We start from the raw sequence: 72089 nt of genomic DNA, 5'->3' as shown, positions 1-72089 counted from the left end.
TTATCCCTAAAATTATCTAGAACAATTATACTACTAGAGCCTGAGTTTTTTTAAAGAAGCTCTTTAAATTTTAAATTTTTAAAAAGATATACTCATAAAAAAATTGAATGATTATATAATTAAGATATTTAACTACAAGTTAGTATCTAAAATAATAATATATTTTTTTTTATAATGTTACGTGATTTTAGTACTACTACTCTGAACATTTTAAAATGCTTTAAAGTTCTAAAGTGCAGCTGGCTGTGCATCGAGGATTACATTTTCTTTGAACACTGTTTCACCAGCAACGAAGATACTGAATATGTAGTCTGCATGATCTAAACACGTTAAAGAACATTGGATATTAATATTTAAAAGCAAATATAAACAACATGATTTTTAAATCTGCTATCAATCACTTTGTTACGAAATTCGTTGAATCGTTGAATACAAGTACATTTAATTGTTAACATGGATGTAACAAATTTACAAAATGTAGCATATTTATAATCTAATATACCAAGTCAAAAATACACACATAGTACATATACCCAGGCCGGGTTAGATGACAGGACGAAATTTAACATTTCTATGGCATAGATAATTGAAAAAAAGAAAAGATTAAAATTCGTAATATCATATTTCATATCAAATTATGTGTAGTAAAAAATAAGACTTTAAATTGTTTTGTTTTATTTAAAATATTAGTGGTTTACTTACCTACATATGTATTAATCTATTCAATTTTTAACTTTACAAAAATAAATATAATGAACTTAAAATTAAATCTATTTTAGTGTGGTTTTTGTAAAAAAAAATTCATGTTGATGATCTATAAATAGCTTGACACCATAACCGAGACGTAGTGAACTTGGTCAAGCCTCGGGACTTTTTTAAAGCCCGGGTCCTGTGCAGCAACCCCAGCTGCTCCCCCCTCTCGTAGTGTCTGAGCCTATACATAGAAATAAATAGTCAGCCTGGAGTATTATTATATTTGTTGGGTGCGACTGGTTTCGAATTAAAAATTTATCTTCAGTTATATACAAAGTCAATGAAATCGCGACTCACAAGTTACTTAAAATAGTCACATAAAAAAAATTGAGGTTGAGAACTTTATATTTTAGGAAATATACAACATTTACATTTTAGAGGAGATTTAGTCTCTCTAACCTCTTCTATTTATGAATACGCTTTTCTTATTTCTTAAAACTCTCTGGTAGGGCCCACATCACAGATTGAGCCTGAGGCCTATCAATTCTAAACGTGGCCCTACATTGATTGCCAGAGGTAAAATAGTTAGATTTAATGGGGGGGGGGGGGGAATATCTTTAATCATCCTATCCTTGGCTACCGCCCTGAGTATGTGACACATTATTGAAAAAAATTATACGTACTGATGTAAACAGTTCAAAATTTACTATTTGTTTCTTCGTTATTTGTAGTTTTAGCTTTTCAGCATTATTCAAGCGCATAGCCAAAAGAAGAATCTTTTTACATTTAATGCTCGATTCAGTCCAACCGCTACTATACAACGCAAAATTCAGAGACTCTTTCTGAAATAAAATCATGCGTTAGCACTGTTAACCTCATACGAACTACGACAGTGAATTTTAGTTGAACGAGTTGGTGAAAGATTAATAAGTTACATTTAAATGGACGAACGTGATTTTATTCGAAATTTATAATTTTGACATTTTTGAAACTATGTGCATCGTAATGACATTGAAAGAGTGACATTAAATGTGAGTACTTTTTTTCACAACGAACTTGTTCATTTATATCCTCGAATAAGTAACATATAAAAAAAATATGACTTGAGTACGTTACTATTGCCATTAACAACCTTATGTTCATAGGTGAAGTCAGTGATAGTCCGTTAAAATAATTCTGAAATACAACGACATATTAACGACCTGCTCGTATAAAATTACGGGATTTTAATTGAAACAATCTAACCATTATTGTGATGCTGCACAATAATATAGTTGTTAGTGAGTTGAGAGCTATTTGTAATAGCATCACTGATCGAAGTATTCGGTAGATATTTTTCATATTTCTGGAATAATTGAATACGAGTAATTACACATAAATGCTTGATGGCACGTTTTGCTTACATATTTATTAGATTAAATTGGACTTTTATTGATTTTTAGTGAAAATTGGTTCTGCAAGAGTATAATTTTTTTTTTAGCTATAAGAATTATTTATATATAGTTTTTGTTAGATATCTATTACTGGTATAAGTGTTCTTATTTATTCATGGATACGATACATCTTCATCACATAACAATTTTAAAATATAAGGAAAATCAAAATTGACTTATGTAATTAGGAGTAAAATAAATGATCAAAAGTTCCCGAAAACATTTAAATTACATATATTAATTATACCTTATTGTTGATTTATATAATATATTACCATCTAAAACTATTGTACTCAAAATGATTTTTAATCATCCATTCAGTATAATGTATCATTTTAAATTTAAAATATAATTATAAGTGCAGCCACAATCGATTAACTAATTTCACAACACCACAGACACGCCTGCGCATATTGTAGTTATTACGTATAACCATTGATTAAATATACAATATTATTTAATCATTATTTAGTATATTTAATCAATGGTATAACGCACGAAGATACAGTATAATGATTTATACTTACTCGACAACTTTTTGTTGATCCTGAACTAATACTTTGAAATTGACAATAAATGTCGATTCCTTGCATTCGATTAGTTTTGTTGCATTATCCGAATCGAAATGGTAATCTATAAAAACGTCTGAAGTTTTATTCGCACTTACATAGATAAATATTTCACTCAAGAGAGGGATGGTGGTTTCTACTCAAAAAATATCGATGGTAGAGTTTAATTTTTTAACGAAGTTTTCATACGGGTTGGTAGCCAAATTTGGCTCAATATGAAGCGGCCTCCACCTAAATTATCAAAGGATTTAGGGCCAAGGCCTCAATGTAGGGTTTGGCGCCACTTTGTGTGTGTGTGTGTGTGTCTGAGTTGAGATTTAAAACATGTTGTAATAATTTAATTGAATCAAATGTGGTTTTGTTTAAATAGTTAAAACCATATAATTTAAACAATGAAAAAAAAACGTTATTTTAAACAGAAAAAAACATAATTTTTGGCATATCATTTACGATCTACATGTTTTATTATATTTATTGCAATAGTTAATTTATTATTCAGTTTGTTTATCATATGATCTAAGGTGTTTACGGTTAAACGGCTGTAGATAGTGTAACCACAAAATATAATATATATTTATATCATACTATCTTTATAGATCATTATAGCATGGTATATAAATGTTTTTCAACTACGAAATACTTCAATATTTTAATTTAGTTGATATTATTTATTATTATACATAATAATAATTTAAAATTATAATTATTCGCCGTAGACAAATAGCTAATTGCTACTTTATTTAAAATTTTATTTAATAATTTAATTATAATCCTTTAAGTTATATTATATTATAAATAAACCTATACCAAGGATTTTATTTCGTTTAAAATGTGTTTTGAACATGTTTAAAATTGTTAAAAAAATAATTTGAATGTTTTAAACGATTAAAACTGTTTTTTTTATATAATTTTTTTATAAAAAAAACATATTTTTCATCAACTCTGGTATGTATGCATGATTACAAACAAATAGGTACGATGTACTTCGTACATTGGTACGTATAATGTTTGTATGAACACAATTAAATCAGTTCAATGTGGTGTTGGACTTACTTGTCGAGTGATTGTCGGTGATATTTAACATGCTGAACGAATTCGCAATCATTTTCAACTGAAACGCAATCGTTATGCACATAGAAGTTCCAAGTACATCGAAGATCATTCTGATGTGACCCCAACACATAAGTATTATCGACTCAACGCAGTAGTAAGCAATGAAATGCTCGTTGTAGAACTTATCGGTTACGGGGTACAAACAGTTCAACGCGCTAAAACGGTAACGGTAAACCACGTTCTCGACGTTGACTTCTATATAATAGTTTTTGACCATGTACGGCACCAATATCCAAGATACGACTAGCGTCACCCACAGTAGCATGATGAGTACGGAATACGATTTGGATTTTGACTGACCCGCTTCGAATATTCGTCGGCTGTGATATTTGTAGGCTAAATGGCTAGTGGACGTTAACCGTATGCAGTTCCATATCTCGTTGGACTTTTTCAGCACATAGTACAGCTGAATAGTAGCAATCACGTCTGATTGGAGATACATGCAATACTTCGTCACCTCGTTGATGTTATCCCAGCAAAAATATATGTTCGAAATGAATTCGAATGCTGATATTTGAATTATAAATAATTGGATGATGGTCAAGTATTTAAAAATATTGATCCCCAATATTTTTGGACTGTTTGGACTTAAAATTTGATACAATCCGATCATTTTCATCAGTCGCATATTAATCATAAGATTTTTATCGTTTTCCGATTTCATTTCCGTTGCTTGGAATTCCGGCTGCTAGTGGTATTTGATATTCAATTAACAATTTTGATGTTTAGAAATTTTCAGAAAACTACGAGTATTCTTCTCCGGAATATGAAAAAAGATACATTCATTTTTTTATTCTACTATCTAAAACAACAAATAAAATACTTCTACAATATTTTTGATGACTATTTTGATACAAATTATTACAATTATATATTGTATTCATTGTAATATAAAAAAATATATGGTTGAGTGGTTATTTGTATTTTTGTAAATCTAATTTTAGTTTTAACTTTATGTCAGTATCTTCCATTTAAAAATATTATAACATATAGAACTACATACATTTTTAATTTTATATTAATTTTAATAGAATTATAGAGTTATAGTTATTTATATCTTTGCTAGATGCTTAGCATAAGTACAGAAAATAGATAATTCAAATATATATATAATGTATAATTTGTGGGTACTTTTGTTTTTTTTTAATATACAAAAAATAAATTAAAAAAAAATAATTTAAAAACATTTTCAAACATAAATTAATTTGAAAACCTTTATTTTATAATAATTTATAATTACCAGTGTTTAATATAAAAAAAATCCTAACCTGATATGAATCATTTTTTTCAAGTATTTGTATTCTTAAAATTGAAAATTATAATGTGTTAAGAGTTAACTTACCGAAAAATTACGGGAATACCATAATTTTATGTAGGCTTTCAATAAACAGTTATCTAAAACCGGCCAATCGTCAATTTTTTATTATTATTAACAATACACATATACTCGTACACATGCATAAAATATCTGTACCATGGAAATTTGTTTGCTATAACATTGAAGTGCCGTTTTATTAAAACAAATAAATGTCAGATATTGTAGAACTGTATACTTTATTCCAAGTTATTTTCAAATAAAATTGGTTTTTAAAATTTTACAATGCTTAAATGATTCCTATGATATTTAATTCATTAAATCACGTAGTTATTAGAATTTATTATTCATATTATTTCTCATAATAATTTAAATGCGCATTATTACGAGTTTGTCATTTGTAGTAGCCAATGACAGTAATTAATTATTTATACACGAAGTTTTCTGTGTAATCAAAAGTTGTGTGATACTTTAATACTGGTTTCTAATGGACAATGTTAAATACATGGTCAATCTAAGAGGTGGGTTTTTCTTTTTTGTTTTAAAAATTATATTTAAATAAAAACTTCCTAATTTGATTTTATACATAAATAAACAATATTGTGTAAACTTTCAGTATATCTAGTTCATTACGAATCTATAAAAAAATTCTGACTTTGTAATAAAAGATTTTTTTTTCATTCTGCTATATAATTAAAAATATATATTAAAACAGTAGGTAATATTAATATTTGTTATAATTTAAAAATGATATTCGACTATTTCATTATACCCAGTTTCGCCTTTACCTTATGGGCATGAGAGGCACAAGCCCAGGACCCCAGATGGGGCATCCGAATAATAGAAATTACAACTTTAAATTGTATGCTGTTACATATTAATACGACTATCTACAAACAAAAATAATAATTGAAAATTTTGCACATTAGATATCTTGAAAAAAAAAAGCTGCTTACTACGTAAATAATAAGTTTGATTATTGAAAGTTGTAACAGTTATATACCATTTATAATTCTGTAAATGTATCATAAAGTTTAATAACAAATAAAGTCATTATATAAAATAAGCTTTTGATATTTTTATTCAACTTGTTTTTTGCCTACTAAAAGGGCCCATAAACTCCGGATGCCCGTGGGTTCCTGCAAAGCCTAAGACGGCCCAGATTATACCCTTTTATTTACATAAAAAATATTTTCTGAAATTCATATTTAACTATTAAACATAGCGCATAACGGACTTAATGATAAGTCTACAAATCCACGGTGTTTTAGAATTATAAAAAGTCGCTAGTTAATTATGAATAAATTAGTTATTTAATAATAAATAATCAAAAACATCGATGACTACTCACATTCATGAAAAATTTATTTATTAGGAAATAGGATTTTTATTGAAATATTCGTAGTATTTTACTTATTATCTACCGGAAATTGAAAGTTAATTGTAACTCTACCAAATGAATACAATGAGTTACAACATAAAAATTAATTCATTATTATTATTGGTAATTCTACATTTTAAATTTAAAATTTTTTTTCTTATTAATCATTATTATTATAGTTTTATTTCTCTCGTATTCACTTATGTTTAATTGTATCATGCGTACAGATTTTATAATTGTCTTAGTAATAAACAAAAAAAAAATTATTTAGCTAACGCTACGTCTAAAAAACGATTCGGAGTATTAATGAAAATAAAAATACCGAAAATACATTAGTTCTTTTGAGAATTAATATTGTAAATATAACGGCATAAAATCGAGTTAAAAACCCAATATTTTCGGTATAAAAGGTAGTTTTCTACCATAGACATGATAACCGGTGTGCAAAATCCTATAGCATAGTAGTCGCATAGTTGTCACACTGATGGTTGAGAAGTTACGAATAAGTATCTGTTGACTTCTCAGACATGTGTTATGGACGCCGTCAGGTTGAACGAAGTTACTGTATGCGATATCAACATGTGATTACTATGAGTAGTCAATAATGTCATATTGAAAGGTTAATAATGTTAGTACATTAAGATTAACGGAACTTCTCATTTTCTGCGCATAGACTTCGCAATGATTATTGTCCAAAAAAATAAAAAAAATAAAAACGGTAAGTTTACTTAAAGGCTCGCCAAGATATGAACTGTTCATCCCAACCTACCTATTCCTAGACCTAAACTACTAGGACACCCTATCGAGACATTTGATAATAAATAAGTTAGTATAATAAAAGTAAAAGCAAACATTTTATATGTAACATTATACAATAATGCGTTTATAAATAAAGCGGTGATGGTTTTTTGTATCGAAACTGGTTGTAAATATACTTGTATTTGCAAAATATTTTTATTTTTATGGTATATTATAATATATAAATATAATTATTAAATATAATAATTTTCAATAAATTATTTAGGTATATAATTTATTATATTCATATTTAATGATAGATACTTTACTACTTTATTGTCGTTAAATAATTTATATTAGATATTTCAAATAAAATAAAAATATGCAACGTAGTAATGTATATATTATATTTATAGTCGTAGTTATTCAAACATAAAACGTAAAATGAACAAATAAATTGACCACAAAATAAAATAATAAATTATAAACCATAACCAAGTCATAAGTATACAGTTCGACAGCGACTGCCGGGATGACGAAAATATACAATATTTGATAACAACATAATTATATATATATATAACAATATCAATATATTCGAAAAGATGGCAATTAGAATGATACAACTTGATATGATATTGTGGGTAAAACCCTTCGTGATAATTATTATATTATTATCAATTTCGTTGCAATCAAGTGGAGCAATAAAGCACCCCATTCTTTTGGATTCTCTCCCAGAGTGTCCAATGCATTCATGTGCCCACTTACTTGATCTATAAATTTTCTTAACTGCGTAGCTTCTTCATCGACCGGCGGCAAATCGAAAAACTCTTTTGTATGGGACTGAACTAATACTTTTTTATTATTATACCTATTTACTATGTTTTGCCACGCAACAATATAATTTTCGGCTGTTGTTCCATTTACATAATAACTTGCGCCGCCTCGTCGCGCAAATGAAAAAATTTTTGAATATCATTAAATTTTGGATTAATGTGTATCATTGCGGTATATATGTCCTGGAACGTCGACCATTCCTCATATGCACCCGCGAATTTAGGCACTTCGATAGGGGCTAATTGCATTGAGGCCGCCGCCCCGCAACAAGAATTTGAGCAATCGTTCGTGGCGTGTGACGTTGATACCGAGGGCGTAGAATTTCCTTCTGTCGCATCACCTTTTACCCTCACACTTTGTATTAAACCTTCCGCTATTGCCATGGAGCTAAAATATGCTTCTTCAAATTCGATGTGGTACTCTTCAGTTTCGTTGGTATTTAGTTCTATGGTACCTTGGTCAAATTTCGACCATAATTCCTCAATTTTTTTACTTCACACTTTAATTTCGTATTGATTTATCAAATCTATATTTACGGCAGCTACACCTCTTATAAATGTACCAAACCTGGTTACCTGTGATTTAATTTGCTCTCTACGGAACTTGAGTGCTACTAAGTCGGCCATATCAACGTATGTTTTTGTGTGTGTGTTAATATGTAACAGCTTTTATTGTCTAAAGTGGACGGGTTCGCCGATCAAGATAGCCAGCTGTGTGATAATATGTGTAATGTGTAATTATGTATAGGTACTAGGTGCTAATGTACATTGCCAACTATTGCCCGATAAAGTAAAATTATGACCTATACGACGCTATACAATACTATCTGAATATGATCGCATGGATTTAATATAATCAATATATAATATATATTATATCAAAAATATAATAACCACATAACTAATGGACAGGAATGCGAAAAAACATTAGCGGTTTTCTTAAATCAACTCATTTTAGGAAATAATTAACACCTTAAAACTGACATGACATAACAATTTTCCGCCATCCTATCCGACTTTCTATCCCTAAATTATCCTTTTTTTCTTTATTGAAAACACAAGAATGCACAAAACCACTTCGTACACTTCGTAACTGTACACACCACGTTTCTCGAATTACTTAAAAACCTTTTACTTTTATTTTAATTACGAATACGTTAATTAGGTTCTTTGAGATCCGGCTCGAACGGACCATATTGAATTAGAGAATGTGGATTGTATGAAAAAACTCAATTTTTTTTTTATATATTATATACTCGCTTTATTCTTAATAACTTTCTGATATGGCCTATTGCCTCGAGGCAGGCGGAACACACACAATGCCGACTATCATCGTGGCACTGACCGAGCACTCCGCGATAATCGACAAGCGCATATAAATATGATATATTTAGATATAAAAGATAAAATGTGCGTCAACAACATTTTAAAAATACTTTGTGTATTGAAACAATTATATTAATAAATAAAAAAAAAATAAAATTTCTACTATCCTCATATCAGTCATATCATTAATTAATATTATTTAAATTAACTAAGTCACTTCTTAATGTATAATTCTATATATTATATTCTTATCTCTATTATTATAAATGATTACTATTGTAACACCACACTATTACTATATTCTTATATGATGTACTTATATAATTGTTGAGCTATAATAGTTATTACTGAAAGCTAATAAAAAAAAAAAATTGTTTAACTATCCAGCAAATAAAGAGAGGAAAAATAGATAGTTATTGAATACTCGGAGAGATAAATTTGTGCCTACAAAAAGTTCACAACTATGTGAGGTAAGTTACTAAATATTATCTTTTTTTCATTCTCAATATTTAATTATATTATACGATGATTATCATTATCATTTAATGCGTTCAACTAATTATTACAGCTCCATTTTGAGTCAAGTCAATTTGAAAAAAATCGTGCTGATGGTTGGAAGAAATTGAAATCAAATGCTATTCCTACTTTGTTTAATAACCCAAATCATCCACCTCGAATTGACACTAATAGACAGTCAAAGTATAAAGTTAGTAACATAAAATACAAGCTGTATTAGAAGTGTATAATAAAACTATATATCGAATAACTACTACTATTTATTTTAATTTAAAAGGATGCAAATCATATACATATTTACAAATACCCAACGTGAAAATATTCCTGTATTAGAAAACACTAACGAGCCTATTTTAGAAGAATTACCAGTAAGTATTTATTTATAATTTGTTGATACTGAGTAAAGTAAATAATATACCTTTTGGTTTTTTTTTATTGTTTTTAATGTTAAAATTGTTAATTTTAAATTTGTTGTTTTATTTAATATTATACTTTTAGTTTCTTGTTAAATAGTTACTACCACAATTGTCAAATTTTTGTTAACTTAGCATAATTTAACATTATATTATAATTTATAATATATTTCTTTAATTTTCACAGTGTAAGTGTTCAACATATAAAAAAATAATTAAAGAATTAAAAGCTGAAATTGAAGTACTTCAAGAAGAAGTGTCAAATCGGCAAAAATTATTAAATAATGTCAAAAGTTGTGTAATCATTGGAGAACCCTGTTAGGAATTGGAGCAGAGATTATTGTTGAAGTTCTAAAATTCAAATAAGCACTTGGTATACATGGTTATAATTATCTTCGAAAGAATAATTTCCCTTTACCATGCTATAACACTCTTGTCTATCGTGTTCATCATTTAAAATTGTTTTTTGGTGTTTTCAACACCAAAATTTGATTTTTTTTTTTTATCAATAATTAGCACGTAATTAGCATGAATTTGCATGTCATCCATTTTTCCAGAATCGCAAAAATCAACGGGCGGTGCTGGCGAAACGTTTCGCCAGCACCGCCCAATCGCAAAAATGGAATTTCATATATTTTTTCATAGCCATTATTTAGCACGCAATTAGCATGAATTTGCACGACTATCACCGAAATTCGCTCGATCGTTGTTTCCGTGCAATAACGTATCCAAGAATTTGCGCGTTTCGCCAGCACCGCCCAAAATCGAAATTTTACGATTTCCTAAAATTCAACTACGTCATCGTTTAGCACGCAATTTTTAGTTTTTTTTAGTAACTTTAACGAAAATGAGTAAATATTTTTTTCAATTATTTGTAGTACTTATGACCTAGTAACCTATTGTTTCTCTAATTATATTATGAGTTTATCACTACAGATTAATAAACTAATGATATTTGATATATATATATATATATTAAAATCATATATACATTTGTATTAATTATTATTTATTATATAATTGCATCTTTATTAACTTAACATAACAATAATTAACATGCCCTGCCTTTCCAAAAAGGATTAATATAAATAAAATTTAATCAAAAATCGTCAAAATCGCTATAATAAAATATAATGAATTATTAAAAATATGATTTTAGGAGAAAATGTTAATGAATATAGTTCAGAGGTTCTTCCTGAACTAGAGATTCAACTGAAAAATATTCCTGGGGTTCTACAATATTCGGGGAAAAATTTTGAACTTAGAGGAGTTTGTAGTTATCGCCGTGGACTTAGTCGTCTTAGAACATCCATAGGTCACTATTTGGCATTGTGTAAACGTGGACCCAACAACTGGGAAATATACGACGATCTACAGAATAAACCAAAGGCTGTAAAAGAAACCACCACAGTTCCTTGTGAAATTCTTATTTACACAATATAAATTGGAATATCAAAATAAAATTTGTTAGTTTCGTTGTAAACAAGTCAAAGACATAAAATTACACTTATGTTTTTTATTCTAAATTTTTATCACTTTGTTTAAGGTCTTTTTGGATATATGTAATTCATAATATATAATATTAGTTATAATTTATATATTAAATAATAATAAATAGTATTTACTTTGGCGAATATTTATATTACATTAGTATCTATACTACCTATGTCAAAACTATAAAATTATGACTGGGATTGGTAAATTGAGTCCCAGCTAATAACAAATAATAAATGTTTTTTCGATTCTGAACGGAGTGAGGAATGTATTAATTTAACAATGATGTATGTTTTTTGTGTATGTGTACACCATAACTACATGAATTAATACATCAAAGTCAGAGATAGTCTCCAGTAGCAAATTGGAAACCAATTTTGCATTTTAAAGATTGAATAAAGAAAACCTCCAATAGTTTTCAAAAGCGTCAGAAAAAATCCTAAAAAAGCAATGGAAAAACAGGAATTTTTATTCAAACCCAATTTTCGACAAAAATGATTATTTTATTTTACAATAACTCAAAAAATAATAAGTTTAAAAACATTTTCACCAAATATTTATATTAGTGATGTCTATAGACAGTCAAATTTTCAAAGCATTTTGACTTTTTTTGAGCTATTTATTGACAATTTAAATTATGGATTTTTTTTTAAAATATCAATTAAAAATTTGGCCGCTCAAAAAATCTTGAAAATTTAATACAGAATGCCTTATAAGTTTTCCTTATGGGATATAAAAAAAACAAAAAGTGTAAGTCACAATTGTATTTTTACGAGTACATAGAGTTTAAATTTTTAAGAAATATGTAAAATTCGCGAAAATATGCAAGTGATAGTCGTGCAAATTCATGCTAATTGCGTGCTAAACGATGGCGTAGTTGAATTTTAGGAAATCGCAAAATTTCGATTTTGGGCGGTAATGGCGAAACGTACAAATTCTTGGATACGTTATTGCACGAAAACAACGATCGACCGAATTTCGGTGATAGTCGTGCAAATTCATGCTAATTGCGTGCTAAATAATGGCTATGAAAAAATATATGAAATTCTATTTTTGCGATTGGGCGGTGCTGGCGAAACGTTTCGCCAGCACCGCCCGTTGATTTTTGCGATTCTGGAGAAATGGATGACATGCAAATTGCGAAATTGGTCATGCAAATTCATGCTAATTACGTGCTAATTATTGATAAAAAAAAAATCAAATTTTCAAAATGGGCGGTGTTTAAATATATATTTAAGGTATAACTTGTGGGTACCTGTTTTTTTTAATATAAAAAATAAAATTTAAAAACAATTTTAAACAATTTAATTTGAAATCCTTTTGTGTTTTAATAATTTATAATTATCAGTATTTAATATTAAAAAAATCCTTATCTAATATGAATAATTTTTTTTCAAGTATTTGCATTCTTAAAATTGAAAATTATAATATGTGTAATAAGTTTTCTTACTGAAAAATTATGGGAATACCATAATTTTCTGTAGACCTTCATTAAACAATTTTTTAAAACCATCCAATCGTCATCTATCTATTATTATTAATAATGACTGTATTTATATTCTCTTAAAATACCTTAAATATAATGCTAATATTAAAAAAATCCAAAAATATCTCTAAAAATCTTCTTATATTCTCATTACATTTTCTTAAAAATCTTAAGAATATGCAAAAATATTCGAAATATACATAAATGCATAGTAAAAGATAAGTATTGTAAAATTTACAGAATAATTTTGATGAATAATACAAATAAAAAAAAATTAAAAAAGCAATTCAATTAGCTATTGAAAGTAAATAAAAACTCGGTAATATTAAAACAAATTTTTGTCAAGAAATCAATGATTTTAGGTAATAATAGAGTAATCAATAGTTATTAATTAATAGCTAAGGGAAACTTATGAATTTAATATTTTGTTATTTTTTTCCTGGATCACTGAGTTTAAGGTGGATTAGCTGGTATCTCTTCGAGTCAGAATTTGATTGTAACTGTAGAAGTAGCTCTTGTAAAAAACGTTTTTGATTTATAAGAGACTTTTTCAGTTTTTTTAAACGCCGAATTTCTTTTTCTGATTTCAAGTGCTTTTCAGTACATGAATCTCTAAGCTGAAAAACACATGATTTAATTAAATTGAGTTAAAGTTAAATTAAAAGAAACTGCTGTTTTTTAGTATGCAGCAATGCAAATATTATAAATTTAGTAGGTATAATTCTATCTAAAATATTTTTAATATTTTGAAATTTAAGTTAATAAGCATTGTTAAAAATACATGAGATGCAAAGGTTAAGTTGGTTATACATATCTATATTTTTGGTTTTATTTATATTAAATTAGACATCTTTTATTTCTATAGTTTTCTCAATCATACATTTTTGTTTATACATTATATTATATATATTATGAGTACTGAATTTCACTGAGAAGACTCATGTGGGGGCCAGGCATTCTAAATCAAATAACATAAAGAAATAACACTTCTATAATTAGTAGTTGATGATTTAAATTAAATTATCTTAGAGTAATTACGGTAAATTAATACAATATAATATTATTAATTTTTCATAAAAATTAATAACCATTGAAAAATGTATTTTACAAATGTTTACAAGTGCGTGTTCATAGTTTTTTTAAGCATTTTCATTGGTTTTATTGAAATTTGTACTACATTTTGGTAAATGTATAATGAAAGTATAATATACTATACCTACTTTGTTTCACATTAATTAATAAGACCATATGCTATCAGACAGTTAGAAACAAATATAGGTAGTATTGAAAAGTACCTAAAATTGAGTAATACATAGTATAGTTTAGTAAATTGAATAATGCTCTTACTTTGTTTTGTAAATTCGGTACATTTGCTGGAGTATCCATATTATCTTCGGCTATTTGATATTAATTTAAACTGCACTTGAACAACACTTTCAAATACTTCTGGTAACAAAATAGTAAAAAAAATATATATATGAGGAACTCCGAATGACGAACTATTAAAATGGTATTAATAAATGAGTTGCTAGGCCAGTGAAATAAAAGACATTTGTACTAAATTTTTAAAAAAATAACACAACACAGAACATAAAAAAACGTCATGCGAATTAAATGTGATACCTGGTAATTCGAATGGAGAAAAATGGCGGCTTGGAATACCCACCTCTACAGTGTCTTAAACCGGCTTCACACTACACCGTGCCGTGTCGTGTCTTCTAATATAATCATCTCTGATTGGCTGAACCATATGGTTACATCAAGGTATACCGTAATATAAGGTTACCTCACTAACCATCAATACCGTGAATTTGATTTTATCCAACTTTTGAGCGTGTGGTTACCGATTTTAATAGTAATAATTTAATATTATATGATAACAGTATTCATTATAACAAAAGGCTCGGAAGGTGTTGCATTTGCATGATTTTATTGGGATATTCAATTTATTGCTAAGTAACCTTAAAATTATTTTCATGACACTATAAAAAACCTATGGGAACATTTTGAAAGAAAATTTTAAATTTCAAATTATTTATTTTATTTTATTTTATCTTATATATTTATACCTAGAAATTGTGTTTAGCTTAGTATAATATACTAACAACATTTTTATTGTTAGGTACGAGTATATTTAATAAAATATCTTTATTTATGAACATTTTTGTGTTAAAAAAAAAAAAAATTAAGTGCATATTTTTGAAGCAAATTTGTATTTTTTAAGCGTATAAGTGCATGCATATTTAGTACTTTTTAAGTGCATTATGTTCTGAGCCCTAATAATAATGTAATACATACTATCTACTATATAATTTAATATTCATCAGTTATTATTTATTGAAACTCATGAAAATATTTCATATAATAAGAAAACAAAGTACAAAGAAAACTAAATAAATTATGAAAAACAAATATATTTTACAAAAGGTTTACATACAATTAAATATTAAGCTAGATATTTATAAACATACATGATACTTTACATTGATTTATAACATGGATATGTTTTTTAGATGGATAACAAGAAGAATTGCGAGAACAGTAAATTACCCTTCTCTAATTCCATTGATTACTAAAATAATACAAGTTAAAGTTTTAACCCGAAAACATATCCAAGATTTAATTTTATACATAATTATATGTTACCATAGTTGTTTAAAATTTGGTCCATTTTTATTGAAAATATACAATTAAAAAAATGTAAAGAATTAAAATTGTTGTTGAAAACAGTATAACCTATTAGTATTTTTCCCGTTTTGAAAATCGGGGGATATTGTATAACTTTTATCAATATAAATTATATAATTGGATTTAGTAATTTTCGATTTTGTCAGTTGGTACTGCTTTTTCAAATTTCGGATCTTATCTTTTCTTAGGCCCTTATCATTTTTCAGACAAGTGCCAATCACTCCTACTGCTGTGCTTGTAGTCACTGATAACAATGTTTGGATTCGGAAAACGTAACATAAACACTACGATTCACGATTGTTAAACCGTTTTGATGATTTTAACACTGTTGAAAATTGGTTCTAACTCGTATTCCGCCTCTTCATTAATACAATTTCCAGAAGAACAATTCATATTTTTTTTTCTTGTGTATTACATTCGTATATGTTAGTGTCATCTATTTTCGATACACAGTAAACATAATTAACTATACATCATGTCAAAACGATTGTCAATTGAAATCGAGAATTCCTCTAAAGGTATGTTGGTTAGAATATTCAGTGATCATAGTTTAAAGAATATTTGCGCCGTAAACACGTGTGTGTTACTGTTGCGTTATAGATAGTGATGACAGCAAAGAAAAACAACAGCCGGACAAAAAGCAAAAATTATCATTTGGAATGATGAAAAAATCTTTTCCAGCCAAAACTGGCATTAAGATAAAGCTTAACTCTCCTGCAACTGTAAGTACCGTACTGTAAATACCTATACCGTAGATACTCATACTGGGTATTAGCTACAAAATATATTTATATACAATTTTGAAATGTGTGTATATTTAAGACATGTTTTTTTTTAAAAAATTTGTGATCCAAATTGTGTACAGTTGTACATGACACATATTGAATGTTTTCCATTTTGAGAGACTAATTGTGATGTATGTGTAGACATTTTAAATAAACTATATTTGGAATTATTATATTATAAAATATTTTATTCCATATTATAGATGCTATTTAGGTTTCCTGATTCAATAATAAGTGACTTAAGTATTAACTCAGTGATAATGTTAATACTTAAAAATTGAATGTATTATATTTTGTGTATACAATAAAAAAATAATAGAAAATGAATCCAAATCTTTCACAATTAGATTTTTTCACAATATTCAAGATATGATGTATTATTGTTATAGAAAGAACCACCTGTTCTACCTAAACCAGCATCCAAATCCGTTGCAGCAGTATTTGGTGATGTTAGTGATGACGAGCCTGAAGAAATGCCCAAAGAAGCAAGAATGCGCATGAGGAATATCGGCAGAGATACACCTACTTCAGCAGGACCTAATTCATTTGGCAAGACCAAACATGGTTTCTGCAACACTGGAAAACTAATGGAAAAAACTCTTAAAGAAGCTACAAATGCATTAATCAATGATAAAAAATAGTTGAATAAATGACATTAATTTTCTTTTCACAATTGTGAATATTGTATTTAAGCCTTTTGCACAAAACTAGTTTTAAGCATTAATTAAGATAACCATGATTATGTGTTTATAAAGAATTATTTTAAGATTTTTTATTACATAGCCCATTCAATTGACATTTTTTTTTTTTTATATTTGATGTATAAAGTATACAAGAAATAAATTTTTTTGTTATTATCATCAAGCAAAACTGTCATGTAAAATTAACTCGTAAGAGTACTCAAATATTCAGTGAAATTATAAATTGTATCAGTTTAATGTGCTATAATTGAACAATTCATAATAAAAGAAATTCAAAATTAAAAAAAAACATTGAAATAACTATTTGGTTTATTTATAAAATAAAAATTTATTGTCAATAACCAATTACCGTAAGAAAATTAAATATTTTGTGTTTTTAATAATCTTAGTTGATCTTAAATCAAAGTTTCATGATTTTGATAGTTAAGTAATTTAAAGACATATAATCATGAACAACTTTACAAAAAAAAAAAGTTTAGTAATTTTATAGAGCTTTTTATACATCAATTACAGGGAAGTAGCATTATTCTATTGAAATTCTGTAATAGAGGAACTTTGCAAATTCAAAATTTTCTATAAATTTGAAAATAATATATATTTTTTGAATAATTCAATCCATCAACTCAATATTTTAAAACAATAAAAACAATTAATATTCAATTAAACCTTTATAAAAATTATGTTGAGTATTAGGGTGGCGCCACACTATTAAAGGCTAGATCAAAAGTGGCCAAATATTAAAGACTTGTGAAATTTTCTAAGTTATCACGATTAACCAAAAAAAAAAAAAAATGTCATTGAACAAAAATATATTTATATACATGCATTTTGCATGTTTAGGAATGCCATCCATCCCGATATATCGTAATTTTTACCGTTATTGAGCTCTCTACCCTAAAAAATGTTACGATTAAAACTAATCATTGCAAATTTTGCTTCATTATTGCATATAAATATGCGTTTGAAAATTAAAAATTACGTTTTTATCTCGCACGACTAAACGTGAGAGTTTTTCGTTAATGACGACCCATATGAATAAAATCGCCTGCTTCGAGAGAGACTATGGAGTCGATTTTACAGTGTCAATTTAATTAGTACATGACTTGCGTAGAGTTCTACAAATATGTTGAAGGGAACAAAGGACTGCTGAAAAAAGCAAAATCTTATGAATAATATGGCTATCCAAGTACTTTGCAATAAATTAAAAATTTATTTTTTAATGTAACTTAAATAAACATATATTTTATCTAAAAGAAGGAATTATCATTTTTATTACAAAATTATTTTTATATTCTCCATCTTACAATTATAAGTACATTCCGACGAGATCCTAGCTAAATACGGCTTTAGGGTTTTAGGAGTCCGTCCCCCTACTTTTCATAAAATAAAAGGATATCAATAGGTATTTGTAATTATAATAATTTATATAATATAATTTAAGTTTTTTAATAAGCATTTAAACCCCTCCTTTGGGTAATTCCTGGCTATACCACTGCGGCCAATTAATATTTTTCAGAATGGCTGAGGTTTAAAAAATGAGGAATTAAGTTAAATTCAATTTAATTTGATACTCATAGGTGAAACATAACAAATACATACAGTTTTAATGGTTTCAGATATTTGTTTGAAAATCAAAATTATTAATAATGTGAAAATAGTATCATATTATAGTTATTATTATAAGTACTTGGTTTAATTATAATTATGAAGCTTAATATTTAATTTAATAAAGGTTATTAAAAAAAAAAAAATAGTTACATGGTTACAGGTACATATATAAAAAAAATAAATATATACAATTTTTATATTTAAAAATTAATGATATTTATAATATTAGGTCAGTATTTTTTTTTTTATAGAAGCAAAGCGATTAATTATATCATCAACTGATGTATTTATTTCACGATGGATATGTAGTACAGCCAAACCGCATAATCGATCTTGTCCCATCTTAGAACGCAACCAAGTTTTTAATCTATAGCAACAGCAATCAATAAAAATAAAGCAGCTTATAAACAAAAACAAAAGCTTAATACAATTAGGGTAATAGTTAATCATTAGTACATCATTAAAAAGTGTATTAAGTTAACATCAATGAAAATCAGTTAAGTTGAAAATTGAGTTAATTATGATAATGTTAGAAACGGATAAAAATTATTACCTTCTTAATGTGGAAAATAATCACTCAGCTGAAGCTACACTAATTGGCAAACATGCAATAATATGTAGGGTTTTTTTAATATTAGGATAAAGAATCTCACTGCATAACTCAAATGAAGTCATAGCATCCAAATTTGATATGTTACTTAATTCTGAAATTTAAAATTATGTTTTTACTATTTATTTAAAGATTACTATTTTAAAGTACATATTGTACTAAATTTTACAAACCTTCATTCTTTTCTCTAATCCACTTAGATTTCCAAAGATTCAGTTCACTCTTAAGCTCTGTTTCATTAATTTCATTATCATCAAAAGTAAAATACTTTATAACTAATTTTAGTAAATTATGTATATCTTCATCATCAGTTTCAACAATATTTCTAGGAACAACCTGAGATAATTTTAACAAGGCTTGACTTTTTTCATTTAAGAACCAACACTTGAGGTCATCTAACACACTATCTAAAAGTGAAATATAAATAGATATTCTGTAATAATCCTCTACAGAATTGGTTGAATAGTTGCATCTTGAATTTTGACGAGATACTATGCGTGGTTTTTTTATATCAATTTCAAGTATATTCATTTCATTTTTACATTCTTCAAATAATGACTTGAATTCATCTGTACTGTTTTGTCTTTTTTTTTCTAAGTTATCTATGACATCATTAATCACTTTGGTTGAGTTACTTATATCTGCATTGATACTTTGTAATATCCTACTTAAAAAAATTGTAACACATAGTAATGAAGCAAGTGAATAAATTGATACCATAAATTCGCAGGTACATAAGGCAGTCAATAATGTTCTTGCCTTTGATGATGAGTAATTTTCTTGCCATGATGATATTGCGGTTAATGCTTCCAAAATATATGGTAATGATGACTTTAAAATTATAATACTAAAATGCCGTTTAACCCATCGTGTTTCACATAAACTTCTGAGGCGTGCTTTCCCTTTTAAAACTGCCAGTAGTACATAATTTCTTTTGGAGGACATGTTGAAAAAAGAAATAACCTCTTTCATTAGGCCTACACTATTTCTGATAGCTTGAACAAATGAAGATTTAGAAATTGACAAATTTAATGAATGGTTCGAACATGGACAATGATCAGCATGAGGCGCATATGTTTGTACTTTTTGAACAGCTTCACGTATAGTAGACGTCATAACTGAACATCCATCCGTTGCCATGCCGACACAATTCATCCAATTTAAATTTAAATCTTTAAGGATAGAAACAATTTGTTTCTCCTAAAATTTCTCCAGACAACTTTGGTTCTAATGCAATAATTATTGTATTTAAATCTAAATTGTCTTCATCGTTCAGGTGTCGATTTGTCTTATCAGAAGAAAACGCATAATCATGGTAATTAATAAAAGTTATAAAATTTTTCTTAACAACTCCCTTATGAACATATCTTAAAATAAGGATCATTTGAGAAGTATGGCTGACATCGGTGGTTTCGTTAAATATTATACTAAAGTACTTATTTTCATTAACTTCATTAATAATTTTTTTAATAATAAAATTCTGACAACATTTAATCAGTTCATTTTGGTGTAATGGGCTGATATATGTTGCTTTAGAATTTTCTGACTTTAAATGTTCATCTAGCACACTATCGCCAGATAAGATTCGATACTTAAAAAGTTCTCGAAAATTCCCTTGGTTAATTGTAGACTCTACAGTAGAAAGTTGTGAATCTTCATTAAATGAAGATAACTAAAAATTTTTTAAAAAGTTTTTCGGAGTCATGGTTTCCCCTAAGTGGGATGTTTTGCCTAGTAAGAAAAATAATTGACTTTATAATTGATTTCAATCTTTGTCGGTTCTCTACAATTTGCTTATGTCTATGGGTGCTAACCATATTGATAATTTCATTTTGTGGGTTTTTATGGTTAAATAAAAAATATTCTGCTGTTGTAATTGCATTTACATGGTACTGATGGCTATTATGAACTGCCTAGTCGCCTATTTTATCCGATATCTTTGCATATTTAGCTAAAGCAACCAATTTTTGTAAAACCACGTTTTATATTTTCCTCCTTTGTTGGCAAAAAACACAATATTTACAATATAAATCATTTTTTTGGGGAGAATACACTAGCCATTTGTACGTTTCAAAATAAGTTCTATTTAAGTATCTCTTTTCTTGTTTACCTTTCTTTATGTGTGTACTAAATGGATATACAAAATTATTCACAGGTATGTTAGAAAGCTCTAATACAGTGGTTCTCAACGGGGGCGATATCGCCCCTCAGTGGGCGGTGAAGTATCACTGGGGGGCTTTGAACTATTTTTGGGTGGTAGGGGGGCGGTGAACTAGTTTTGGGTGGTAGAGGGGCGGCAAAATCAACAAAATGACTACTTTGGCAAAATGTTTATTAAACTCATCGCCAATTAAGGATTTATAGTAATTGTACAATTTTCATAAGTGACAATTTCACTGAAACTTTTATTTTTTGGTTTTTTTTTTAATAAATTGAATAGATAATAATTTTCCATATTTTTTTAGTTATTTCTTAAATAATTGGCCGATGCTTCTCCAATGAATGAACAAAATAAAATAAAATAATTTTAGACATTCACATTTCACAGTATTATTTGTATATTGTATTATATTGTATATTCTACAGTAAACGTTTATTTTTATAATTTCTTGACTGGAGGGAAAATAATATTAATAACTGATAATACATGAAGAGTGAAATGACCGTAGTGAAAAATAATCTCAATAAATACGAACATAATATAACCTAACCTATGCTATTTATAAATAATTAGAAATAAATTGAAAAAAAAAACATTTTTAACCTAGACCAAAAGAACAAAAGACCGAACCGGACTACATCAGTGATATTAAAAATATATTATGATTGAACCAAACCTAACCCATTATATGACTTCCCAGGCCCGAACACATCTAAACCAAGAATATCTCAGCATGTGACCGGACCGGGCTGATCTCTAGTATGTACCTACTCGATAACACCGCACATTAGAGGACAAAACTGAATGTTCATTCTTCTTGGCAACTATCACAGTGAACAATAATTATTATCAGTGAAAAATATAAATGTAATACTATGTTTAGTTAGGTATACAAATAAAATCAAAATGTTATCTTTAGTTGATGACTCCAACAGATATATATATATATATATAATAAATCTAATTATATATATCTGTGATGCCTTCAGACAGACAACGGGACAAGCGCCGATAACGAACTATATATAATATGATATTCCATAAATTCTTGGAATATCAATGGATCATTGATGTTCCATGAATTAAATTGAATATAACTCATATGAAAGTTGTTCAGTATTTAGTTTTTATTAATGTAGAATAATGTAATACTCAATTTTAATTAAGCAAACCAATCTTAAATAAATGAAAAAAATATAAAAATACGAATATGTACAGTATTATTTAAACCTATATATATATATATTTTTTTTTATCGTTACTTTTAAAATGTAATTGGTACAAAATCAAAGTACCATCTAATTTTTTGGTGGGAATATTAAAAAATTTGGTGGGGGGTCGAGACCCCATGGACCCACCTCCTCGCTACGTGCCTGAATTTGGATGATCGAATTACAAACTAGAGCACTTCTTAAATATAATAGTTAAATAAATAGCCAATAGATACCTACCTGAAGTATTTATTAAAAAAAATGAATTTTTATTTTGCACATTTCTTACTGACTTCCAATAACTGTTTTTTCTTTTTTTCTTTTTTTCGAGCAGCTCCTCCTTTTCTTTTTACTGTTTTTATTTTAAATAAAAAATTAAAAACGACTATACAAAAAGTTTTGTATAATTTTTAAAATAAGTAATTATATAGTAGCAGTGCTCGACTTGTGGGAGGACGCAGGGAGACGGAGTACCTCAAATAATTTTCAGAAATGTTTGCGTCCTTCTACTTTAATTACGTTAAAATTATAACGCTTAACAAGTTTTAGGGACGCTTTTTTTTTCAAAGTTAACAGAGTCCCTTTTCTTTAATTTTGCCAAGTCGAGCACTGCATAATAGTTTTCAACTACAACGAACTTAATTCACGATGTAAAGCAAAAAATTCCCGGTCTCCAGCTATTGAGCTATGACGATCCATTAAACAAAAAAAGCTGAAAATTGGTTTCATAGAATAATATTGCTATTAGTTATCAATAGGCTTAGGGACTTTTAGTTCTAAAAAATACACAAATATGCATGCAAATTTGCTTCTAAAATCATTATAATATGCATTTATATGCATTAAAAAAAAAAAAAAAAAATGACCACATAGTACAAAAAATAAAACGTGTCTATCGCATGTAAATGTATCTTTAAACTCCGAAGTAAAACTTTGTAGTCGGCTACTCGTAGACTGTTGTACTTTCGCATTACACAATGTTACAAAATACGTATGACTAGGGACGTTGCGATACTACCGATACCAATAAAGTATCGATACTTTTTTTCCGATACAAGTACTTTTTGTATCGATACCTATGGTTTCGATACTTTACTCATATCGATAAGAAAAATACTGGTATCGAATCATTTACTAACCGCCATATTGGTTCGAAAATCAAAAGTGGTCGAATGGTATCGAACAATAATTCTTTTCTAGTAAAATGGTTTGCGCGCGTGGTAGAGGATTCGTTTATATAAATCAGTCATCACACTATAGTCTATAACATGGGTCACCAAATGGAGGCCCGCTAGCAAATTTTATCCGGCCAGCAGACAAAAAATAAAAACACTATTACGACAACATTCTATGCATTATTATCAGGGCTCGGAAGTTCTAGAAAATGTATATTTTTCTTGGTTCATCCTAGAACATCGAAAGTAAGATACAAATATGTTTCACGTTACTCGGATATTATACACAAAATTTAATTTTGCTACTTTTTTTGCATATTTACGGGTCTTATTCCTATTTTGCTAATTTAGGGTTTAGGCACATGGACCACTTTTGAGCGTTTTTTTGCGGTTGGCGTGTAATTGTGCGGTCGCTGGAACGACCACTTTTGAACCACTTTTATGTGTTCCAGCTGTCGCCGACGTAACCACACTACAGCCACACCACGACCACAAACAATATAATAATATATGACCCAGGGGCGGATCCAGACCGAGATAACGGGGAGATATCTTTCTATACTTACACATATCGGTTCTTTTGTTTCGATATTTTACTCATATCGGTATTTTCATTCGATTCGATACCAAGTAAAAATATCGAAAGAAAAGTACTTACATAATAAAATAAATACATTATTACAATTATAAAAGTATTAAACAATTATTATATTTCATTTATATGTATTTATTAAAGTTGACTAATACTTGGTAATGAACAAGAAACACTATGCTTTTATTAAAATGTAATTAAATTAAATTGTCTATTGAATTTGCAAGCGCTTAACTCTCTTTTAAATCATTAACTCAAAGTGTCTTATAATTTCATCCAATATAGTATATGTAACATGTACGAGAAGACCAATATTGATAATTGTAATTTGTTTTATTTGTGTCATAACCTTGGATATAAAGATATATTTAGATATAATTTCCTTGTATATGTACCTTATGGTTCTACAAGTAAATGTTGTAACCAAATTCAATTTAAAAGTCATACGATGAATAAAAACTGCTTCAGGGTGTAAGTCTCTTATTCTAGATTGAACACTAAAAAATTATATGATTTATAATTTATAAGCAATAATTATTTTTAATTTATATAAATTAATACTCAAGTAAATTCATAACACTTTGGACGCCCTAGGGCACTTGCCCCATTCCCCCCCCCCTTGGGATGGCTATGGTTGAATAAAAATATAAAACTTTACAAAAAACATAAATTTAAATTTTTTTTCTAAAATAATAGTCACGATCGGTCTGTTGGAAGAATTTAAAGTGGAGGGGAACGCAGGGGGACTCAGTTCCTTTAACTCTCACAGCACTTATAAAGTTTTCTCTTTAACATTTCTCTGAAAAGTTCACTGAAACATTGAACCGTTTGTTAAAAATAATAAACACAATAAAGCGGTTGAAAAATTGGCTTTGCAATTTAATTTGTGTTACTGTGAAGGACACTGCAAATGGACCGTTTTTAAGGGGTTCAGTATAGGCAATTATATTAGTACGTTGTAAGTGATCATTAGTGATTAACAGGGCTTTTGAAATATTTACATAAAAACATCTTACCTCAGTTGACTTTATAGGGGAATCAAACATTGCATAACATTCATGAAATTTGCTAACTTCCAACATTATATTAGAGTTGGGATATTTAATAATTTTTTTAACCTATTAAACAATTGTAAATTGTAAAAGTATATACTAAAAAGTAATTTTAAAAGTATGCTGAGTCCTTGCTTCTTGGGCGTCTGACTCTGAACAGATCGTCAAAACGAATAAACATTATTAACACGATATGAAAATAAATCATACCGATACCAACTCGCCTGTGACTTAAATGCGACGTCTATGAAAGTTTTTATAGTGTTGTACGTTTTAGATAAGATAAACCTATAATTTTTTTACGCGAAGCCACCATAGCAGCGCCACCAAAAGATATTAATAATTAAATTAAGGGTTTCACATTTGGTGGCGCCACAAAGTTGGCCGCACCGTTCTAATCTTTTCGAGTGACCAGACATGTTGAACGCGCGACATCATTCATATTATATGGTTTTTAATTTAAAAACGCGTATTCTTTTAATTCGATCAACTGCCAGTGGCGCGTTTTTTGGTGGTTACTGACGTTTTCAAAAATGTCACATTTGATACCTACCTATAACTTTATATGAAAGTAAATTATTTATATAGGTACCATTAATATCTCAATTGTAATGTTAAATACAAATCATTAAACTCACAAGTAACATTTAAATGTAAATGAAGTTCCATGTCATGTCAACATTAAACATTGCATGCAAATTAACTTAGTGAGGTATCCACAAAATTAACTTTTAGATTGTTTTGCTATAGTTTCACCAATACGTAACATATCCGTTACAATGAGAAGTTAAATTTTGAACTCAAAATCTACGTGTCAGCAAGGTCGTGGAGAGAAATCAAGAGTAAAATATAAGACTTGGTAGTTTTAACCAAACCGGGACCCCAAGATTCTAGCACCAACTAGCCACCTCTCGTCGGGCCTGCGAGTTATGCATCAGACGATTTTTAGTCATTTTTGTGATAGAGATTAGCGGCTATTGTAAGACTACCCCAACATTTTGAAACTACTCGAATCTGAAATCGTATAAGGGTCCCTCAAGACTGAGGTATCTCTAATATGGAACGGACAAGAGAGCAATATACAGTTTTCAATGAAGACGATAGATTGAACTCCTTAGATACACGTATTATGAATCCAAGTGTTTTTAATGCTTTACAACATATGTTTTCAGTATGTGTATGGAAGTTGAGATCCGTGTTAAATATGACATCCCAAGTCTTTTTTACTATACACAAGAATTAAACTTGTTACATTTATTATGTGTAATTAATTGACGAGCGATGCCTTAGAAATGACATAGAATGGCATTTTGCAACATTAAATTGCAGCCCAATCTTGTTAAACCACGACACCAGGTTAATAAGATCGTCCTGAAGTGCAATACAGTAAGAGAAATTTTCAATTTTCCGATAAAGTTTTAAGTCGTCGGCAAACAAGTAGCTCACAGTTTTTGACTATTGCCTGAATGCTATTTACATATAGGAAATTTCCAGACACATATTACATAACTTTTACTTAAAACAAAACTTAATAAAATATTTACAGAACTTTGTAAATTTCAATAATTCCATTAATAATCATAATAGTGAAGAAGTACCAATCGTTAGATACTAAAATATATTGACCTATTTTTTTAATTAACTTAATATACTAATATACTTTTAAATAAGTAATGATTTACCAAATTAAAATTTGCTGTGACTATTTAAATATTAACCTAACACATTTAAAGAAAAAACAACAATTTCATTATTTTTCAGAAATAAAATGTATTTTTATATCTTAAGTAAAGGTATAATATAATTTTATAACTCCAAATACATCAGGAATTACGTTTTCCTTTGAGGTTGTCCTCCTTGACGATTGTTGTCCTAAAACACAAAATAAAATTTGATTAATAATTGATAGCAAACATGAACTTAAATTTTTTAAATACTTGATGAATATTTCACCTATTGTATTTTTAAATATATTCCTATTGGGTACTAAAATTACTAAAAATAACTACAATAATAAATTACCAATCATTTATAAAAACTATCACACACAAAATAATAAGATGTTAACTAACCACCCTATTTTTATCAGAACCAAGAATAATGTCCAACTATAAATTAAATAACACTATTCATGTTTTTAAATTTGAAACACTCATCTCAATGTCATTGCAACTATGGTATCTTATTATATGTGATATTTGAATGCAAATATATTAAATATTATCATAATTACAATGTACTAATAATGAAGTAAAGCTAATAATTTTCTAATTTGTTAAAATATAATTCGATTGGTATTCATATAGTACTGAATATATTTATGACCTATACTGAAAAATATTAAGAATAAAAAATATAATTATATTTTTACTGATCATTAAGATAATTACAAATAACTACAAAAACAAATACTTATATACATGAATAGAAAATTAAGTATTAAAATTAGGAAAGAAGCCCCACTCTTCAAATTTAATGTCGTTTAGTCATAATATTAAATGTGAATGAAAAACAAAATTTTTTTCTCTACTATTTCTAAACTCGAAAAGCCTTAACAATTAGTCTATAGCCGTGGTTCTCAACCGGTATGTCGTGACATACTAGTGTCACGTATTACTTTAGAGTGTATCGCCAAAATATTATTAATTAAAATTATAAGCTTTCAAAGTATGAACGTATATTACTACGGGATTATGATGAAATAATAAAAGCCGCATATAAAAAAAAATTAAAATTATATTCTTATTAATTCTTATTTTTTTGAAATATCATCAAATATAACGTTAAAATCTAAATTTTGTATGTCTCAAAATGATTCATTTCAAATTTCTCTGTAAAATCAATACACAAGAATAATAAGAATTGAAAATGAAAATTGAAATTTCTTTTCAACATCATACATGTCTGAATCAGCATATTCGATATTGGAAATAATAAAAAGCAAAAAAGATATCGAGAGTAAATTACGCGAAAGTTTGTAAACCATTTGCCCACGAATCGAAGATCTATGCAGGCCTGCATATTTATGAACTAATACTGTTTCTCATAAAACTTTCTTTGAACTTTTTAAATTTTAATCAAGTAAATTAAGACTTATTTTTTTTAAGTTTTAAATTTTTAAATAAAATTTCCAATAATAATAAAATCCATTAAATGTTTTAAGTGTGTCGCCATTTTTATACATTTAAATTAGGATGTCGTCATACAAAAAAGATTGAGAACCACTGGTCTATAGAATCTATGTAGAATAAATCTACAACTTTAAATTTGCTATTGCAACAAAATTCTTATTTGCAAAATTAGATTAACCAAAAATGTTAGACCAAGAATATATCTTAATTAACAGGTAGAGCAATAAATAAATAAAATCATAGCAGTTTATAGTATTTGGATTTATAACTGATAAAATTAAACATATAATTTAATAATAATATTAAATAAATATTTGAACTAGCTTGCATAAGCCAGTTAAGTACTCTAGAAAATCTTGAAGAACAATAAAAATTTTTGGAATTAATGGCTGAAATCTTACTATAGCCACCTATTGGATTGATTGTCTAAAATGTACAGCTGAAAGTTAAAGTCATCATAGTCCATCATAACCATCATGGCTCATATTGAAATATGGGCCATTATAGCAAATTAAGGGTAAGAAGAAAAATTTGTCTAAGGACCAAGGTAACCCAACCCAACTCTTAATTGAATGACTTATAATAATTGAATAGAAGTAGAAATATAATTAATTATTAGGGGATGAAATAAATAAATTACTAGTACCTTTATTAATATTAAATGTTGTACAATAGATTCTCGTTATGTGGAATCTCAAGGGGAACAGAAAAAAGTTCGAGATATTGAAAACTTCGGGATATCGAGTTTTATTAAAATTTTCTAGATTTTCTAGTTTTCTATTCAAATTTAAAAGCCACTCACTAAATAATAACAAAGTCACCCAAGCCTTTTTATTTCACCTATAGTCAACTGATAAAGATTTAATTTCTTTAAAACACCTAGGCTTCTTTGCTTTACCAATGATAAATAATTTTAGTTTTTCAGTTCCAGACATATTTGCTTTTACCATATTTGTAATAATGCGCTCTTTGCCATATTTTCTACCCAAAAATTCTTTATCTCTAACATTAATGTTTTATTTGGTAAGCATTTGAAACATAAGCCCATTTCATCGACATTAAAAATATCATAAGAAAAATAACATGCTAAGAAGTCAGGAAGATTTTTAATCCAATCTGAATAATGTGTGTTTACTGAAGCTTTATATCCACAAACAGTTCGAAAATCTACAACATACTTTAATGTCTTTTTTCCAATTTGTAAGCCATCCACTACGAACTTTAAAATTAGTGTGTCCTAGTTATTGTGCATATTCGTCTGCTTTTTCAAGTAAAATTGTTCTATTTAATGATATGTTTTCATCTCGACACTGAGTAAACCATTTTAGCAAACATTTATCAATTTCCAAATAAGGAGATATCCTTATTTTTTTTATACTTTCACAATTGAACTTAATTATTTTCTCTTTCTGTTTAATAATTGACAATAATGTATTTGGTGGAATTTTGATTTCATTTTTACATGTGATTTTACATTTTTTACAGTCACCTTTTTCAACCAACTGTATTCAACAAACTTTGTCCGAAATTAAAAAAAACTTTTAATTTACACTTATTTTCTATTTCACTACAAATGAACAAACGAACTTTGAAAGATCACAAACATGACTACTAATTCGCTTAATCACAATCGCTATACTGCAAAATGTATGCAATGTACTGCACTAACGTATTACACAATTTCTGTTATAAACCGTAATAGAAATATTATTTATGAACTCGAGATAACGAAAAACGATTAATTTTATAGTAAGTTATTAAGAGAAAAACACTATTATATGTAATACTAGTTTCAAGGGAAATTCAAAGTAGTTTGAGATAACAAAAAATTCAAGATAGCAATGTTCGACATATTAAGAATTTACTGTATAAGAATTTAACAGATAAACATTAAGTTTAAATAGAAGCTAAGAAAGTTAATACATAAATAGTAATATTAACAAGTTCATACCCCACGTGGGAAGTTACGGCTTGGTGGTGTTCTAATGCGTCGATCAGCCTTGGATCTGTTTCTGACCACTTTGGAATGGATGGCACAAGAAACACAGTAGTGCAATTTTGCATACAATTTTGGTAATTGGTATGCTATAGACAAAATATTTATTAATGATAGTTGAGTAATTTTAATATACCTATATAAGTTATACATACAAGTATATACACTGGCATCAGTTATATCACGAACAGCGGCAGCTTCAACAATGTTACGAATAACAAACTTCTTAATAGCCTTGTCTTTAGGCACACAGCGAGCACAGTTGGTACAACGTACAGGCTTAACATGTCCACGGCCGTGTTTAGACCGTCCTCCATTACGGCGCTTGCGAGTCTTGAATTAACAATAATTAAATAAAATTAACTAGATATACTGAAGTAGAACTCATTAAGAGAAATTAAATAAAAATATTTCGGAGCTATATAATGCTCTAAAATTGCAATTGATGGTACTCTATTAAATACAACACATGGGCATTTTTCTTTTTTTAAATTTATGAATCTCATGTTTATTAAACGCATTATAAATTCATAGTAAAAAAGTATTAATACTAACATGAATTCTATTTTACTTACCATTTTGACGTATAAAGAAGACGAAAAACTTCAAAAGAAATGAACGTAACTACACATTAAAGGACATGAAATCAAATGGACGACATAACCTCATATAATATTGTTCGAATATTTAGTAGAGTGGTGATATCATGGAAGAAAAAGTATGTAATTTACTTTTTCAGATATTCAAAAATATTGTAAAATTAAAAATTTGTCTAAAAACGTGTTCGTTAGTAATAACATAATATTTTTTTAATATTATTTAATGTGATTTGAAATGTATTTTTAAGGTGAAATGAAAAAAAATCATATTTGTCCTTTTGTATTGAACAAAAAATAAACATTGACCGAGAAATATATATGAGATTTCTTTAACAATTTAATAGTTCTACATTTACGTTTCTTATGCCCACCAAGTTCTCTAGTATACTAGAACCGTATAATTTTTTTAGACAATCATTGATAATTATAATATAATATTTAATTTCATTATATTAATTGGTCACATCAGTAATAAAACATATTGGCGCGAAAATTATTTAAAATGTTGCACGTTTGTACCATAATTCATCTATTCTGTATTCATATGCTGTACTGTTTGTAATACCATTGATAATTTATATTTATCATAAAATAAATAATTAATAGCAGTATTATCATTAACTAATATATTCTATGGTGGACTGATAGCATAAGTCACAAAGGCATAACATGCACTACTGCTGAACTTTATTATTATACAGTATTTATATTATAATTTTTGTGAAATCTACTGGAAACTATTTTATATTGTATTATTAAAAACCAAATGCACATTTTACAGATTTTAAGGAATATAATTTTATTAAAACCTTAATGTTGATCATCAGCAGTATATTTGCAAGTATATTATAGCTTCTAATAACGCTACATGTATACTGTTGACCAATGACCAAAAGATAAAATAAGAGGAACTGCAACTTCTAAGCTTAAAAAAAGTTTGCATGTTTTAAAATAATTGTACATAAATTATATTACCAAAGTTTAAAGTTGTATGCATCCTAATCCTTTGACTTTAAGGTTCCTTAATGTTATATTTTATAAACTGAAAACAATGAACAATAGTTATAAAAATCAGATTGATTAAATAAATGATAAAATAAATCTTGACATAAGATTATAAATAGCCAATATTTTTAATAAAATATCTACAATTTTTTTTAAAAAATAATTAAAAATGATAAATATCAAATGAAATTCTGTATACTATTTACATGAAAACATCTAATTTAACATATTTAAGAAAATCACATTTTGTCAATTTATATGGGCATGGTATATTTGCTTCAAAAATAATTGTCTTATTTGATGATAATAACTTATTGAAAAAAAAAAATTATTTATCCATTTATCATATTTAAGCTTAATTTAATAGTTATATGCTTTATGCATACATTTTTCTGTTAGATACAATAGACCTTGATATTTTAAAAAAAATATACAATGCAAATTACTTAAAAATTAGGTTTAGCATAATAATTACCTATATTCCCAATGGAGAGGCACATAAGTTATAATTAGCTTACAAATTTCTTATTTTACCTATTTAAAAATAATAATTACAACATTAAAAAAAGACTGGTAAAAACAATATACTAGGTACTAAAGAGTGTAACACCTTTATTTTATTACTATTACTTTCATTATTATGTGTTTCTTTATAATTTATAGTTGGAAGTATTATTTTATCAAAGTGTATAGGCGTAACTTGGAAATTTATTAGAGAAGGGGGGCAAAAATATAATTACATATCTAATGAAAAGGATATCCACGGCTAAATGCCATTTTACTCCATACATATTATAAAAATTCATTTTCTAACATTATGTTAGATAAGCGAAAATTAAAAATTATGATTTAATAAAAAAATATTTATAGTAATAGGTATAACCAGTTGTTTTGTATTTATTTTAAAACAAGGTATGTTAAATATTAGAGGGGGCACTACCCCTACTAATTTATTCTAAGGGACAATTATCCCCCATTGTCCCCCCCCCAGTTTATGCCTATGTCACAGTTTATATAAAAATTATATAAAAGACAGATGTATCAATTGTTGGAAATGTTATTTAGTTGGTAGGTATAATAAAAAATAAAACAATTTCAGCAAAAGTAATTAAAACTAACAGATCAACTAACTTATCAACAAAGTTATAATTAGTCATGTTCGACATACATACTTCTAGTCTTTCATGTCTTAAATTTGAAATTTTTTTAAAAAAAAATTAGTGAATGGAATATGGTTTAATATTTTTTTAATGGGAAAATATAGTGGTTTTTATAGAAAATCAGGAATTTAGATCATCATTTTAGTTAATAGTAATATTGTTATAATCAGGGCTTGGATTTATAGCACTTAAAATCATTAAAATAAGCACTTAAAAAAAGTGCTTATAAACATCATTATAAGCACTAAAATAAGCATTTAAAATATTTAAAATCAAGCAAAAATATTTATTAAAAAAAAAAAAAAACAAAATTTATAGTAAATGAATAATTTTATTAACATCTCACATACATAAATAATAAATTAACAAAATAAAATGTATAGGTATTGCACAGTTCCAAATATACAGGTACAAAAATGTAAATAATTTCTTATGTAATAACTTTTATAAATGAATAGTTTATGGATAACTTTGGCACATTTTTGTCAAACGATACTTTCCATGTTGTTATTGTCCGGTAATACACTTAATGATTTTGGCATTTTACTACTATCTATGACAGGTTCTGAACTATTTTCCATTAGATCTAAAAACAAAAAAAATTATTTAAATACAATTTATTTTAAATTTAAAGTAATATAATTAAAATTAGAAAAAAAAAATTAAAAATATAAATATTAGAAAGTAGAATATTGTTACCATAAATTTGTATTAGGTACATAATATATTACATACAAAATACAAATATTTGTTGAAATTTATCAACATTATTGAAAAGTTGAATTTATAAATTAATCACTACAGGATATAAATCTACAATGAAGCATAAAAAAGATTTATTGCCAAAACTTGGTGATCATCAATAAGAAAAATGTTAAGACGTTAATGTTTTATAACTCGTAGAATTTATTTTTAAAAAGTACGATTTAGGTATTACATTATTGTTATTCAATAATCAATATTATTAAAATATATTTAATAAATTAATTTTTCACATGATACAATTGCATGAATTATTCAATGGTTATACATACACAGTGTTGTATTTAGACAATTTGTGTCCCAGGGCAAAAACAAGTTGGCACCCCTTAAAGGGGCTAACACATAGGGAGATAGATCCCCCACGAGCTCTTTAGATTTTGAACTAAGCAAAGAATCTATTGGTTTTACAATGATGTGAGTTCTTTTATCAAAAATATATAGTTTTATAATTTAGTAAACATCACCCCCTTCCCAAAAGAAAAAACTGAATATATTCTAGGAATTCCATATATTCTGTATTTTATTCCTTAAATTTTAATTTAATTTTTCAATTTTAATCGAGAATGTCTACATCAAGTAGGTAATTGTAATGTGTCAACAAAATATATTAATAATCTTTATTAAAAAAAATTCCTAATATTAATTTTTTTTTCATTAGTAATATTTAAAATTATGTATAGATTCAATGTTACTTAGTATTATAATATATTTATTAAAATTTTGATTTATTATTAATTAGTATATGTTAGGATACTGAATTTCTAATTATTTGTTTTACTGTAGATATTCATTTGAAGAATTAAACATGGCTTTTAATATATTTAAATAATAAGTATACATTAGAACTTATAACGTAAAAATAAATAATTGATTAAATAATAACTTTTTATTTGAAGAACTATTCCTTACCCCCACTCCCATTAGGCTGCAATACGATTGCGCAATTTTTCCCTTTTTGACCCGACTAATTACACCACGATTGCGCAAAAAATTTACAACACGATTGCGCTCCGATCCCTTTTTACTTGATAAAATCACAACACCATTGCGTATTAAATAATAGTATGTGAATATACTATGTATAATAATTTATGTATAACATAAAATAATGTATAAAATACATACTTTCTACATATAATTTTCATATATATGCACTCTCAAACTTATTACCTATTATTCACAATTTTCTATCCCAATTATTACAGGCTTAGGACTGTCAACAAATTATTATCGTTGGCTTGGTTAAAAATTGTTTATTTATTAATTACATGTATGCTAAATGTATATACTGACGTGGTCAATAGTCGACATTTTTTTTATTAAAAATTGTTTTTTTTCTTAACTGATAATCATTAGTCGATATTATTATTACAACTATCATTAACTCAATCAACTTTTCATTTCGATTTTGAAAAAGTGCATTTTGTGAATAAATAGTTTGAGTGCATGTATATGCAAATTATAGAAAATATGTATTGTATACATTATTTTATGTTGTACATAACTATTATACATAGTTTATACATATCATTTGGTGCGCAATCATAGGCGTGCGCACGGGTTATGCAGGGTATGCCGCTGCATAGTCTGCGGCTTCATGCGAGGGGCCCATATTTATTATTAAGTTAAGAAACTTTAAATTTAATTACCACCACAGGAAATTTAAATCAATTAAAGCTTGATAGTAATGATATTTCAATGTTGAAGGAAAAATTTAATTTGAATACTACATTTGAGTCTAAAATTAAGCTCATTACAAATATGTCTGATAGAACTTCTATTAGAGGGTCATCAAATAAAACAATTTTAGTATGGCTGAATTGGTTATCAGAAAACGACTGGAAAACAATATTTTCAAACTTCAATAAAGCTTTAACACAATTTGCAACAATACCTGTGACAAGCTGCTCGTGTGAGAGGGACTTTTCCAAATTGTCTATTGTGAAGTCTAAACTTAGAAACACTATGTTACAAGAACATATTGATTCACTGATGTTAATATTTATCGAACAAAAGATGGCATCAGAAATCAATATTGAAGATGTAATAGATGAATTCAAAGCATGTGTGCCGATAAAAAGAAGACTTGAACTTTAGATTTTAAGAACTCTCCATAAAATAACAACATTATAAATATGTTAAAATTATTCAAAAGCATTCAATATAGTACATACTTGATCTTAAATAAATAATACATTTTTTTTTTAATAAATATAAATCAAATTTCAAACTACTTATTTCTACAGTGCATTGTTTAATATTCTACTGTAAAACTATGTGTGATTTTAGATTCTAAGGGAAGTAAAGAAGCTAAGTAGTATATATGCAAAAACTTAGATTGTGACTTGAATCTTATATGCGTTAAAAGAAAATGCAAATAAATTAAGGGCAGATTAGAAAATTTATTTGTGAGGGGCCCTATATTTCTTATTGCATAACCTGCGAATAAAGTCTGCGCACGCCTATGTGCGCAATTGTGTTGTGATTCTATCAAGTAAAAAGGGATCAATTGTGGTGTAATTAGTCGGGTCAAAAAAGGAAAAATTGCGCAATCGTGTTGCACTGCTCCCATTGTTGCCGCATATGTAAATATAGTAAATATTATATTTATGATTTATAATGTCCCGCATTTAAAAAAAAAAAAAAAAAATCAGAAATCTATAGCGTAGGCTTCACTTACCTTGCTTATACATATACATATATGTAAATATGTATATATATTTATTAAATTACATTACACCCATTATTTACCATAGAAAATTTGTTGTTTTATATATTTTGGTAGTTCATTGATTATATTATTATAATAAAAATATCGTAAACCAATTTCAATTTTAAAAGTTTTAATAATTCATAATATTAATAGATAATGTGATCAGTTGAGACAAATTTTATTGCGTTTATCAAATCGTTTTGGGACATTCTGTAAATTAAATTTAGATAAGTAGCTTCTGTACCTTGTTAGTAATTCTTATATAGCAGTGATAATTTAACTCTGTCTATAATAGCCCCTCCCGAAAGTATTTTCTTTATACGCCACTGAGGTAGCTATTCATTTTAGTAATAAATAAAGTGATTTTTATAACAGTAATTTTACAAAAATCACACTTACTAGATAATGAAGGCGACGGGCCTTGCGAGTTGCTAAACATTTTGGTACTGTAACCAGAATCATTACACGGTATATCATCATGACGCCGAGCTGTCAGATAATCCAGTCGCCATCGCAAGTTTGGGTCCATGACCGTAGTATCAATAGCACATTCAGTTCGAAACCGGTTCTCCAACTCGCTGTCGTCGCTCACCTCTTCGGTCACCTGCATAAAATAAGTTCAAACAGTGTTTATACATGTTTTTAACAACAAGTTCATCAGGAGTTTCGATCAGCGAATATCGATTATATGTAGACACGGTAATTTGTCATCTTGAAATTGAACGGTTCTTTTTCATGCGTCTGATATATTTAAATAACTAACTATAACATTATATATATTGTTTGAACCGTTTAATCAAACACAAACCAGTTTGTATAAAATGGTAAAATAAAATGTAATTCTTCGATTCGTTAATTGATAAACAAAAATTAAGATTATATAAAAAAAAAAAAATGGGTAACTAAGGGATAAAATACAAAAACTTTGCACACTTTTACATCAGATCTTCAAATAAAATAAAAACCTGTTTTTTATTCTGACTGCAAACATCAAATTTGAATTCAAACTTCATTGAAACAATTGATAAAAAATACTGTTTTTCATTATCGTATCATATTGAACAAAACAAAAATAATTTTAAACCGAAGAAATTATAAGAAATAAAATAAATTTTCAATATAGTGCAAGTAAATTTTGATATCATTTTCTGTTATTATAAATTATAAATGATAAAGCAAACTTAATTATTTCTTTTTATACCTGTTGAAGCTTTTCATTTGATCGTTTTAGTTGTTTTTCTACAGAACATAATCTTCGGTTGATATTGTCTTCGGTTCGACAAATTTGCCGTTTTAATTTTTTTGTATTATGATCTAATCGAGCTTCTAATTCTTTGAAAAACGGTGCACAATAACAAGTGTAACCCACGCCAATTGGTCCTTTTCTAATGTTTCCAGCCAAATCAAGATAGTATTGTTCACCTGCGTGCAGTGGATCTTCAGGCAAAGAGTTCAATTTTGGTTTTGGGAACTCTTTGGTATCCGGGAAATAATGACAACCATATGGAGACCATTGTTTTTTAATACTTGTATCGATTCGCTTTTTACTCTAAATTGTTTTATTCAATTATTAAAGTTAGTATTTAATAATTTAATTAATAATCTACATACTTCTTTTGAATCTTTTTTTATTTTAGAACTGCTACTTTTTTTTTTGTACATTGGATCCTTTAAAATTTCTAAAATATCAGTCAAATTTTTGCGTTCTGCTATGTCACTGGCCGTTTCATTTTGCTAGAACCAAATAAAGAGATAAAATATTAAGATAATATTTAAAAAGCATATTGGATAAAAATCTCATAATGTAAATGTAAGTAAAATAATAATAACACAAATAAATTAGTCTCGAGGATTTACTTTATTTAGTTATTAATAACAATTTTTTGTATTTTTAAATATTTATTTATAATTTTTAATCATAATAGTATTTTTCTATTTTACAACATAAATTGAGTTGTGTTTTTTAAATGTTTCGTTACATTTGGATATTTCACACGAATGGACTAAATAAAAATAACATAAAATATATAAAAAAAAATTATTAAATTACCTTATTTTTTAATGCAGTATCACATTTTGCTTGTAAAATAATTTTAGTTAATTTCTTCCTGGCCATAGCTGCGGCAATATGTAGAACCGTATCACCATTCTGTCCCACAAAATGTTAAATCAAAATGTTAGTTTGAGAGCTCATATTTTAAATAGGTATTCTTTAAATTTCATAGGTGTTTGAAGAAAACAAATATAATACTAACTTTATTTTGTTCAGAAACTTTTGCTTTAGCACTTATTAGTATTCTTAGTACTCCAGCATGTCCATACCGGGCACTAGTGTGAAGAGGAGTGTCACCATACTGAAACATTGTAAAATATCAAAATAGCAAAAACATTAATTCAATTTTATTATTGCTATTTAATTTATATATATTGTCTTATATATTGGTTTAAATATAAATTATGTATCAATAAAATCATAACACATAATATATCTAATAACAGTGCTTGAATTGTGCAGGGGGAGGGTGCGCAGGAGGACGGTGCTCCCCTACTATTTTTTTTTCTTTTTTGCATACCCCAACTATATTTTTTTACTGGGACGGAGGATGCCCCAAATTTAAGCCCGTAACATTTTTTATTCAAATTTTAAATAAAATTGTTATCAACGATACAATGAATTTCACTATTTTTTATTGTTTATTATCTTTTATTACTTGTTGTGGTTGTTTATATCAGATGCATGGTCTTATATTTTATTTATTGTTTGTTTATATGATACTATCATAGACCATATTCGTATAAGATCTATGGATATTATAAATATGTATAGCTGAAATGTAGTATACAACATTTAGGTAAGGTGGTGGTGAATGGCTTAAACAGGCCTATCATGCATTTTATTTGAATAGGCCTTCATTTTAAACATTTTTAAAACGTATAAGACCTATACGATTAAGATCTAACGTGAAATTTCGTGTTTACACCATAGGCCATTATGGCTTTGTAGTTAAGGGAGGTAGCGAAGCCCCACACGACTCTTTTCAAGTAATATTCCTTTATGAACACAGTTTTAAATCATTGTATTGAGTGAGCTTCCCTTCTTAATTTTTCCTAATTCAAGCATTGCTTAATAATTAGTATCCACAATAAATACCAATGCGTTTACATTTTTTTAATGGGGTTTTTCTTATGAAATGTGAAACTAAAATATTTATTATTTTCATAAAAACGTTTATGTCCTATTGGTTGACTTTCTTGTAAAGTAATAGTGAAAATTATCATAAGTACATTGAAAAATAAAATGATATTGTACTTAATTGATGGAATTAATAAGATTAAACAAGTGATAAATTATATAAAATATTGACTGGAAGAACTACAAATATACATATACAAGAAATAAATGAGTTGATTATTAAATTGTTCGTAATTTAATTTTCTCTAATAGCAGGAACATAACAATACATTGTGTTGTATATTACTGTAGTACTCGAATGTGTATTATTATTTATTATACTGACGATCAGTGTTATAAATACAATAAAAGAATCATAACATTAAAAAAAAAAAAACAATTTATTTAATTAATATAAATAACACTAGTATGTATAATTCATCAGAGTATCCGGATTATCGTATGAAAACGTCTAAATCTTATTGTTGAATAAGAACAATGTATTTATAAATGTATATTATTACAAATATAAATTAATATTCATTCAGCTTACGTTATTTTGGACATCTGGGTCGCATCCGGCAAGTAGAAGTTCCCGACAGCTTTGATTGTGTCCGTTCTGGCAACACAGATGCAACGCTGATGACCCTCCGTAATTTTTGCGGTTCAAATCACTGCCGGAAGATGCGAGCAACGCCACCGTTTTGCTGTAACCCTTCCAGCTGGCTTCATGCAATGCCGTATTACCGTGCTATAAAATACAAATCGTTTTCTAAAAATATAATATAACTATATCAATACAGCACTATGTATTTAAAATATATATCAGTAAAAATAGGGCTCACTACAGTTGATTGTTCACCAATTGAAACGTGATTGATTTTATAAAACCAGATTTGACTTTAAATTAAATTAAAAACTAAACTAAAATTAATTATAAAAAAATTCTAAGACTAGAAAATATTGTATTTAATAGCTTAAGAAAATATTTTATAAATATATATCATATTATTATTATTATTATTAACTATATTTTGAGCTTGAGCTGATTTTGGAATTAACAGTGTAATCTATCCTACTTCATTAATTGAAAATAGTTTGCGATTTTGTGTATTTTTCATATCAAATGTATAACGAAGTTGATCAAACTTTATAATTAAGCGTGAAGTTCAAGCATAATTATATTATTTAATTATTAGGCATAGCTTTTTTTGTTTATAGTTGAATGTGTGATGAGGACCCTGTAAAGGTTCAGGCCCATAGGCTGTAGTTTATATTGTCTACGCATAAATCCAACCTTGCATATAATAATATGCGACCTACCTACAATAAAATTAAATAGTATTTCAGAGTTACTTACCAAGGTGTCGTGTAAATTGACGTCGGCATTGTGTCGTAGCAGCAGTCGCAACACGTCCAGATGACCTTCGGCCGCGGCGATCTGCACGGCCGAATAACCGACGGCGTCTCGCGCGTTAACATCCACAGATCCAGTGGCCAGTAATTCGGCAACGGAACTGCAGTCGCCCATCGACGAGGCATAGTGCAGGGCTGTCCGACCATCTTCTAACATTGGTTCCTTAGCCGGGTTCAGATCCACCATTCCAAGTTTTTGGCATTATCTGTGAGCATAAATAGTTGTTATTTTTTCATAGAATTATATTTATATGCGTTCGTTCAAATAATAAATATAGATAGATGTAATTTAATAAAAATAAGTTGTATAACCGAGGAACGGAATCAAAAACACACAAATATTCATACATTATTAAGATAAAAAAATAGTGTGATGAACAATACATCATAAATCATTGCCTAATCAGAATAAAACTCTCAAACATTTACATCGATCTAGAAAGGGTATCGTTGTCGAGAAAAAAAAATATGATAGAAATACGAAAGTCATTTGAGGCAGAATTGCAGACTCGATAATGTAAATTTGCTCGAAAAAACAAAAACATTACTCTGAAAGACGGTAAGAAACGTTTTTTTTTATATTTATGATGTACATGCCTTCTGTAGGTCCATAGACGTAACTTGGAAATTCATTAGGGGGTGCAAAAATATAATTACATATCTAACGAAAAGGGTGTCCGAGGCTTAACGCCGCTTTACTACCTACATATTATTGTATAAAATTATTCATTTTCTAACATTATGTTAGATAAGCGAAAATTTAAAATTAAGATTTAAAAAAAAAATGTATAGTAATAACTATAACCAGCTGTTTTGTACTTATTTTAAAACAAGGTATGTTAAATATCAGAGGGGTACTGCCCCTCCTAATTTATTCTAGGGGGGCAATTGCCTTCTTGCCCCCCTCCAGTTTATGTCTATGTGTAGGTCTGATAGTCTTATTGGTCAACATTTTATGAAAGGAGCATACAATGTTATACCTCCTACTCATATAATTCTAAAGCGTACATAATATGTTTGTCTGTTAAGTACCTATACTATGAATTATAGCATACTAATAATTAAAGAAGAGAATGTAATTGTCCTTCTCCTAAGTAGGTGCTTTTATTTATATTGCAGTTAACTCAATATATCCAATATACGAGCTACTCCTAGTTTAACTTTTATTATTTTATTTCGATATATAATATATATATAATACATACGACAAATCGTTGTCTGAATACCACAATTATCCTCCTCCCATTTTACATTTTTTTACATATAAAATATTTGGTGTTGATTTGTTATCACCCTACCTAAGTGTCTGAAAAACCTCACCAGCAGCTAATGTTATTTTATAATCATGATACTTGGGAAAAATTGTATATTTAATTTTGAAATACTACCTACTCCTAGGTCCCATATTGTTATAATAAATACTACAATTGAATTGATCTACATACGATGTTGTAAGAAGTGAATTATATAATTGGGAATCTCAAAACAAATATCTACACATATTTGTAAAATAAATGGAACTTGGCTAAATAAAGCAACAAAAACGTAGATGAACATTGAACTGGTGGCATTTTTGTAGAAACTTGATCTGCGGTACTTTGTTTTTTCCGTTTATTATATTTAAGATGTTTCAGCATATTATGTGTTATTACAATTACAATTAATTAGTTTATTTTTATATTTATATAATGATAATAATGATAAAATCTATTGTTCATCTTCTGATGAGAGTTCATCAATATCCGTTGGAGGATGTCTTGGGTCAGTTAAGGTAGCAATTATCTATTTCGGGTTTTGCTTCCTAGTTGGTAATGGCGGGCTCCGTCTGTCTTTAAGCTTGGCGTAGACATTTTTGAACAGGATTTTAATCCAGACACTTATTAGAGGTATTCCAGTATCATTGTAGATTTAGCGGCTCTTCATAAACTATGGTGCTTTTTGGCATATCATGATGAATTTATTTTGGAGAGTTTAAATTTATTTTTGTTTTAGTAGGAGAAGCTGCTGTCCAAACAGCGCCTATGAGTGAGTACAATATCGTATATACAATAAACAAGAAGCAGTACAGCCGTAAAGGTATGTATTGCTGATGAGTGAAAGCATCACGTTTGTTTAGTTACAACACGAACGTTACGTTTGTTATGTAATATAATTATGTGATATAGATATTTATTTTTATAATTTCAATAATATTTATTCGTGATGTTAGTACTATTAAAATAATGAATCTATACTTCAACACTTTTTTTAAAAAAAAATATAATGTTCATATCACAGAACGATATCTGTACATAAATTGTAGGTAAGTTATAACTAAAAATATTTAAAAACAGGTAAATTATTTAATTGAAGCATATTAAATACAATTTTAGGTATCTTATAACACACTATAGCTAAATTACCCGGCCTTGCCAGGGAGATAATTTATTGTTTCTTATTAGAGTAATTAATACTTCGATGAAAAAAAAAAAAATTAAAAAACACAATTATCTTATATTCTAATAATATTTATTTTTATTTATTTATACTATTCATTTACATATACCTCAAACGGATTTATTAAAACCAAAATATTTAGCAAATTATCCTAGGTTAATTTAAGGTTCCAAAAAGTGAAAAAAATTATATATATTCATTTTTATACATACTTCTTAGGTTATCAAAATAGTTAAAAAAAATTATAAATACACCACAACACTATTTTGTTCCTTAAAAATAAGATTTTTAAAATATTGTTTCTTATTAGACATCTTTATAGTATTAGAAAAACTACTATGTTAAGTTTCAGGTTCAAGTTTATACGTTTTGTCATTTTTGAAATATAGTGAAATATAAAAATAAAATTTTTTTCTTAACGAAATCAAATTAATTTAATAGTAATATTAAGTAGCCAATAGCTACTCAATATAAGATAATGATCGTGATAAATAGTTTCTAAAAAATTAAAAACATCTCTAATTTAGAATTTTCAAAATATTGGAATCAATATTTATCATTAGTCATATTAGTTGATAATAATACTATTTAAATTAATAAAATTTTAAAATGACAATTTATTTTTGTGAGTACTTAGTTTTTAACTTACTTTTTAATACAAATGTAATTTTGTATTAATGGCAAATGTTTTACTAATAAAATATTTTTTCAAGATGTATTTCATCTTAATAATAATTACCATTATTCATCGAATTATATTTTAGGACATATTATAACAACAAAACATGATTAATGTATATGAATAAAATACTAATTGTATAGCTATAGAATAATAAAATAACGTTATGTGTTATCTTTCTTTATTCTTTAGTCATTGTATTAATGACTACTTAAAAAAAAAAAAACGATAATTGTTTAATTCATAACTTTTACTTTTTTCACATATTCGGTCTTGACAACAGTAGACAAGAAATAATTTTTTATTTTATCAGTTAATACTATTTCTTACCTATAACCTTTTGTCATACGTTAAAAAAAAGTTAACAATATTTATTTTATTGGAAAAAAGTTTTTTTTTTAACTTATTTAAAGAAAAAGAAAAATATAGTGACATTCAGACTTAAAGGAGACTCTGTTATAATATTCTCACTTCAGTACCTACTTTACACGCCCAACACAAGTTATTTTAAAATATAATTTTAATTGAGAATTCAATTATTCTAGAAAAATCGACTTTTAACAAACTTTAACAATTCTAATAAATATTTTGCTAAAATTCTAGCTTACTTATATGTTTTTATGAATTTATTACTTTATCTAATTTTATCTTTTATATGGATGTAAATTATGAAACTCAGATAATTTTTCTGCTTACATATTTTTTTTTCTAAAAAACCTACCTACATTACCTACGTAGTGAATCGTGTAATTAAAAAGTCCACTTGCTTTGTACTGATTCTAGAAAATATTGTTCGTTAAACTCTATACAAATAAATATTAATCAAAAATAATAAAGTATAAGCCGTCATACCTAATACCTCATGGAACTAGGAATTTTTACGCCCGGGTAAAATGTTAAAATTACGCCCTATCTATAGACTAATAAACAAATACTCAAATAAATTGTGTTCTTATAATCAATATACAATCGTACTTATTGAGTTTTAACCTAATATCAGTATTTAACGAAGTTAAAAATATCAAATTAGTTGTTAATAATTACGAAAATTACACCCTCTAAAATTTTACGCCCGCGGATAAATCCCCGACTTCCCCCCCCCCCTAGATCCGGCCCTGACCTCATGTCTACGGTATTTGAAATACTGATATTTAGGAGTTCCCATAAAAGATAAATTGACTTTTAATTAATTTATTACAATATCACTTAATCCAAGGTCAATTTGTCGTCGGCGGCGTCGTCGGTAAAATAATATGAAATATTATTTGAGCAAGCATCCAGCATGTAAAAGGTTACGCGTTATCAGTTGTTTTTAAATAAAACACTTTAAATTATTAGTACAATTGTATTTATCACATTTTTTAATGTTTATTTTTTATGATTACTAAGCATAAAATAAATTGTTTACATATATTTACTGATATACAAATCATATATAAAGGCAAAAAATGAAAACATAATTCAGTATAACAAAATCGACACCAGTAAGACTTACCCAAAGCTGACTTACAGTGTTATAATTTTGTTATAAAACCGACACCAGTAAGACTTACAAAAAGCTGACTTACAGTGTTCGAATATAGTTTTAATACAATGTTTTTTGTAAATGAAAACGAATTATGCGACGCAGAAGTAATAGTATCCGACATGGAACAGAACAAGGAATCAACTGCAGTACATGGTACAGATGGCTCAAAGAAAAGGAAGAACTCGACAAAAACCGTTGCTCAATCGAAGAAGAAAAAGGAGACTCCGGAACAGATGACGAATCTGTTAAAAGAGACGCCAGTAACGAAATTATTCAATTTCTGCGAGAAAAAAATGGGAAAGAATATAATAACGGAGGACGATCAATTGGTGGGATTATGCGAAATAATCCAGAACAACAGCGACGGTACATTTCATCCGGCGGTCCTTTTGATTATTTGGGCAGTACATTGTCCAATGTTTGTGTAGACTCTTTATCATCCGATTCGTTGGACAGCACAAAATATACAGACTTGGTGGACGGAATTGGCGATTATGCAGTCGGAGGAGATGACGCAGATGTTGACCTATTTGAGGAAGAGTTTGAAGATGTCGTACACCAATATGCACGTTCAATATATTGTAAACCTGTGTCAGGAATACACAAGTACGTCTCTTCCCTCATTGTGCCAGATGGACCTGATGGAGTTCATAGAGCAATCGAAGAAATTGAAAAACTTATTGAGCGATACCCACCTAAGCACTGGTTTATCTACTCAAGTCACGGAGATCATATCCACGTGTCCCACATCTGCCCCAACTCAAATGAATCTTGTAGATGCCAATGGTTACAACGATCGACAGCTTGGGCAAAGTATGGAAGACGTAGACTTCGCAGAATTACTAGGGCAAGTCAACTCCAACCAATCGACTACGTCAACATACTTAGATACCTATCTAAAGCCCCTAGATTCGTCCACGGAGTTGGTGGCTTCGCAGAAGATGAACGATTACGTGATCGATATAAACATTTATCGGTATGTACTGAGGCAATATTTATTGAAACAACGTTTTATGCAATTAAACAAATACAATTATTATATTAATTATATTAGACCATTATCAAAAAAAAAGATTACTAATACTCCATTGAAATGGAATACAACTGCTCTTTTATATAACTCTCCAATGTTATCTGCAGTTCAAAATGTTTTGAACTTAGATTACAATGACGCTTATATTTTTATGCGTAATTTATGTTCATCGAGCATTGAGTTTCTAGAAATTTTTAATATTTTCGATTTTACTGCATCGTCAAAATTCAACGAATATATATTTTATCATAAAAGATGTTCAAAATGTACATTTGTACACGCTCCAATAAACACAGATATAGCAAATAATATTACGTTACAAATTAAACAAACTTATAAATTATTATCCAATGAGCAAATTGAACAAATAATAAATAAGTGTTGTATTAAAACTTATTTGTAACTAGGAAAGGAGATATCGTAGATCGGGACAAACAGGACTATTGGATGGGAGCGGAAGTGAGGTGTCGTGCGACGTTCAGTGCGAACAATCCATTGGTATACAGAACAAAGTGTCTTGTGAAATCAATGACACAAGAAATACAACTGGGACCAAACGCAAAACTAGTTCCAAAAAGGCGAGCCAACCCATTTGCGAGGAGAACGGTCCGTTAACGATATCTCAGCTCTTATACGAATATCCGACATGTCCTCCACACGCGTATTTAAACATAAAAGAATTTTTTAATAACACAAATTTGAATTGGATGTATACTGATAGCAAAGATGCACAACGTGACATTAGGAATTGGTGTGCTAAATTAAATTGGTGGACTTTAAAAGATTTTGATAATTATTATTCCGATCCTAAAGTAAAACCATATTTTAACGCTTATAATCGAATTCAAACTGATGTTTATTATGACGTAGAAACTTCATTAGAAATTGCTGATAAATTATTACGTCATCAATTTAATAATAACACTGAAAATATTCATATTTTTTTAACTGACTTATTAAACGTTATCGATAAAAGAATTCCAAAGTTAAATACAATCGCTATACATGCAGAACCAAATGCTGGTAAAAATTTTTTCTTTGACCCCATTGCTGCTTTTTTTATAAATTACGGTAGTATAGGTACTGCTAATAAAACTAATCAATTTGCTTTTCAAGAAGCAGCAGGTAAAAGGTTAGTTCTTTGGAATGAACCAAATTACGAAGCTGTTCATATTGAAAAATTAAAAGAATTATTAGCGGGAGATACTACCAGAGTACACGTAAAATATCAAGGTGACGCCCCATTACAAGGTCCACCAATAATTATACTGACTAATGAAATGTTGTCCATTTTTGGTATGAGTGCATTTCAAAGCAGAATTAGATTGTATAATTGGATATCTGCACCATTTTTACGAGATTATAATAAAAAAAATTTATCTGGTACTAAATCTACATTCGTTGTAGTTAATTGAGGTACAGCACACACTCCGACGTGTAGCGAAGGTTGAACTGTTCCATAGTTGGATTCACCGAAAGAACGTTTAACGTATTGACTCATTTCTAATGGTTCCGAATAACGGTCAAAATTGTCCGTAAAAATTTGATTCCATTGTGAATTTTGCAACAATTCAAAGTTTACTTGTTTTCTTTGCATTAAACCGGTGTGAGCATTGACTGTTGTTACATCGGGAATAACCATTGGTCCTGTATTTGCTACAATGAAATCCGTAACATTTGTACCTTTAGTAGTATTTCTACCATTGTGTACAGGTGTCCACGGTGCACTTAAAAAACTAACTTTCGGTTTATACGAATAGTTTAGTACAGTTTTCCCAATCATGGTACTAGCATCACACTTAGTTACGTGTTGATTAAATATAGGCCAACCTAATTTACCATCGTGTTGAGCATTATTAGCGTACATTGTGTAATAAACTGGAAATTGCATCGGTAGATTCATAAGTGAACACGGTAACGTTGCACCTTCTTTCCAATTTGGTTTCAACCAATCATCTTTGTCAGTTCCGTACATAGCAGACACTATTTTTTTAACAAATGAATCATCAACAGTGTTTACTTTGGTTGGTTTCATGGTATTTGTTCCCGATTCGAATTTGTAAACAGTGTTAAATCCTCTGGTTTTATTTACTAAACCTTGAGCGTATTGTATAAATTTATTCTGATTCAATGTTGCCAAGGTCGATGTACTTGCATTTGTTTCAAATGCTGTTCTCGGATTTCTCATGACAACTTTGACTTTGACTTCTTTAACCCTTACGCCTCGTATATTGGAAACAATACTATTAAATTCTGATGGTGACAAATAAAAATATGGTTTATCAACCGGTAAATACATCAGACCTGTTGTGCCCACACGTTCAGAAGCAAATCCATCAAGTGTGAGCTGAACGCTTGCCACACCGTAGCTAATAAGTGAGTGATTTTTTCTAAATACCATAATGTGTCCTGTTGTGTTAGGAATTGGACGATCCAACACAGCATTTTGAGTGCTAGGATTCCCAGTATCTGGGTCACCATCATTCGCATCCCCCGTACCAGGAAGTTTTGTCTTCTTTGCATCGGTGGTTGATGGCGAAGCATCGTTTGTTCGCTTAACTCCTTGCGTTCCACTTGTTGACGATATATTCATCGAATCAATAATTTTCGGTTGTATTTGTTTAATATTGTTATGTTCTTTTAGATCAGGATCTGTTTTCCAATCCCAATTGTCAGGTACACGAAATATATTCGTATTATCTTCTCCCACCTCCTCTATTGGCTCTTGTCCTAAAACATAAGGTGGTAAATTACGTCTACGTCTAGCAATGTTGTGTTGTTCAATTGCGTATCTTTTTTGTGAAGAATTTAATGACGACCAATTACTTCTAAAAGGAGGTGGGGGTCCTAGATATCGAAAAGTCATGCTTACCAACTTCAAATCTACGCCTTGATTTTGCTTTTGTGAACCACGTTATAGGTGAACTTGCTGTAGACGTAGAACCTGGATAGACCGCTTCGTTCGAGCCGAATGGATACACTGATTGTTCTGCCAATAATTCCATATGATTTTTAGCTTTCAAACCTGCCACTAGAGCCGCTGTTGTAAATGGTTGGTTACTTAAACACTCCTTCCATGCCGTTTGAATAGCTTTGTTATCTATTTTTTCAATTTCGTTTATCTGATTACGGTGTGTAATACTTGCATTATAATAATCAGCGTCATGTTCCATTGCTACCCAATCAGCGCAATGATCCGGTAGACGATTGAAATTCGCTTTTCCATTTGAATCTACTAATTTATTACCTGGTCCTACAAAATTTGTTCCCGGTAAAGTAATTCCTCCGTTACCTTTGTATTTATTTGTTTCCACATCATTTTTAGAATTTTCTAAATTCGACTGTACGGACTGTGCGACACTATTAGTAATACTAGGTGGCAACCAACCTATTGGATGCATGTTTAACGATTAACTGAATTCATTATTAAACAATATAATTATATATTACTTTAAAAATTTATTTATCAAAAGTTGGTATCACTGTTTGTAACCTTTTACATGCTGGATGCTTGCTCAAATAATATTTCATATTATTTTACCGACGACGCCGCCGACGACAAATTGACCTTGGATAAAGCGGCCGCCAACGGCATGGCCATGCTATGAAATCCACCTAACCTACGTAACCTAATCTACGTAAATTTGTCATGATAAATGTCTTTATAATATGGTACATACCTATTTCTCAATTTTCTCGATTTCTCTTTTTGATTTTTATCATATACCTATGTTACTATACCATGTTCTTAACCACTGTTTCACGACCCACTGATGTGATGTGGGATAAATTCAAAGAGTACCGCGAAGTATATTAAATTACACATTGATATTTGATATGATGAAAACATATTAAATTATATTGAACTTAAGAATTCTGATCCAATTATTTTTAACTAAAACAAAATATTAACACACAAGTAATTGTATAAGGTTCTCATTTGACCTTTACTTAATTTTTTTAAATTGTATCGCTGAGTATGAATTGAATTCGTAATTTTATTTTGTAATATAAATACTATTTATAGTTAAATATTAAAATACTTAAAATATTATTAAATCGCCGACTCAATGTATCGATGATAAAACATTGTGATAACTGGGCCCAACTAAAACGCTGTGGGGGGTGTCCCTCCTACAACCCCTCCCCCCTCGCGAAGGCCCTGATAGTGATACACAGAAAACTCAAAGGTAGTACGCGCAGAAAATTTCCTTTTATAAACAAAAGTTTTTATTACTTCTAACTGATATTGAATAAGAGAGTTCAAATTGTTTTTTATGATGACGATTGACTGCCAAAACTAGCTGAAATTTTGATCATTTAAATGTAGTAAATTTGAGTCGACAAGGCTCAAATACAAACATATTTTATGCTAGTGATAAGGTAAATGCATTCGTAAAAACGTTAGATTTATTTAATTTGATAGTACCCAAGAATCATTTTTCAGCATTCAAGACACTAAACAAATTTTGGGAAAACAACGAAATTGAGTCAAATTCAAATATAATTACAGATATTCCGGAACACCAGCGATCACTAAAATCCTATACTTTTCACAATATTTCCATGAGGGTAATTCAGAAATGAGATGTATCATAAACTTTTTCGAAGAGGATTATATTAAGAACATTTCAGGTATTATTTTATCAAAAGAATCATTCGTTGACCTAACCAGTGACTCTGTTCTAAAAATTGTTTTCATTACAAAATGATCTCAAATTTTTGGTTGAACGTGAAATACTGAGCGTTGTCTTTATAAGCTTTACAATTTCTAATAATTTTTGTGTAAACATATCAGTACAAAAATGTATTTTATACTTACTTTACACAAAAAATAACTATAGAAATAAATCAAACGTATAAAGTGATTAAAAATTACCAACATGGAGCCCGATATTGACATCATCGTTCGCTCAAAATAACACCAACCGTCTCATTAAAGTAATCCATAACAATTATAATAACAATAAGAATAATAATGAAACATATTTAATTTTTTTTTGTGCATTAAATACTTATATATATATTGTCATCATTTTTTTGTTCCAAGTAAAATAAAATTCTATACATGTAAAATAATGTATACATTTTTTATAAGTGAAAATAAAAGTTTTTAAGTCCGGTGATACGTGAAAATTTTCAAACTGTAAAGGTGGTACGTGGATATAAAATGATTTAAAACCGCTGATTTACATAGAAACACATAACATATTAAATACAACAAATTATGGGTTCGTTAAATTAACTTATTTAAACATTATTGTCAATAAATTTAAATTTATATAGCTTAACATTTAATTTACATAAAAACGTTTTTCTAATACCTAGCTTCTATACTATACTATATATTGACATCATGATTAATATTGTTACTAAATATATTAGGAATTATATAAACATTATATATTATAGTTACTTATACAGTTTTTTTAAACTATAAATTTAAGACGAGTTTAGATTTACAAATTATTGTTATAATTTCACGTTAATTATTATAAATAAGCATTTCGTTCATGTTATTAATACATATATTAATACTATATCTGCACCGACTAATAGAACCAAAAAATGAATATTTCTATTTTTCGAGAAATCTCTACGTCTCATTCAAACTCGTGACTCGTCAAGCATAATGTTACCGCGCATTTCCTGTTACAACATCTATCTGGAACGAATGCACACGCAGGTATCGAACTTGAACAGTTTTTTACGAATTGTTCTAATTAATAAACAAAATGCTTGTTTAACGGATTTCTACTACTTGAACACTACCTAAAAAATCTCCAGTATATATATATATATAAGGTTGCAGTATATTTATGCCTGTATAACTATTTACATTTTTTACCTATATAAACAAGAATTTTGCACACAATTGCTGCAATTCTAAAGTGCTGTCAATTTTATATTTATTGTCTCGACTTAGCATAATATGTTATATTAAATATTATTTTTACGGTTTTTAGCACATACGAATTGTCTATGGGTGGAAGACGGGTAATGTTTTTATGATATATTTGTATGTTGATATACCATAACAAATTGGATATCACATTTATGTCTTTCTGTTGTTTGCATTATATTATTATTTCTGTGGGTATACATACGTATTCAGGGCATATGGCGTCTTTTTTAAATTATATAACGGATATTCAGACGATGTGTATCGAGAGGATTGTATGTAAAATAATAAGAAAAAATAGCACAATCATTTTCCGAGCAAACACAGTTACGCGACTGCGACGTGCGTTCGCGTACACGCATTTGTTGTTTTAATACCAAAAAAATATATAATAGTATACATATTATAGCAAAATATTTAATTTTAGAAAAAAATTAATCGAATTTACAATAGATTAACATAAATGACTGGCAAATTCGATTAGTTTGTTTAAAATAAGGACGTGATCAGTATTATAAAAGATTTCAATACACAAATATGAAGGTATTATTACCGCAGCTAATGCACGTTTTCATAGATACCTCCGTTGCTCCGTCAATTCTATTATATTATTATTAACCAAAGTGCCTAGTATAACAAGGCAAGGTATACATCCCACTCACACTCATACGCTGCCCACTAAAATCTAAATCTATAATCTAAATTCTACAAACAATATTTTTTATTCTTCTATTCAATAATTCGTATTAACATTAATTTGTGATTATTAAAATTTAGTTAAATCACAGATTATATGATTATAATCATAATATTAATATAATATTATATTCATATAACCTGTGGTTAAATTAGTCTACCAACAGTGTTGCTTGGATACAAGACACAAATATATACTTTATAGATATTATACATGTTTTCTGTAGTTATCAGTACGGCTAGAATTTATATGCAATAAAAAATTGTATAATATTCATTTTATTTACCAAAATATGTAAAAATATACAAAAACAAATTTATATTATTTCTAAAATTTATATTTATCATAACTTGTTATTATTACATTAAATATTAGTTTATACTAATATAGTTTATAAGTCGTATTAATGAAATTAAATACTTCTGTACTGTCTCATAGTTTAAGTTCTAGATACCTGCATGTGGCCCATGCTAGTATCTAGTACTTAAATTACCATTAAATTAATTAATTTAATTAATTTACCATCCTGGCCGGCCCTTAACATTTAAATCCAGGCCGAGCCGAGCTTTATTTAAATGAAACACGAACTCCGGGCCAGGCTTTTAAATTTTTAAATCTATTACGGTCCGGGCCGGGTTTTTTCAGAATGTAAAAAACTTGTACAAATATTCAATTTTACTGATAAAACATTCTTTAGGGCCGAACCGAGTTTTGAAATATATTTTTACAGCTTTAGGCCCGTTTCACAACTGAGCGTTCATACGTGGCGTTTTTTAATTTACATTATTTAAGTTCATCATACGTACCGATCGAAAAAACCCATATGCACTCTCGTCAGTTCGGCGCGTATGAACTTAAATAATGTAATTCGAAAACGTGACACGATACGCTCGGCTGTAAAACACATTACTTATACGTTAACAGAAAGTCCGTACCGGACCGTGCCCAACATTTTTGGCCCGTGCAGACCTCTAATAAGTAGGTACGTCTTAAAATAATGAGTGGATAATTATATCGGTCGTCCGACCAAGATAAGATTATATACATAGTACATTTACGAGAACTAAAAAAATAAACGTTCATTAGATAAATACCATTTAAAATTAACAATAACTTAAAAATAATTAAATAAACTTGACATTTTAAGTTTAAAAATTAACAAGATTCTCAAAAATCTATAAATATGCAATTATATGAATTATGTTCAAAATATGCAAAAATATGCAAAATAAAAATGGTTTTATTTAATCGACAATAAGCCAAATCGTGGATATACTGAAAACCAATCAATTTGGACTTGAAAAAAAAACATGCAAATGCGTATAAATCCTAGCTCTAGTTATCGATAAGTTAAGGTAGTTACTAGGTAAATAAGGTGAATAAATACTTTAAAACATTTTATAATTAACAAATCTGGGCATTTTCGTACAAATATTTCTTAATTAACCTTATTATTAGGTACAGTTTAAAATAATGGTCTTGTGTATGATAAAAGTTTTAATATTTTATTTTAAAATATTTAAGTTACTCAAAAACGGTACTTCAATTTTAACTGTGAAATTTAAATTGGCTTTTATAATTTATTCATGCAGAAAATGAAAGCATAACGTTCGAATAATTTACTTGTCAGTGTATCCAAATAACTAACGTGAAATCATAATTTGACAAATAAACAGTTTCATACAAAATATTTTATCTTATATCTGACATTAAAATTGAATAAAATATTATCAAGACTACTGTATACTTACAAATCTGTTATACTGTATAGTAACATTTTTGACAGTTAATTTTTTTTTTCTATTTTCAGTAAAAAGTTTAAATTTTGAGATTTGATATCTACGGAATCAACAAAATAATATAATCAATGAACTAACATATATAACATATAATACATACAACTATTTTTATTGATTAAAATACCTAACATAACTCACACTATTGAATGTTTGAATGTCATTTCAATAAATAACGTGAAATTAAATGACATCCTATAAAGTGACAAATCTTCACGGAGTACGTAATTTGAAATCATTTATATGAGTATACATGGATGAAATTCAATAGTGTAGTTATTCAAAATCACAGATTTACTTCACGAATTATATATGCACTTAAGGAAATCTGCTGAACTATTGTAAAATGTTTTTTTTACCTATAAAATTAGTTTTATTGTTTATTTATTTGGTTGGTACTATTCTAAATTATTATTTAAGATAAACAATACAAGTTAAAAAACTCGAGTGTAATTTTTTATTTTATATTCTTTTTTATTTTAATTTTAATTTTCACAATCTGTATTTACGTTTATATAATAAGGGAAATTGATAGAAAGAAAAAACATAGTGCGTATAACTTAATTAGTTATTTTACTTTTTGTTGTAAAAAAAATGAAGTAAAAAAATATAGAATAAATAAACTAAACTCTAATAGTTCTTCGAAATTATTTACTTCATTTTGTATCATATTTATATTTAAAAATATTCACACCTATTCAAAATAAAAACAATAAAATTCAAGGATAAGAGAATTTTGCCTTATATTTTAATATCTCCGATCTGACAGAGTATGTCTTACAGACGGCATTATGAACTGGGACTAATTTCGTGAAAGTATCGACCAAAACATAAATCTAAACACCTTTTTAAAGACCCCAGACAACATCGTCGACGCTGTCCAAAAATTCACCGAAATCATTCAAACAGCAGCATGGAAATCATTATTTGTGCGTCTCAAATGCCAAAAAAACTCCCTAACAGTTCCCGCTCACATTAGTGAGTTAATCACGCAAAAACGTCATGCTAGAGATCGATGGCAACACACTAGATTTCCCTCTGACAAAAGCATTTACAACAATCTAACCTCTTTTCTTAAACGCACCTTAAACAAACTTAGGAACGATTCCTTCAACGACTGGATCTCGTCACTCACCACAAAGGACGGCTCCATGTGAAGAGCCACACGAAGTTGCCTTAAGCAAAGATCTCCACAAGCCCCACTAAAAAACATCAATGGAAATTGGTGTAAATCTGATCAAGAAAAAGCAGAAACCTTTCGATCTCATCTCTCGGATAATTTCCAACCCCATAAAAATATTGGCAATCATAATTTCTCCAATCACATAGAAAGCTTACTTACATCTCCTCTTCCGCTATACCTTGCCCCTAAACCATTCACTCCAGGTGAAATCCAACACCTTATAAAATCTTTCCCCCTAAAAAAATCACCCGGATTACACCGGATTATCACCGCTGAAGTGGCACGCAACTATCAAAAAAAGCATTAATACATTCCACTCACGAACTAAATTCTATCCTAAGACTCTCCTATTTCCCTCTTCACTGGAAAGTAATAGTTATAATCCTAATTCCGAAACTGGGTAAACCTTCAGACATCTCATCGTCCTATAAGCATCCTACCATTCTTTGTCAAACTCAGCGAAAAATTAATACTTAAACATATATCCAAAATCATAAACGACAAAAAAGTAATTCCCAACACTAATTGGGTTTCAAAATAAACACTCCACAGTCCATCAAGCTCACCGTCTAACCGACGCCATAGCATATTCATTTGAAAACAAATCTTACTCTTCCGTTGTCCTAGTGAATATTGCTCAAGCTTTCGACAAAGTTTGGCATACTGGTCTCCTATTTAAATTAAAAACTATTCTACCACCTCCTTACTTCTTATTTTTTAAATCATACTTAGAAAACCACCATATCGTCACCAAAGTAAGCTTATCACCTATTTTAGCTGGCGTCCGTCAAGATGCCATCCCATCCCCAATATTGTACAATATATATGCAGTTTTATATATCTAACCAACATCCACCCACATATCCGTAGCCGAATTTGCAGTCGATAAAATCATCTTTACTTTCCATAAAAACCCATATACTGCAGGTATATTCCTACAAAATCATCTCAATGACTTAGATTTATGGTACTCAAAGTGGAAAATTAAAGTTAACAATGAACAGTGTTCCCATATCACTTTTACGTTAAAAATAGGCTCAGTCCCCCCCCCCATCTCACTTTTTAACAAAATTATACTACCAGCTTCCTATATCTGTTATTTAGAATTGACACTAGATAAATTGGGTAGAACATGACAAACAAAAAATAGGATTTTTGGACATCAGGCGAAAAACTCTCTACCCCCTAATAAGAAAAAGCTCCAAACTCTCCCAAAAAAATAAACTTCTATTGTATAATTCTCTCCTAAAACCAATATGGTCCTACGGGATTTAGCTTTGAGGCGCCACTAAAAAATCAAATATTTACAAAATACAATTTTTCCAATCCATTATATCACGACTCATTACTAAAACTCCTTTCTATTTCATAAACCATACACTACATACAGATTTAAACGTACCAACAATTACTGAAACAACTAATTCATCATAAAAACTCTTTCGTACACGTCTTGCAAACCATCCAAATTCCCTTAATTCATATTCCATCCCAGGAAACCCACCGAGAATGCTAAAGAGAAACTGGCGTCGAGACTTAGCCTAATTTATACAACAAAATAAAATAAATAAAAACCAAGTCAAAGTGTTACTACTGGGTAACTCCATTAATCAAATTATTTATCTCATTATACTATTAAAGCGAAAATGCTCATTGTAAAAAATAAATTTACAGATTGTACGTACTCCGTTAAAAAAAAAATTAAAAAAAATAAAAATATTTTAATAATATACAATACTATATATACTGTAATACGATACTTTTTATTCTTTAATATTATACAATACAAATTACAAATGTATATGAAAATAGTACGTAGTAACAAATGTAATTGAATTGATACATTTACATTATAATGAAGTATTTATATTCTATATCTATCATCCTAATTCTATATATATACCACTTTAATTATAAGAAATAATGAATGTAATAGTAACATACGAGATATGTTTCTTGAAGAATAATGAATATGGATTATAAATTAATGCTAAAAAGAAAGTGATTCAGCCAAAGCTATGCAGAGGTCTGATGGTATTTTGAATAACTTAAATATCAGATTGAGAGAATGTGAAATTAATGTAGTTGTAAGTGGGTTTGATGAAAAAATTGTATCTACACGTTTGTTTATAAATTGTCCTTAATAGTACATAATATGTATCAAGAATAATTACTGGTTAGTAAATTTTTTTATAAATTATAAGAAAATAATTTTCAAATCTATATTATATATATATATATATATATATATATATTTATTGTATATCAATACTCAAAATATCTGTGAATAGTATAAAATATTTTATAAACATATTTTAACCTAAATACCTAAAAGTTTAGATTTTATACATAAAAGAAAATACTTATCATATTGGGTTAGGCTTAGAGATAATCTATGCATAACATAAAAACGGTTTCGATTATAAAACAAACCGCAGAACGATTGGATAGAAACTGATTACAGAATTAAAATCAATTTTTAGAAATAATGATATTTCTGTCGTACATAAAAACGTCTAGTCATGAAGTCCCTTAGGCTTACTAACAATTGAGAGAGCGAGAACAAATTTTAGTAACTAGTAAGTATTGTGAAATGTGATTTTTAAAAATGTATTTGATAGGATAAAAGAAAAATGTACTTTATGTATACAAGCGTACATTATAATAGTTGATTTAATTTATGATAATTTCGGTTTAACGGACTTATTAGCACTCTAATCTATAAAAAAAAAATAACACAGTTCATATAGAACGGATAGAGTACCTAGATAGGTATTCAAGTTAATATAGTATAATACATAGTGAAATAAAATAGAAGAATGAATAATATATTATTTCTTTAATTTCTTTCATACTTGGACGATAACATGGAAATATGTTATTATATATGTTATACGCGTGTATATAAATATTATATTGCATCGTTTTATTTTCTCAGGACGCCTATATGAGTTTATTGTATTACATTTTATATTGAAGGCGTTTGACTGGCGGAACAGATGAGCAAAATGATAAAATTTAACACTGTTGTACAGTTATTAATTTTCTTGTAAATTCCGTTAACTTAACCATTCTTCATTCAATAACGACATAAGTAATAATGTCTAATAATGACTTTTATTTTTACTATGTTATACAAATATGATTTTCTTATTGTAATGGTCGATCATTGATAGTACCTACATATAAATGTATTATATTTATGCACTAGACTAGTCATTGAAATAACAATTCAAAATTTAACAATTGAAAACTCGTTAGAAAACTTTTCGATACGTAGGTTTAATATTTAGTAAATTATATTTTCTTACTTGTTCATTAAATATTTTAAGTAAGATTATGAAACACATTTGAGAGTTGCTTTTAGACTTCCCATATACTAGTGTACGGTATATCTATAATTTTAAAATTAATGGTAAAGTAAATTTTTCGTAAATAGAAAAAATACGTGAAATATAATGTTCTAATTTTATAATATCTATATATTTATATGGAAATGTGTTGAAAATTTAAAAAAAAAAAAATGTAAAGCCAGAATACATTCAGATGAATATTCCATTTTAAGTGATTTAGCCAAAATATCACATGTTCATTTGCTCGATATTGTCAAAATAGAAGCTAAAAGAGCAATGGGAAATTTAAAGGAGCTTTCTAAGAAAACTGAACTCAGTACTCAATTTGTTGTAACAACTATTGCTTCAGAGGTAATACAAACAATAATTTAATCTTTCTGGTATATTATGTACTATACATTTATATAACCTAATATAATTTTAAATATTTTTAGTTGAATAGTTCAACAGTTTCCGGTCAAATTCCCGGCGTACGGTTAGTAAAAAGGACTATACGCGTAAGGGTACGTGAAAATGTAGAACCAGGAATACCGTGATCACTACATGATCTTTTAATACCAGAAGATTATAAAAAAATATCAGACAGTAAGTTATTTTTACTATTTGATTCCTTTGATCATGACCCGGACAACTGCGATCGTTTTTAACTATTTTCCACAGAAGACAATTTGTAAAAAAATTTCGAATGCGATCATTGGTATGCAGATGGCCGCATTTCATATACTCCATCTATTTTTACTCAACTATATACTATTCACGGAATTCAATATTCAAACGTTTTACCTTTGGTTTATGCACTCTTACCAAATTATAAAATAAAAAACATATATTCGTTTATTGCAAAGTCTACTAACATTAAACGACAACTTAAAACCCACAACGGTCATGTGAGATTTTGAAATTGGTACAATAAATACTTTCAAAAAAAAATTCAGTGATATCAAAATTCTTGGTTGTCATTTTCACTTTGCGCAATATATCTGGAGACACATTCAAGAATGTTGTCTATCAAAACAATTCAAAGAAGATCCCACTTTTACTTTTGAAATAAAAAAATTAAACGCCTTAGCATATGTTCGAGTTGATATTAGTGTTAGACATTTTGAATATTTAGTCAACACTCCTTTTTACCGAGAACTGGAATCTGATTTATCGTGATTACTTGACTATTTTGAAGAAATGTGGGTTGGTAAAATTAAGGCTGTTCGATTGTCATAAAATATAATCGATTGTCCAAAGTATTAAATAATCAAAAATGGCGATTAATCGAAGATTTTCATCAAGGAGTGCTAGAGTGCTCGATTGTTGAAATAGTCAAGGACCTATAGATTAATCGATTAATCTATTAAAACAAAATATAGATAAAGGTTTAATGGTTTAACTGGTTTAAGTATTGCTCTATTGTATTTCCTGCCAGGTGCTCAGGTTTAAGGCTATTGGTTAACTCATTTACGAAAAATGCAAAAATTAATCGTTAGATTAATATTTAATACACTTTTGAAATACTAAAAACTAAGAAGTATAAAGGGTATTCTGTTTGATGATTCAAATGATGATGGATAACAATTTATCACTGTGTGTGCTATCCGAGGGCAAGTAAACGGGTCACTTGCCCAGGCCCCAGGGCCTCAGATATATTTAATAACAACTATATTGATACCTATAAGCAGGGGCAGGCCCACAGGAATTTAAATGAGTAGCTAAAAATATGACATAACTAAGGATCTGTAGTGACATACATTTTAAAATCTAAAGTAGTGCCAAAAATTGAAATTGTAATTTTGTGTAGATAGGTTAACAATTTTGATGAAAGGGCTCTAATTTATAGTTGTGACTTATGCTACTATTTTAGGAAATGTATTTACAATTTTAAAGACTAAAACTAGTAAAACTTACAGCGCTTGTATTAAAATTAAAATAAATCCTTACTTATCTATTTAGCAAATATAATAGTTAGTTATAGACTTATAGTTGGTAAGTTATTATATAATAACTGCTAATAAATTCCAGGCTGTCTTGATTAATATTCTTGCTTTAATTAATATAAATGTCTCAAAAAAAAAACATTAAGATCCATGTCTACATTAATTTATATCCCTACCTACAAGCGTAACTATTGTTTCTTTACAACAGTTAACTAAATGTTAACTTAACCAGTTTAGCCTTTAGGTTAATACTTAATAATTTTGTTTTTTTATTTGTTGCATTTCAATGTATCGATTAATTGATGTTTCGATTAATCAGTGATGAATACTTTTAAAAATAATAATCGATTAATCGATTAATCAATGCTGCAGTTGATTAATCGAAACAATCGAATAGTCCTAGGTAAAATGGACAGAAACGGAAAAAGGGAAAATCAATTACAATTTGGAAGGAGGATGGCATAATGGTTTTTCATCCATATTGAACACTATTCACTCAAACACTTGAAAATTCATAAGAACCCTACAAAAATAAGAAAATCTAAATCGTCTGAAAATGGTCCAGTATTGTACTGGAGCAAAAACGACAAGAAAACAGAAAAAATAATGACAATGATGAGAAGATAAATACATTATGTATAACATTTAATAATAAAACATTTTATATATCTGGAATAGCTCATAACTTATAATTATTTTCACGCATATTATTTTTACACATATTATTTTTATTAATCAGGCATATCATTTATTTTATAATAATTTTTTTTTTTTTAATTTGATTTATAGAATCACGACAAAATATTATTTTTTACATAATATATATATTATTTTGAAAACGACTAATTTTCCAAACGACCAATTTTACTACAACTACTTGACAGTACCCCTACCTATATTACTCAAACTACTGATATACTTATATATTACACTACATAGCTAATACTATGATTATAAAATGTACCTATATAAAGTCATTTTTACATTTATAAATTAAAAAAAATCAATGTATTTTTATTTGAATAGATTGAATCTATAGTAATTAGTATGTACATAGATAAATATTTCCCAGGAAAATATTTGTATTTATGTTAAATAATGTAAAGAAAATTGGATCACTACGTGTATAAATGAATAGCCAATAGTTGCATAATTACAACAATTATATTAATTAATTATAGTTATTTATAAGTTTATGACTATTCAAAATGTATGAAATTAAATAAAAAATATTTTAAAAGATGAAATTTATAAATTTTTACATTTATTAATAAATACAGAATAAAAATAAAAATTGGAATAGAGTTAGTATATTAATAATTTTCTAGTCTCAAAAATGTAAATAATCATATTACAAAAACTTAAATAAATTATTCAATAAGTATATCGTAAACAACATTATAGTATACTTAGGTACCTATATTATGGGTATTGATAAGTTCGAATTTTCATTATTTTATACATAAATATTAAGTTCGGTATTTATCTGTATATATTAATTCATTAGATACGCATAAAATATATTGTGTATATACATGTATAGCAGCAAGTTATTGAGCTATTAGAGTTAGTAATTGTATCAAACCGCTTGGGTGGTATTTAATATAATTCTTAATGTGAAATAAGACAAGTAAAATAATTATAGCTTTAAAATAATAAGAATTATTGAATTCTACTAAGAGATTATAAATGAATTAAAGTTTTCAAAATTGTATGATAATTTTGTAAATGCACCTACGTCACAAGTAACTAAAACGGTACATGCAGTACGTGATGAAATTCAATCTTGGTGGGTGGTTTTTGGTTCATAAAATTACAGTTCAATTTATATTAATAATAACTATTGTAACTTTAATCATTTTTAAAAAATCTTTTTATACTTATACTAGTTTGTAAAATTAAATATATTATTGAATATTTGTTAGTATTAATAATTCTACTAAATACTCATATTTATAGTATTTAAAACAGACATTTGAACAGAGTATTTACAAATAAGTATATAATTAATAAATAATTACAAATTTATTAAAAAGTAAAATAAAACTTCGAAAAAAGATTCAATAAAAATCGAAAGTTTTTTGACATTAATATTAATTTACTCAATTATATTACTGGATTTCAAGATATTTATAAATTGTTTTCTATAACATGTAATGTGTAAGTAAACAAAATTATTGGATAATAAACATTTTAAATTTTAACCCAGATGGAGAAAAAAAGTTGAATCAACTTTAATTATAACTGAGGTTATATTGTCAACACCAAGGGTATTAGGAAATTGAAGGAGAAATGGATATCTTTGCCGAACGAAGGTCCAATTATTTTAAAATTTAAAATAGTATTCTAATCTAAAAATAATAATGGACATTTTTTTATTTAATCACTAATTAAGATTCAAATTCTAAAATAATTATATTAGTAGCGAATATTTTAAGTTTAAATAAAAATAATAAGGTTTTATTTAACCTCGTATTGAACATACTAATATTGTCTGAAATGTAAATATCTATAATTAATAGACAATTTATTACTCTATAATTTATACGTGAGTATTCACTAGGTATTAAATTTATTAGCATTTTTAAAATTTTTTAATTCTCCCATGCCAGCGTACGTCAGATAGACACTACCCCTCCATCTAACTTCAACGTTTTTCACAGACCTCACTAAATTATTTTCTAATTCATAAAAGTAATTTCTTCAACTATTAAAATAAAGTTAATAATATGAATAAATATTCAGTCTTCAATACTGTTGGTAATACATTCATTTTTGCTTTTTTCATCCATTAACTCGAATTTTGATAGATATGAGGCTGACATCAGATTTGAGTTTTAGCTCCTTCCTCCATGTAAGACACTGTCATATTTCTCGAACCCCTACTCCCTTATGTAAACTGACATAATACTTAAATACTTCCTCTTCATATAGGTCCATGAATAAACATTATTTTCTAAATGTTTTCAAATATATTTAAAAATCAATTTTCTGTTTAAAATCGAATGTTAATTAATTTTTCACGTATAATTGCGAAAAATCCATTTAAAATGTTTAATTTAAATATAAACTATTTATTTAAATTTAGAAAAATTAAAAATTTGATTGAACTAAATTTCAAGATAAATACTGTTATTCTTCATAATATAAATAATTAAATATTTTTTTAAAAAGAAATTTTAACACTGAAATATTTTCGAATATTTTTGGAAAAGCTTTAATTTCGTATTTTACGTAATTTTTTAATTAAATGGTTTTATTTAAACCAATGGTCTTATTTTTTATTATTATTAAAAATGGCTATTAATTTTAAAATTAGTTTTTAAATAATAAGTTCTACGTGCAGTTTGATTTGTATGTAAATAATATGTTGTTTTACATCTCTAGGTCAATTTTATTTCATTACACCTCTTCAGAAACTGTTGAGTGGTAAGAAAATTACGCTAACAAATTCTCAGTAGAAAGTCGTAATTGGAAGAAGATATAATAACGATATTTTATTTCCTATATATTTGAATCGATAGTAATATAAATAATTCACAACAAAATTAGATAGTATAGTTTAAAAGGATATGTATAAATTACCATGCATTTAATTTTGTTCTAGAAATAGGAGTATAGTTAATGGTCAATTTCCTATTTATTATTTAAATCAGTACCTACATTGTGTGTTCAAATCAATACAATTTTTTAGAGTTAAACGAGTACCTACACGAATATGTAACATTTTTCGAGTCAAGTTTGAGTACTCGACTCGACTCAACGAAAAAAATGTTAGTACTCGTAAATACGAGTACTCGATTTTATTCAATTTAAATCGATTATTTGACTATACTCGACTTCAATCAAGTACCTACTCGAGTTTATTTCACTACTTCATTGAAAAATAAATTTTAAAGCTATGAATAACTGGGAGCCAAATATTTCCTATAGGTTGATAGTTAAAATGAATAACAATAGATTTTTATTATCACACTTGTAATTTTATTGTATTAATATTAAATGTAAATTATATTGTTTTAAAAGAGCATACAATTTAAATTGGTTTTAAATTATTATTACACACTTACGTTATAGTTAAAAATATTAAAAAAATTGGAACTAAGATAATTTTCACTAAATGGATTATCATACAATTGTAAAAATCAAAAAGATTATGAAAACTGAAGTATAGAAGCCAATAACGAATCAAGGTGATGCTGAAAAAATTAACTATGTGTCACAAGACAAAACTTCACAATCTAATAATATGATAAAAATAATAATTTGCAAATTCCATTTGTACGTATTGAAGAAATTTATAATTTATACACCATGGTAAGGAAAAGGTATATAAATTAGTATTTAAGTAGATATTTTCTTTATAGATACTATAACTGAGTTGATTGTTAATATTATTATAAAAGCTATAATTATTGTATATTAATGATGATATATTTTTGTTACTTTTTTTAGAAAATCTGGTATAAATATAATAGTGTAAAACAATTATAAGACTATTCAACAGCAAGGACAAAAACTCATGGGATAAATAGCTGAACTATAATTAAAATATATTAAAATAACGCTCTGCATTAAATTACATTATATTTTGCAATACATATATGTTGTATTGCATTAAAGAAATCGATAAATTGTAATCTATGTTGATACATCACAAGTATAATACTAAACCTATAATATTTTAAAATAATAATACTATAAATACTAAGATCCATATTTGACCGTACATGGACTTCATTACGGTGTGTGATTATTAAATACCAACTTTACCCAAAAACTCCATACTGTATTAACAACAAATTTTATTACATTGAAATAAAAAAAAAACGTAGTTTTCTCGTTCTAGTCGTGTATTTGTCATATTTTCGACTAAAAGAATCGACGTTACCGTTGATGGTGGACGTCGTAATATACAAACAAAATAATATTATATAGTTCGCCACCATTCTTAATAACAAAAAAAAAAGTTAGAACACCCACGCCCCCTTGGCTACGTCATTGTGTGTTATATTATATTTTACATATACATTTATACATACATATTGTATATTTATTGACTATAATTATTGTTCTGAACTACTCATACTTAGAGTAGTAATCAATAATTTCAAAAATTATCTGTTTCTATTTGTTTTCAAATGGAAAAATTGAAAAAACCGACTCTGGGACGTTTAGGGGTTTGATATACTGTAGGTACATTAATCTGTTAAAACCGTCAATGACTCTCGAGCGCGCTGTCAAGAAATTAAAAATCTGACAATACCGTCGTGTCACGTTATACAACATGTAGGTACGCGTGAGATAGGTAACCAACAGGACTACGGAGACGACACATCTTGTACCAGACGGTTGACATTACGTACGGCACGACGACGATGCGAACGCAACGCATAGTCACGCGAAAAACGAACAGAAACGTTTAAAACAAACTCGTATTTCACTCGTACACAACAAACCGAACAACCGTACCCAACCGTAGGCAATATAAATATTACCCAAGCCGTAAACGTTAAACAGTGTTGTACATTACAGGTGTATATCGAACGATGTGCTTACCCAGTAAAGAATAATCCGAATACACACACAAGTCGTCGACGGGAGCAGTTGACTATTGTACCCTTCTTCTAGGCCCTTCTTCTTTGCAACACCGGTGATGAGTATGCGTTACAAAGTATTGGGTACGTTATTCGCGTACACCGCGCAAAAACGGATCGGTAACGCAAACAACCGCGGTTCGAACGATTCGCACAACCGCGGAAAACACGAGAACAAAACGATGGCGACCACCGGCTACAACGTCGACCGCGGTCCGTGTGTAAACACGTAGGTATACGTTTACGTGTTGATAAATAGCAACGGGCTTTGGTACGTACCTATAATAATGTCACGCGCGTATAAAACGTTTTGCGCGCAATGCACTGGAGTTCTCCGACGCGTACGCAGCACTACCGTCGACGTTGAAGTGACTTCGTTACAGGTACATTACTGCGGAACGGACAGAACGGGTAACAGGTGCTGCGGCGTGGTGGGAGAACGAAACAGGTAAAAAGTGAACGAAGAATTTCGGTGAGGGCACGCCGCCGCGCCAGATATACGCAGCAGTACATCCTGCCGAGATCAACTTATATGTTATGTGTATGTAAGACGTGTATATATATATTTATACTGTACAATAATATTATGAAGGAAGAACTGGTTATGTACGCGCTTTTTTTAATTTTTTTTATCATAATTCCGGGTAATTATTAAGAAATATAATTTTAATTGATACGTTACCGTTTATAATAACAATTATTATTAATGTACCTACTGAAGAAAATATCCTACTGAATAATATTTTTTTCATAAAGAAACATGTGCCGTTATATATATGTATAAATACCTAAAGTACTGCGAGATTTGAATGTATGCACTCGGAACAGATCTAAATAATAATGAATAAGGTCACCGTCGATATTATATACCTACATATGGTGTACCTATCGTATTTTATGCACATAAGAATCACGTTTGTTATTTCTTAATAAGTATGCAGATGATGAAATGACATCATATTAAATGTATGTATATATATTACTTTTTTTTTATATGAATGACACGATATGTGATTTGAAAATACCTATCTGAAAACACCACGTAGTTATACTCAAAATTTACGAAAAGAATTTTATGATAAAAAAAATCACTTTCCAACAATTTGTACCAATTTGTGTACCTTTTCTACCAATCCGCTCAAACATTAGGTATTCGAACGTTTAATATGTATACATATATATAAATATATACGAGTAAACACTTTACAGACTCCTAAAGTCGTTTTGAATTTATTTTAATTTATATACTAGATATATCATATAAGTAAAAGTGCAATGTTAATATTTATGGACATGATATACCGTTATCCGTAGAAACATTGACATTATGATGTTTTAAGATACCATTATTACATATGTTGATTGAAGTAATTAAAAGATTTAAATTCAATGTAAGGCAGAGTGAAGATTAGAAATTTTTAAATAAAATCGAATATTTATGATCTAAAAATTTGTAGAACATACTTAACAACTTAAATAATAACTATTATATATAAGTTTAAAATACCATTAATACAAGGCTCTATTCGCTTTCTCTGCAACATAGTAAAATAAATAGGTAATAAGAACTTAATAGAAACAAAGAGAGACAAATATTAATAGTTATTATCATACTTACAGAGGTACAACATAAAATATTTTTTTTAATAATTTCCTATTGTAAAAATGGCTTTTAAAAGAAAAACCAAATACTTTATTATCACATATTAAAATAATAGATAGATGGAAGTAAATTATATTCATTCATTCTAAAACTTTATGTATTTCATTATAAACATAATTCAAACAAATACATCAGTCCCTATTATTTGTACAATTTCGGACTGCACACTTGATTTTACTGCTTTAAATGAAAATTTAGTCTTGCTACTGTCTTAGAAAAAGGAATATATTACATACATAATATATATATATATATATATATATATATATATATATGCATTAAATTTAAAAAATTCAATAATACTCATATTTCCTAGTAGTTAGCTTATTATTTAATTTTTGTTTTGTAGACCGTAGTGCACACTTGTACATTCGTGGTGCACATTGTGTGTCGGGGTGCACATAAAAATAGGGCCTGATCTGCATTCTGTTAATTTCTCAAATATACTTGAGGAATTTCAAAGTATAATTTGTAATTTTTCACGCTCCAGGGCCTTCGTGAAACATTATGCTCTTCAAAAACTAAAAATATCTTTTTAACTTAGAACCAAAATATGATAAAATACATGGGTCCATGCAATTCAAAAAATAACACATATATGTAAAAATAACAATACAATGCGAGGGAAAAATAAGGGAGGCCAGAAGTTTGGGTTCAAAATTATATCGATTACTTGTTTGTAGTAATATTATTAAATATAAATGCCTCATAACCATAAAATATATACAATTTTATCTAATTTGCAATATAAATATCTTTAGCAAATACCATGTAGTATTTATATAAAAATAAAACATATAGATTTATCGGCGTAAATTGGAGGAAACTCTGGAGATTAGTCTTCCTTAATAATTTTTAATTATTATACCCCAATACCACAATTAGATATTTTATATTTTATAAATTATAGATTCAAATTTTATTGTATTGGATGATAATATATAAGCGATGTAAATCAGGTACAGAGAATGCAGAAAATGTAGCAAATATAATAAAAAGTATTATTAAATCACTTGATGGTTTAAGAAATCTTATTGCGTTTTCATATAATAAGTGGTGCTATATTAGTTTTGTGAAGATCATCACTTTAAAACTGAAATATCATCACAAAGAATTTTGAATAATTTATAAAAAATTATTTCATAATACCTTGGTATATAATATATTAAATAATACATTTTAATCTGTTTATATGAGTAAATTTTTATACACGTATATAAGAATAAAAAAAAAGGTTTGATCTAATAATCTATCAGATATTATTATAATAATTATTATTGATTGAAAATTACTTCTGATTTCACGCTTATTATACTATATTGAATTGTATAATTAAAAATATAAAATCCTGTGAATATACACGTCCATGTTATAGGAAATATTTAACATATATTTTGAACATAGAAATAAGTGAAGTAAAAAAAAAAAAAAATATAGGTAGTTGTTATTATTAAACTATTAGCCGAAAAACAAATATATTATATAGAATAAAAAATATCATCTAGGTACTATTAAATAGGTACTATTTTAGATTCTTAGTGAAATTAAGAAAGTACTGGAGTCTTAACAGACCTGTTTTTAGAGGGGGCACGGTTAGGCACATGCCCGAGGGCGTCGTCTCAGGGGCGGCAAAATATTTTACAAAATTAATTTTAAAAATTATGTACCTAATGAAAAAAAAATAAAACAATGAAAAAAATAAAAAAGTATGTTTTATTATGTTATAATTTGTATATTAAAAATAAGGAAATTGTATGTTTTATTATGTTATAATTTGTTTAATTTGTTGATTAAAAAAAGTATTAAACGATTTTAATTTATAAGTTATATTTTAATATTAAAGAATCTCGATTATGGACGAAATAATAAGTGTTATATTGTTATTATTTATTTTTTTTGGAGGGGGGACATAAATTATATGCCTGTGGACGCCAAATTTTTAAATTCGGGCCTGAGTCTTATATACTAAGATGCGTTTTTTTTGCACCTGTGTAGAGTATTCAACCAGAAGGATTGCTTCATTACAATCATTTTTACTGAATGTTTACCTTTATCACCGTTAGCTATATATTTTATAGTTAAGATTAATTGAGATATTTATAGAAAATCGACATTTAAATGTTTGTATATGCGTTAAGTTCTGCATATACATATATTACTCATAAAAATTTAATTAAAAAAATTTAGCTTAATTTTAAAAATTAATTTAACGAACATTTTAATATTACATATTGATATAAACGATTGAAACACAAAAATCCATTATATTTTTGTAGTCAACAATTCATAAAATTTTCAATTTTTATACATAAATCTAGAAAATTGGGTACAAGACTTTAATATGATTTACTTTGAAACAAAATAAAAATAAAAATAATTGGAAAATCATTAAGTTTTATAAGCCAATATAATAGTTTACTAACAATCAGTGGTGGCTCATGTATATG

General features: G+C 27.8%; 5 protein-coding genes and 1 pseudogene across 8 annotated transcripts; 2 read left to right on the top strand and 4 right to left on the bottom strand.

Moving 5' to 3' along the window:
* Positions 1-139: 139 nt before the first annotated feature.
* Positions 140-4475, bottom strand: LOC112685845 (odorant receptor 46a-like). 3 transcript variants are annotated; one of them, XM_025557884.1, is made up of 6 exons: positions 3749-4475; positions 2654-2759; positions 1939-2038; positions 1750-1869; positions 1377-1535; positions 140-320 (listed from the first exon to the last, which is right to left on the bottom strand). In XM_025557884.1, the coding sequence occupies exons 1-6, from the start codon at positions 4470-4472 to the stop codon at positions 258-260; spliced, it is 1272 nt and encodes a 423-aa protein (XP_025413669.1). In that variant the 5' UTR covers positions 4473-4475; the 3' UTR covers positions 140-257. The 3 variants fall into 3 exon arrangements, with proteins under 3 accessions (XP_025413669.1, XP_025413656.1, XP_025413661.1); XM_025557871.1 differs by having other exon boundaries at positions 1810-1869; positions 3749-4472; XM_025557876.1 differs by lacking the exon at positions 140-320 and having other exon boundaries at positions 1423-1535; positions 1733-1869; positions 3749-4472.
* A 12001-nt stretch (positions 4476-16476) lies between these two features.
* LOC112685746 (PEST proteolytic signal-containing nuclear protein-like) lies at positions 16477-17582 on the top strand. The gene is made up of 3 exons (XM_025557714.1): positions 16477-16519; positions 16602-16723; positions 17176-17582. The coding sequence occupies exons 1-3, from the start codon at positions 16477-16479 to the stop codon at positions 17425-17427; spliced, it is 417 nt and encodes a 138-aa protein (XP_025413499.1). The 3' UTR covers positions 17428-17582.
* A 1756-nt stretch (positions 17583-19338) lies between these two features.
* Positions 19339-20845, bottom strand: LOC112685717 (annotated as a pseudogene).
* Positions 20846-27667: 6822 nt separating this feature from the next.
* On the bottom strand, positions 27668-31707 carry LOC112686052 (40S ribosomal protein S26). The gene is made up of 4 exons (XM_025558162.1): positions 31599-31707; positions 31179-31356; positions 30979-31112; positions 27668-27768 (listed from the first exon to the last, which is right to left on the bottom strand). Exons 1-4 carry the CDS (start codon positions 31599-31601, stop codon positions 27727-27729), a joined length of 357 nt encoding a protein of 118 aa, XP_025413947.1. The 5' UTR covers positions 31602-31707; the 3' UTR covers positions 27668-27726.
* A 2405-nt stretch (positions 31708-34112) lies between these two features.
* On the bottom strand, positions 34113-68380 carry LOC112686117 (ankyrin repeat domain-containing protein 6-like). Of its 2 annotated transcripts, none has more exons than XM_025558260.1 (9): positions 67942-68380; positions 41795-42056; positions 40988-41185; positions 39518-39616; positions 39313-39411; positions 38874-38996; positions 38464-38811; positions 37662-37866; positions 34113-34373 (listed from the first exon to the last, which is right to left on the bottom strand). In XM_025558260.1, exons 2-9 carry the CDS (start codon positions 42035-42037, stop codon positions 34273-34275), a joined length of 1416 nt encoding a protein of 471 aa, XP_025414045.1. In that variant the 5' UTR covers positions 42038-42056; positions 67942-68380; the 3' UTR covers positions 34113-34272. The 2 variants fall into 2 exon arrangements, with proteins under 2 accessions (XP_025414045.1, XP_025414054.1); XM_025558269.1 differs by lacking the exon at positions 67942-68380 and adding an exon at positions 55877-55956.
* LOC112686107 lies at positions 46421-49038 on the top strand. Its single transcript, XM_025558247.1, has 2 exons — positions 46421-47469; positions 47934-49038. Exons 1-2 carry the CDS (start codon positions 46585-46587, stop codon positions 48939-48941), a joined length of 1893 nt encoding a protein of 630 aa, XP_025414032.1. The 5' UTR covers positions 46421-46584; the 3' UTR covers positions 48942-49038.
* Positions 68381-72089: the final 3709 nt, after the last annotated feature.

The sequence above is a fragment of the Sipha flava genome, unplaced genomic scaffold, assembly GCF_003268045.1.
Source record: "Sipha flava isolate LNK unplaced genomic scaffold, YSA_version1 107_pilon_pilon, whole genome shotgun sequence".
Taxonomy (NCBI): Eukaryota; Metazoa; Arthropoda; class Insecta; order Hemiptera; family Aphididae; genus Sipha; species Sipha flava.
Note: the sequence above shows the minus strand (reverse complement) of the source record. Positions and strands in the feature narration are given on the sequence as shown.

Excerpts from the sequence above, each read along its gene's own strand:
- LOC112686052 (XM_025558162.1), bottom strand. Across the intron at positions 31,113-31,178 it reads TGATGCCAGTGTATATACTT|CATACCAATTACCAAAATTG; the intron begins GTATGTATAACT and ends TTTTGTCTATAG. Across the intron at positions 27,769-30,978 it reads GCCGTAACTTCCCACGTGGG|GACAACAATCGTCAAGGAGG; the intron begins GTATGAACTTGT and ends TTTGTGTTTTAG.
- LOC112685845 (XM_025557884.1), bottom strand. The coding sequence starts at position 4,472 with ATGAAATCGGAAAACGATAAAAATCTTATGATTAATATGCGACTGATG. Across the intron at positions 1,870-1,938 it reads TGTGCAGCATCACAATAATG|AATTATTTTAACGGACTATC; the intron begins GTTAGATTGTTT and ends GTTGTATTTCAG. Across the intron at positions 1,536-1,749 it reads TCGAGGATATAAATGAACAA|AAAGAGTCTCTGAATTTTGC; the intron begins GTTCGTTGTGAA and ends ATTTTATTTCAG.
- LOC112685746 (XM_025557714.1), top strand. The coding sequence starts at position 16,477 with ATGTCAAAACGATTGTCAATTGAAATCGAGAATTCCTCTAAAG. Across the intron at positions 16,520-16,601 it reads AATCGAGAATTCCTCTAAAG|ATAGTGATGACAGCAAAGAA; the intron begins GTATGTTGGTTA and ends GTTGCGTTATAG. Across the intron at positions 16,724-17,175 it reads AGCTTAACTCTCCTGCAACT|AAAGAACCACCTGTTCTACC; the intron begins GTAAGTACCGTA and ends TTATTGTTATAG.
- LOC112686117 (XM_025558260.1), bottom strand. The coding sequence starts at position 42,037 with ATGGTGGATCTGAACCCGGCTAAGGAACCAATGTTAGAAGATGGTCGG. Across the intron at positions 39,412-39,517 it reads AAGTTTCTGAACAAAATAAA|AATGGTGATACGGTTCTACA; the intron begins GTTAGTATTATA and ends TTTGTGGGACAG. Across the intron at positions 34,374-37,661 it reads CCCGTCGCCTTCATTATCTA|ATCTAATGGAAAATAGTTCA; the intron begins GTAAGTGTGATT and ends TTTTGTTTTTAG.
- LOC112686107 (XM_025558247.1), top strand. The coding sequence starts at position 46,585 with ATGCGACGCAGAAGTAATAGTATCCGACATGGAACAGAACAAGGAATC. Across the intron at positions 47,470-47,933 it reads ATCGATATAAACATTTATCG|GAAAGGAGATATCGTAGATC; the intron begins GTATGTACTGAG and ends ATTTGTAACTAG.